This window comes from Dermochelys coriacea, chromosome 1, assembly GCF_009764565.3.
Source record: "Dermochelys coriacea isolate rDerCor1 chromosome 1, rDerCor1.pri.v4, whole genome shotgun sequence".
Classification (NCBI taxonomy): Eukaryota; Metazoa; Chordata; order Testudines; family Dermochelyidae; genus Dermochelys; species Dermochelys coriacea.
The window spans coordinates 32,559,195-32,631,283 of NC_050068.2; the positions used below are offsets into that span (position 1 = coordinate 32,559,195).

Consider the following 72,089-nt stretch of genomic DNA (forward strand, 5'->3'; position numbering starts at 1 on the left):
GGAGCTTACCCAGCCAAGAGCTCAGGCAGGATGGAAAGGACGGTCCCGCAGTCCACACAGTTTGCCCACCCCTTTAAGAACCGGTTCTAAACCGGCTTCAAAATTTAACAACCGGTTCACAGGAACCAGTGTGAACTGGCTCCAGCTCACCACTGGACTATGAATCTTTAGCGCATCTGGCACATAAATATCTTGCGATGCTGGCTAGACAGTGCCATGAGACCGCCTGTTCTCACTTTCAAGTGACATTGTAAACAAGAAGTGGGCAGCATTGTCTGCATTACCAGTCAGCTTAACTTCTGTAGCTGGAAAGATAATGAAGCAAATAATTAAGCAATCAATTTGCAAACACCTAGAAGAAATAAGATGATGAATAACAATTTCAGAGGCATAGCCGTGTTAGTCTGTTTCAGCAAAAACAACAAGGAATCTTGTGGCACCTTAAAGACTAACATATTTATTAGAGCATAAGCTTTCGTGGGCTAAAACCCACTTCTTCAGATGTGTGGAGTGAAAATTACAAAGGGCAGGCATAAATATGGAACTGGCCTCGTTAGCACTACAAAAAGTAATTTTTACTCTGTTGACAGTCACACCTTCTTGTCAACTGTTGGGAATGGCACCCATCCACCCTGATTGAACCATTGACCCCCTCACCCCCCACTTGGTAAGGCAACTCCCAGCTTTACTTGTCCTGTTCTGGGACATTGACAACAGTGTAGGAAAAATATAATAAAATTGTAGATTGTGGGGGGAAATGTTGGGGCTTGATCAGGGACTGCTGAAGCCAATCAGTGTTTTGCCCTTGATTTTAATAGGCGCAGGAGTGGGCTCTTATTGTCAGTCTCGACACATGGTGTTACTACATATGGTAAATTAATACTCAGACCGCATCTGCTTCGTTCTTGTTTCCGGATGAGACAGGCACACAGTATGTTGGCACACAGTCATCAGAGACAGAGGAAGAGAGGCTAGTTCTGCAATTGTGGCATGTATACAAAGGGCTGCTTTGCCAAGGGAATGATTTTAGAAATCAGTTCTTAATGACAAATTGCCTCCTTGGAAACCTCCGCAACTGTTCTGATTATATCATCTCATCACAGCACAAGGATGGTGTTGAGTTTATATTGTTGTTCAGGTGATGTGATTAGGGGGTTATAACTCAATGTACTGAGAGATGTGAAAGAATAAGCAGGCATACTGAGCTGGACAATCTCCATTTAAAATAAAAAATTCTCCGAGACTAGCCTGATTGCTATTTTCTTTGTAAAAGGTGCAGTGTCATCCCCTTCTTTTGCAAAAGAACTCATGCACCAAGTCAGTGCTGACATCAAGTTTTGGGACTATTTTGTTGTATTACCCAATATGACATGAATTATAGAGAGCCCAGGGCACTTAAACATCTAGTTAGTCACTCCTCCTGCCTTTCATACCCCCCTCCTTCCTCCTCTCCCTCTTCCACCCTACCTTTCACCCCTCATACTTTTCCCTCTAAGGTCCCTCTCCCTTCCTTTGTCTTTCTGTCAATCTAATCAACTCCCAACAAAACCGGACCCAAACATTTTTTTGAATAATCATAACATGACCATGACATTTGCAGGCCATCATTATTCACTCTGTATGTGTGTTATATATCATTCCCCAGTCCTGGGTCTGTCATATCTACTTAGGCTGTAAACTCTTCAGAACAGCTCTAATGCTCTGTTTGTACAATGGGGGTGTTACCTAGTATCTTTGTGTTCTTGGGGAACCAGGGCGCAGTACTCAGCCTGTCTGACTCACAGAAAAGGAGGCATCTCCATTAGCATACACAATGAAGAACAGAGATTCCAAGGCAAGAACTGCTAGGAACTCTGGTACCAGAAAAGCAGGGAAGCACTGCATGTAAGGGATCTCTGCTCCAGATGTTAATGAACCCACGCCTGCACACACCCAGCTCAGTAGTTATCAGATCAATTCTAGTAATAAATCCTTTATTGGTATCCAAAATAGTGAAGCTCCCTAATTGCATTGTGAGCTCCCTCTAAGGAACACTGTATGAGAACACAAGTGACACAAGCAGTACATTGGTAGAAGTACAGAACCCCCCCCCCCCCCCGCACCAGAAGAATAACCCTAATAAATGAAAAAAAAAAGGTGGTTCCTTTCCCTCCCCCCCGCTGCTGGTGATGGCTCATCTTAAGTGATCACTCTCCTTACAGTGTGTATGATAAAACCCATTGTTTCATGTTCTCTGTGTGTGTGTATAAATCTCCCCACTGTATTTTCCACCAAATGCATCCGATGAAGTGAGCTGTAGCTCACGAAAGCTTATGCTCTAATAAATTTGTTAGTCTCTAAGGTGCCACAAGTACTCCTATTCTTTTTGCGAATACAGACTAACACGGCTGCTACTCTGAAACCTAATAAATGAGCATATCCCAAAGTTACGGGCAAAGCTGGTAACCATGCCCCAATCTTGGTTAGTCCTAGACACTACCATAATGAACTAAGTAAATACATTATAATGTCAGTCTCTATGAACAAGAAAAAAACCCATGGCTGGCCCAGGTCAGATGGCTGCAGGTCTATAAATCACTGTGTAGACATTTGGGCTCAGGTTGGAGCCCGAGCTCCGGGATTCTCCACCCTCATATGGTCCCAGAGCTCGGGCTCCAGCCTGAGCGCAAACATCTACATAATTTTTCAGCCCTGGAACTGAGCCCCAAGATCTTGAGTCATCTGACTGGGCCCACCATAGGATTTTTATCCCTCTGTAGCCATTGTCTAAGGCCTCCTCTCCTTCCTGCCCCTATTAAGCCTTCCTCATCTCATCCTCTATACTGAGTTGAGGGAGGGGGTGACATGAAACCAACCCTGTCTACACAGCGATTTGTAGCCCAAGCCCCACAAGCCTGAGCCATCTGATCTGGGCCAGCCCTGGGTCTTCTAGCCCTGTGTAGATGAACCCTTAGGGGTCAGAGAACATTCAAATATAAAGGGTTGAAATGCATTCCATGTTCATTGTAGGAACCAGACCTTGTTTATACTATCACAGATACAGTCTACAATAACTGACAGGGGCTGATCTTTAACTACTGAAGTCAGTGAGTACCGGCCCTATCGGTGTGACAGGAATATTGTGACTTTAGGGGCTGCTTTTCTTGTGAGACCTGGCAAAAACTCAGAATTTCCTCTGCTCAGGAAATTTTGACAATTTGAAATTTCCCAGGAATAGGAAATTTTAAAAAAAATCCATTTCGGAATCACTGACATACAGTGCTTCCAAAATGAATTATGTTCCTCAGGACACCAGCAGCTGCTGCCTGAAATGGACATGATTCTTTTTAGTTTCACTATTGTCAACCAGTCTGCAGGAGCCAGAGAGCCCAAGGATCCCCCCAGACAGCTAGGGCTGCCCCGAGTCACATACTCTAGAAGACATGAAGTCCCTGGCCCGAGACCAGAACCTAGCCTGTGAGTCAATTAATGTTCATCAAACCCAACATGTTTCTGGGAAATATTTCAGGATTGATGAATTAGCATTTTCCCAAAAAACAGGGAAAACTCATGAGCAGCTCCAGTTCTGGTGTACTGGTGATGCTGGACCAGTGAAGCCAATGGGGGTTTTGCCATTCATTTTTAACTGGCTCAGGAGAAGGCCCTTACTAGCAGTCTCAACAGAAGGTATTACTAAATATGATAAATTAATTCTCACACCACAGATGCTGTGTGCTTATATCCTGATTAGACATATATACAGTTTGTTCACACATAGTCATCAGAGACAGAGGAAGTTAGGTTAGTTCTGTGGTTACGGTATACATAAGAGGGGATGTTTTCCCAAGGGTACTGATCTAGCAAATGATCTCAGAAACCAGTTCTTAAAAACAAATTACCTTGCTTGGAAACATCAAAAGCTGCTCTGATTCTATCATCTCAGAGTTCAAACATTATGTTGAATTTACATAGAGCGGTGCCAATTTTAAAACTGTTGTTAAGGTTACATAAAACCATGGATCTGGACTGAAGTTTGGTGCATCATGGCCTAATCCGGGAGGTGACGCATGGTTTAATCTCTCATTGAAACGGAGGGTGCTCAGTTCTTCATAGAATCCAGGCCCAGCTCCTCAAAGGTATTGAGTCCCCTAACTTCCATTGAAAACAATGGTAGTTAGGAGTCTAAATACCTTTGTGGTTTTGGCTTCTGGTCCTTAGCTTCCATAGGTAGAGTATATTTTTTTCAAAAATCGGTTTGACACTTTTCACCGATGGAGTTTTGCTTCTGTAAGGGTACAAGTGTTCTACCATCTGAGAAGCCCAGCACTGGCAAAGCTTGCTAATGAACATAGCACCCCCATTTCCCCTGAGGCCCCGCCTTATTCCTGTGCTGCACCCCAAAACCTGCCATCTAAATACCCTCTAAATTTGCACCCCAACATCAACTGGAGCTTATTTCCAAAGGGCTCCACTGCTTGCCATGTGTCCTTTCAGACAGGATTTTCTTTTTTTCCTCTTCCTTGTCATGGGAGCATAATATCAAAATCTGGTTTCACGGAAGCTTAGTAAGTTTGAGCTATCCTCCCTGTGTGTCTGTCTGTCTGTCCAGGAAGTTCTGCCATTTCCTGTATAAAGACCAGGGATTGTCATCCCACAGGACCTCTCCTGTGTTCTTCTGATCAAACTATTGGGTCATAAGCTTCTCACCCCAGCTGCATTGTCCAGTCTCATTAGGTGTTGTCATTCTGACTCTTGGCCATTTTGGGCATTCTCCTTTTAGGGTCCTGTTTCTGAATCATAGAATCATAGAATATCAGGGTTGGAAGGGACCTCAGGAGGTCATCTAGTCCAACCCTCAAAGCAGGACTAAATCCAGCTAAATCATCCCAGCCAGGGCTTTGTCAAGCCTGACCCAGAAAACGTCTTAGGAAGGAGATTCCACCACCTCCCTAGGTAATGCATTCCAGTGTTTCACCACTCTCCTACTGAAAAAGTTTTTCCTAATATCCAACCTAAACCTCCCCCACTGCAACTTGAGACCATTACTCCTTGTTCTGTCATCTGCTACCACTGAGAATAGTCAAGATCCATCCTCTTTGGAACCCCCTTTCAGGTAGTTGAAAGCAGCTATCAAATCCCCCCTCGTTCTTCTCTTCCGCAGACTAAACAATCCCAGTTCCCTCAGCCTCTCCTCATAAGTCATATGTTCCAGTCCCCAATCATTTTTGTTGCCCTCCGCTGGACTCTTTCCAATTTTTCCACATCCTTCTTGTAGTGTGGGGCACAAAACTTGAACACAGTACTCCAGATGAGGCCTCACCAATTTTGAATAGAGGGGAACGATCACGTCCCTTGATCTGCTGGCCTTCTTGGCAACAACGACACACTGTAGATTCATATGCAGCTTCTCATCCACTGAAACCCCTAGGTCCTATTCAGTAAAACTGCTGTCTAGCCATTCAGTCCCTAGTCTGTAGCGGTCCATGGGATTCTTCCATCCTAAGTGCAGGACTCTGCACTTGTCCTTGTTGAACCTCATCAGATTTTTTTTTGGCCCAATCCTCTAATTTCTCTAGGGCCCTCTGTATCCTATCCCTACCCTCTAGCATATCTACCTCTCCTCCCACTTTAGTGTCATCTGCAAACTTGCTGAGGGTGCAATGCACACCATCCTCCAGATCATTTATGAAGATCTTGAACAAAATCGGCCCCAGGACCGACCCTTGGGACACTCCACTTGATACCAGCTGCCAACTAGACATGGAGCCATTGATCACTACCCGTTGAGCCTGACAACCTATCCAACTTTCTAGCCACCTTATAGTCCATTCATCCAGCCCATACTTCAACTTGCTGGCAAGAATACTGGAAGAGACCATGTCAAAAGCTTTGCTGAAGTCAAGGAACAACACGTCCACTGCTTTCCCCTCATCCAAAGAGCCAGTTATCTCTTCATAAAAGGCAATTAGATTAGTCAGACATGATTTTCCCTTGGTGAATCCATGCTGACTGTTCCTGATCAATTTCCTCTCCTCTAAGTGCTTCAGAATTGATTCCTTGAGGACCTGCTCCATGATTTTTCTAGGAACTGAGGTGAGGCTGACCGGCCTGTAGTTCCCAGGATCCTTCTTCTTCCCTTTTTTAAAAATGGGCACTACATTAGCCTTTTTCCAGTCATCCGGGACTTCCCCCGATCGCCCTGACTTTTCAAAGATAATGGCCAATGGCTCTGCAACCACATCCGCCAACTCTTTAGCACTCTCGGATGCAGCACATCCGGCCCCATGGACTTGTGCACGTCCAGCTTTTCTAAATAGTCCCTAACCACCTCTATCTCTACAGAGGGCTGGCCATCTCTTCCCCATTTTGTGTTGCCCAGCACAGCAGTCTGGGAGCTGACCTTGTTCGTGAAGACAGAGGCAAAAAAAGCATTGAGTATATTAGCTTTTTCCACATCCTCTGTCACTAGGATGCCTCCCTCATTCAGTAAGGGGCCCACACTTTCCTTGACTTTCCTCTTGTTGCTAACATACCTGAAGAAACCCTTCTAGTTACTCTTAACATCTCTTGCTAGCTGCAACTCCAGGTGTGATTTGGCCTTCCTGATTTCACTCCTGCATCCCCGAGCAATATTTTTATACTCTTCCCTGGTCATTTGTCCAATCTTCCACTTCTTGTAAGCTTCTTTTTTGTGTTTAAGATCAGCAAGGATTTCACTGTTAAGCCAAGCTGGTCGCCTACCATATTTACTATTCTTTCTACACATCAGGATGGTTTGTCCCTGTAACCTCAATAAGGATTCTTTAAAATACAGCCAGCTCTCCTGGACTCCTTTCCCCCTCATGTTATTCTCCCAGGGGATCCTGCCCATCAGTTCCCTGAGGGAGTCAAAGTCTTTCTGAAGTCCAGGGTCTGTATTCTGCTGCTCTCCTTTCTTCCCTGTGTCACGATCCTGAACTTGACCATCTCATGGTCACTGCCTCCCAGGTTCCCATCCGCTTTTGCTTCCCCTACTAATTCTTCCCAGTTTGTGAGCAGCAGGTCAAGAAGAGCTCTGCCCCTAGTTCGTTCCTCCAGCACTTGAACCAGGAAATTGTCCCCTACACTTTCCAAAAACTTCCTGGATTGTCTGTGCATTGCTGTATTGCTCTTGCAGCAGATATCAGGGTGATTGAAGTCTCCCATGAGAACCAGGGCCTGAGATCTAGTAACTTCCGTGAGTTGCCTGAAGAAAGCCTCATCCACCTCATCCCCCTAGTCCGGTGGTCTATAGCAGACTCCCACCACAACATCACCCTTGTTGCTCACACTTCTAAACTTAATCCAGAGAATCTCAGGTTTTTCCTACAGTTTCATACTTGAGCTCTGAGCAATCATACTGCTCCCTTACATACAATGCAACTCCCCCACCTTTTCTGCCCTGCCTGTCCTTCCTGAACAGTTTATATCCATCCATGACAGTACTCCAGTCATGTGAGTTATCCCACCAAGTCTCTGTTATTCCAATCACATCATAATTCCTTGACTCTGCCAGGACTTCCGGTTCTCCCTGCTTGTTTCCCAGGCTTCTTGCATTTGTGCATAGGCACTTGAGATAAGTCGCTGATGGTCCCTCTTTCTCAGTATGAGGCAGGAGCCCTCCCCTCTTGTGCGCTTCTGCTCGTGCTTCCTCCCGGTATCCCACTTTCCCACTGACCTCAGGGCTTTGGTCTCCTTCCCCCGGTGAACCTAGTTTAAAGCCCTCCTCACTAGATTAGCCAGCCTCCTTGCGAAGATGCTCTTCCCTCTCTTCGTTAGGTGGAGCCTGTCTCTGCCTAGCACTCCTCCTTCTTGGAACACCATCCGATGTCCACCAGTTAATGTTTTTCCCAAATAAGGAACATTGAGGGACTAATAGGAGGTGATGACTCCAGCAAGATGATCTCAACCCTTTGTGTTTAGGTGAAGAGCTGAGACTTTTCAGTGGCATCTCGACTTGCAAGGCCTGCCATCTTCCTGGTCACAATTTATGTTCCTTTGTCCTTTGATTTACAAATGTACAAAGTACTTCCTCACCTACTCACACATCTCCTTCTTACACTTTCTCAAGATGGACAAGGCCTCTTAAATATTGTAAGAATTTGCAGAACTATCACCACATCTGGGATGCTGGGTGAAAGGTTGCTTCAATCTATCAAGGCTCAAAGTCAAGCTGCATCAAAGCTACTTATTAATGCCATTAATATAAAGCTCAGTGTCTCCATGACTATATGCCTATATGTCCTGCACAGGTCTTCTATGTGGCAGTAAAGAGCATGCTGCTAGGTCACTAGGCCTGGGCAGTCTTTCGTCTCATCATCCTAACAACTCTATGGTTGCTGTTGACATGGGGCTATGGTTGTCTCTGATCCTCTCAAGTCATGAACGCCCATTTGTGATTTTTATGGACCTTGGGAAGGGGATAGAGTTGTCCTTAATTGTTTGCTCTTTAGTGTGAGCATTTAATTAGATATCCTTTTTCTAAGTGGGTTTACTAATATTTCAGCTTTATGTAGGGGGAACTGATTTTTTTAAGTGAGTTTTTTGTTTGTTTTTGGCATCTATCATGCTTCAATCAGATCTTTTCTTGTGCTTTCTTTAAGCATTTGACTTTGTCCTTTTCCCAAGCATTGCTTTTCATATTTAATTCTGGTAAGATTGGGCCCAGTGTGTGGAAAAAGGGCCTGCTCATAGATTTTAAAGCTAGATGATTGCATCATCTAATGTGACTTCCTGTACAACACAGGTTATAGAATTTCACCCAGTTACCTCGAAATTGAGCTCAATACCTTGTGTCTGACTAAACTGTGTCTTCCAGAAAGACATTCAGTCTTGAGATGAAGACTCTCCCACTTCTGTAATGCCCCACCTGTTCTGGAGGCTGTTGGATCTGGAGAGTAAAGGAAAGAAGCAGCATAATTTGGCTACTCAGTAGCCTTATGGTGTTTAGAATGTGTATGCGTGTGGGGGGAGCGGTGTTTAAAAAAAATTAGAGAGCCTGAAAATCTTCTCTGGGAGCAAGGGGTCTGGAGCTTGAGATGGTTTTGGGGGGAAAGAGGAAAAGAAAAAGAAATCATCAGCAGCTTCTCCTCTTCCCCCAAAGTGCTGCTGTGAGCAAGCCAGAAGCCAGTGGTGGAAATGGCTGGTGGAGTCTGGAGAGAAGCTGCATGATGCTGGGAGAGAAAGAGGCCAGAAGCAAGCGAGGCTGCAACTGGCATCAGAAAAGAAGGGACACAGAAAGAGGCCAGTGGATAGGTACCCCGGCGGCTGAGTTGTGGCTTTGGAGAGGCTGAAAGGGAGAAAGTCCAGGTCAGGAGGGTCAGGAAAAAGAGAAATAGTAGGAACAGTAGGGATAGTAACAAAAAGGGACTGTAGCTAGAAAGAGGAAAGGCAGGTGGTATAAGGGGAAAAGGGATAAGTTAAAGGAAGAACAGTACAGTTAAATAAGAGGCAAAATTACGAGAGTTTTAAATTATATGCAGTGTTGTTGTAGCTGGGTTGGTCCCAGGTTATTAGAGAGACAATGTGGGTGAGGTAATATCTTCTATTGGACCAACTTCTACTGGTGAGAGAGACAAGCTTTCAAGCATACTGAGAGCTCTTATTCAGATCTGGGAAAGGTAACCAGAGTGTCACAGCTAAATACAAGGTGGAACATATTGTTTAGCATAAGTAGTTAACACATATTTCAAGGGACCATTCAAGGTAAAGTGTTAGTATCAGTTATTTGTTCTTTATTCATCATTCAAACTAGAAGGAAATTATATTCACTTTAGGTAATTTACTAGTAATTGTCATTTCTTATATTCTGTGCAGTCATGTAATTTATACTTGGTTCTTGTTCTACTTATTTTGGGGCCAACACAAAATATTTTTTTGCAGAATAAAGCAAACTATTTTAATAAATTTTGAAGGGAAAACAGAATTCTCCTGAAAAATCAAATTATGGGTAAAAAAAGTAATTACTATAAACCCCAAGTTCTGTTACCGGATTTCTATTGTAAATACCCTGTATAATAGAACCTCAGAGTTACAAACACCTCAGGAATGGAAGTTGTTTGTAACTCTGAAATATTCATAACTCCGAACAAAACGTTCTGGTTGTTCTGTCAAAAGTTTACAACTTAATACAGATTTAAAACTTTTTTATGAAGAATGCTGCTTTCCCTTGAATTTTTAGTAGTTTACGTTTAACAGAATATTGTATTGTATTTGCCTTTTTTTTCTTCTTTTTTTTTCTTTTCTGCTGCCTGATTGTGTACTTCCAATTCCAAATGAAGTGTGTGTTTGACTGGTCAGTTCATAACAGGTGTTCGTAACGCCGAGGTTCTACTGTAGTTCTCTTTTGCCTTTTTGGCATGCACTAGTCCATATTAATGAATAAAACTCAAAATTTACTTTAATTCATTCAATTTATTTAATATCTTTTAAAGTTGAAAAGTAATCATAGTCATACATTGTTTGAGTTGACTGAAAAAACGGTGGACTCATGAGGCACTGGAACAACTGAAATAAATATCAAATGGGTGACAAATTTTGACTTAAAACACCAAACGGCATAATTTTAACATTATTTTTAAATGGATTGACAGATTCTAACTGTTGTAAGCCAGCATAACTCCAATGAACATCAATGGAGCTGCATCAGTTTACAGCAAGGGTGGATCAGGCCTGGAGTGCTCTCAATTGATCTATATTAGTGCTAGATTGCAGCCTCCTTCCCTGAGTATCTCATAACCCTTGGTGTTTGCCATCTCTTCCTGGTTTATACAGTGTATTCAGGCTAACGGTTTTCTCTGAGCTTGGTTTAGGCACATTGCTGTTTCACCATCCTCACTCTGGCTTCTTGTAAAGATGCCATGATCAGTGGTTTCCATGGGGACATGCCAGTATGAAAACATTTCCACATTCTATAACTCCAATATCTTAAGCTGGTGTCTCCACACTCCTGGTGTCAATCCTGCTGTCCTGACCCATTCTTTACATGCATGAAATCCCCAAATGATCTAATGGATTTTTTACTAAGGTAAAGACTGCAGGATTAGCCCTAATTACTTAAATAGCAGTCACCATTGGTCTGTTCCTAAGAGGTGCCAAGAACCTCTTGCAAGATGCTCAGCACCCTCAAATTATTGGAGTTGTTTGTACTTGCAATCTCACAGGATGCATTCAGCATCTTGCAGGGGGATTTGGGTTAGTTCTGCATTGATTTTAAATGGTCTAATGTCCCTTGAAATGCTAATCATTTTCCTCTCTCCGCCTATTAAATTAATTCAGTTCCAGACTGACATAAGCTATATAGTTCCCATATATACAGTATAGCTTTGGTGGTAAATAAACAGAGTTTGTTCACAGAATCATTCTCTATAAATCCCTATTCCCACAATAATATTTCCATTTGCTATAGGCTGCTCTACAGCCTGCAGCATGGTACCCAAGTAGAAAGCGATTAGCACCAGAACATGGAGTTAGTTTTCAAGACACGAACAATTCTTTTACTCCAGATGCCATATTGAAACTGCAGTGGTCCGTTGAAAAAGTAGATGTAACCTATGGGGGAAAAGACTTGTTAAAAGGAATTGCAATCAGAAATTAATACCATTTGTTAAAAGAATTACTTAAATAAAAATAAATCCTGGGTTTTCAGACTAAGTCTATTCAGCAAAATAATTTGCTATTTGAAACTCTGAGCTAAATTTTCAAATTAGCCTCATTCTGGCTCTTAAATTAGTGCCAACGGTCAATATTTTGGATGCTCAGAAACTCGGTTCTTCTCTTGTACATAGCACATGCCTGTGAAAATCATGTGGTTACTCATTTCTTTAATTCTCTGATTTGCAAATGCTATTTAAAGATGATATAGTCTGGTCTCAGAGACATGGACACACCATGTAGAGTTCTGATGCTGAGTTCTGACCCAGGTTTTACCAGAGACCTGTTGGGTGGTCCTGGAAAAGATACTTCACCTTCCTTTCTGAGTTTCCCTCTTACAAAATCCTAAAACCTGCCCACCAAACTCACTCTTTTGAATATATATAAAGCACTGTACAAAGACAAGTGTTCTTATCAAAAGGGAAGGAAACAATTTAAAATATCAGGAAATCATACATGGTGATTAGAGCTGGCTGAAACTTTTCAAATGGAACACTTTTCCATCAGAAAATGTTGAATGAATGTCACGAGAACATTGATTGCACTGAAAATTTTGATAAAATCATTTAAACATTTCCTTTCTATAAGATCAATATTCTTTGTTTCAACTTTATTGCTTTGATTTTTATAGATTATGTTACTTGAAATTTAACATTTCTATAAGATCAAAATGAAATATTTTTAAACAGAATGGGATAAGGTTGTTTCAAAATTTCTAAAATGAATTTTTTTCAGAAATTTCATTTCACAGGAAAATTTCAACTTTTTGTTTTGCTTTGGGATGGAAGGAAATATGTAAATGTTGGGAATTCTGAATTTGGACCACTTTAATGATAAAAATGAAAGGGAAGAAATACCATTTTTTTGGTAGACTGCATCCACTCTATTGCCAATTCCTGGGAATTCTTCCTCTATCAGTTTGGGGTAGCCTTTTTCCATAACTTGGTTTTCTTCATCATAGCTATGTTAAACATGAAAAAATACAAATTCAGTGAACCTGCATGACTTGCAATCTGACAAAAGTCCTATCACCTTTAGGTACCTTGTTCAAAGATACCCAAGTTGTAAGTGGCTGGAAGTCACTAGATTGTCTACGCCAAATGAAATGGTAAGTATAAATTCAATTCTCCAGGCCTCCTTATACCAGAAACACAACTTCAGCTGGTACAAGAACAATAAAGGTAAATTTTTAAAGGTTGGGTAATAAACTACAGAATTGAAAGGCTAGATTCTACATGGGTTATACGTAGGTATATAAGGGTGATGGTGCTGCATGTCTGTCACTGGAGCAGGTAGGCAGAAATTGTCAGGGGATGGATGGAACATTGGCTCTAAACCCAACTCATTGGCCAGCACAAGAAAACTAGAACAAAGTGGGTCAAATTTGCTGCCTGTTTAGGGCAGTAGTAACTTACAACCCTGTGCCACACATATCCAGGAAGAGGGAAGCAGGGAAGGAATTGTGTCTAAGAGGTATATCTGAGTTATAGTTTCTCCTGGGGATAAATTCTTATGACCCTCTTCTCAAGGTTGTGCTGAATGTCATAATTTAATCTTAATCTTGTTTATATAATTTTGCTACTTAAATCTTTATGGTACATTCTAAAGAGCTGCTATCCCTATAAAACTTTGAAACGAAAAAAAAAACATATGATCCATGAGGCCATAAGTGTCTACCCTGAAACAAATAAACAAAAAATTGGCCCTTTGCACACAATTAAGCTTGGCAGAATTGAAAATAAGAACTCATAAATCTCTAACATACCTCCAGTACTTGTCTCCAGTAAAAAAGAGAGTCTTGCCAGTGTCTTTAATGTGGACAGCCCCATCTATTGTTTTCATCTCTCTGGGGAATCCCAATTCATATATTTTTTTAGGGTAACCTTCAACTATGTCATAGCCATTCAGAGCCCAGAATTTCCTGCCTGTAAATAATGATGACAAAATGTTAATCTTTCATGAGCATCAATGGAAAGGTATTAGAAGAGTAAAACCCAGCAATAATTATTACATTGTTATTATTTGACATTATTAGTTTTATGTGACTTAGATTATATGGGGGCCAGATCCTCACCTGGTGTAAAATGAAGCTATTACACCAGATGAGGACCTAACCTTCTAGTCTAAATTCTGTACTCTCTAGTCCATTGAAGATCTTGTAGTGTTGCCTGGGGTGAAACCAATGGAAGTTTTGTCTGAGTGAGGACTGTAGGATTTAACCCTAAGTAGCTTTATTCGATGAGACTGATTAAGATACTTCCATTTTTCTGCCATTTGCAAAAGGCTTACCCCTAAATATGAACACATGATCTTTCATGGGGTTTTCATAGGCAGCATCAATCTTGTTTGGAAGTTCTGGCCAAAATGACTTAATTAACATCAGTTCTGCATCCACCATCTGAGGATGTAGGCGCCAGAAGAACCTAATTCAGAAAGAGAAAATGGGCTTTTTATCATCTTCTTCATGGTATCGTTTTCACAGTGTTTCACAAATATTAACTAATTTGGGGTTCTCAGTCTTTTCTATAATGTGGAACACATTTTAATTCAAGAAGAATCTTATAGACCTCCACCTCCTCTCTTAGCCATGATGGTTCAGACTGCCTAGCTCATTCATAACATGAACACTTTCACAGAAGAGAACAAACTGATGTCTTGATTTCATTTTGTCCAACCTTTTTCCTTAAGAAGAGAAACTACAGATAAACATGGCAGTGCACCATGTAAGATTGCTGTGTGCAGTGCAATTTTGCACAGAAAAATAAATAATTTCTGAATTTTAGAGAAAAATCCAGTTCAATCCCATGAACCAGTAAGTATGTCTGCTTGATCATGTGGAGACTGAGCCCAAGTCACACCAGTTTCACATCAATCTAACTGCATTGACTTCCAGGAATTCTTGATCGTCACCAGTGTGACAGGGAGTCAAGCCCATATTTATGTTATAAAGGCTGCTTAAATGTGAAATGCTGTATAGCCCTTACAGTTGATTTCACAACCTATTTTAGTTATGCTTAGAAAAAGAGATTAATCACTAGGGAAGAAAGATAGCAGATTTTTTGGAAGACAGAAAAAGATCTAATCAATTATATTTTCAGAAACAAATGATAAAGTAATGGAAATTAAAAAGGTTTTTGGGCCAGTTTCTTTTCTCAGTTGTACCAAGTGTAGTTCTAGTAGTGAGTTGGCTGAGCCCTATACAGCAAAAAAAGCATATAGGTAAACCACACATTGCAACCTGTCCTTGAAGATCATCATTTCTCCTCGAAGTTCTGTTATTGCATCAAGTGACAAATTTTCATCACATTTCTCTGGAGTTTTGGGGTGTTCGGGGTTGGGATCTCTGTCTCCTGCACCTGTAACCATAAATTATAACTTAGCTTTGACTGCTTTTGTTCTTCTTCCATGCAAGATAACTAAGTACTAAATGGGACACTGAAGAGTCCACCAGTGCCGGAATGAATACAACCATCAAGGACAAACTATCTAGACTAATGATATTCACTTTCCCTTCTTATTCTTCCTCTGGCAAATCATGTCCCTACATTCTGGGGTTTAGTTACATTGCAAAGATATTTGTGGCTAAAACTAAATGGGTGCCATTGACACCATGTCTTTAGGGCCTCTGAGAAGACTGCTTCCTTCCAAGGTCTCCCCTATGGGCATTTCTGTTTTTCCTACTTCATAGTCTTTGATCATCCTCCCATGGGAGACAGCTCAGGGACCTTAAGTCCTCTATAGCAGGTAACCAGCTAGCAGCAATTACCTGTGCACTTGACACTGCTTGCTGCAGTTTCTACCTGAGTGTTAAATGTGGATATCTTCTGACCCTGAGGCCTGGTTCCCAGGATCCAGGGTTTCTATCTTAATTTACCATGGTAGTGACCATTGAGCAATAGGAACACCAACAGCAGATTGCTCGCCCTAAGGTAAATTGCAGTGCAACATGTACATTCCAAGATACATGGATAAAATGGCAAAAAGAAGACAAACCATAGAGAGTTTGGATCCCTTGCACATCATCGTCAGGAAGCAAGAATCCAGTGTTGCCAGTGTAGGTGTAAATAGGGAACATCAGAGCTCCCGGGTCTCTGGAGTGCTCAAGTCCCAAAGAGTGACCAAACTCATGGGCAGCCACAAGAAACAAGTTGTATCCTATAAGAAAGCAAAGCAAACACAAAAATACTTGTTAAAACAATATACACATGTATCTGAATGCAGTTTATTGCCTAATCCTCTTTCACAATGTCTTTTTTTGCACTGATGATACAAAACAATTATATAGATCTCTGCATCATCTAAGAAGTGAACATACATGAAATAATTAACCCTAAATATTATTAACTCCATTTTACAGATGGGGATGCTCAGATACACAGTCCAATCCTGCTGTCTTCATTCAAGACAATGGGTATTTTGTTTGAGTAAGGGCCTAATAGCCGAGCCCCTTAAGTTTTTTCTTACACTAAATTGTATTTGAAAAATTTCCCACTGTCACCACCCCAGTTCAACTCAATCATCATAGCAATGTTGGAAATTGTAAGGTGAAATCCTGGTCCAATGAAGTTAATGGAAGTTTTGCCAGGATTCTATCCCTAGTGTAGGTAGTCCATTGACCATCAATGCTATTTCCAGCATTTGATCAATTAAATCTATTCCCAGCAAAGCTAGATGACACAGTGCTGAAAAACACTGCAGTTGAAAAAATGTCTGCAGTTGAAAAAATCTTAGTGACAATTGGATCCATTTTTCAAAAATGGCTCCTTTTGCAGACAAGGGCAAATATTTTCAAACTTCATAAAAGTGGCCTGATTTTCAGATATGGTAAGTATCTACAACTCCCACTGGCTCTACTGCGGGGTAACACCATCTGTCTGAGATCCAAGCTGGACACCCTCAAATTGCAAGTGAAACAATGAGATATTTGAATAGTAAAAAACCCAAACTGCCTTGTTTCTCTGGGTTCATGGGTCATGTGATTCATTATTCTGGTGTATTCAGACAACTGACAGGTATACTAGAAGAGAGTTGCAAATTCCAAATTTTAACACAAATAATTGTTTTGTCCATAATTCATGCAAGACATGTACCATGCTCCTATCTACAATCTGGGATTAAAAACAGCTCCCTGTGACTTCAGTAACCAATCACATAACATGAATAAGAAAAAAACAACTACGGAACAGTCAAAGCAAACTGTTTACAAACAACATATAGGGTGAAAATTATCCATCCAAAGTATCTGGCATATATTCTGAATAGCAAATACATTTTATGAAATCAGGATGAGATTGTGAATGATTTGCTATCCAAAAAGGACAAAATTCATAGCCAATATTATTTGAAACAAATAGTGCACCCAGCTCTAGTTAAAATGATCTTTTGAACAGGTTACCTCTGGAATCAGCTGACCAGGTTTCATCATCGTCAAAATGGGCATCTCCTCCATAATTTGGTCCAGGAGGAAAAGCATGAGCCAGTAATCCGGAAGGTCCATCAAAGGGATAAAAGTCACCATGTTCTACAAAGGAATATTTAAATACCGACAGCATTTACATCTCATTTTTAAACAGGTGAAAATATAATTAAACTGCCAAAAAGTAAACTATCTCTGTTACCTTTAGTTCCAAAGGAAATCATGATATCAGCAGTACCACTACGAATTCTAGTAAAGTTCAGTGGTGTCACTTCAGACCAAACCTTGAATGCTTTTTTGAATGCTCTGTCCACTTCAGCACGTGTCAGATCTCGAGTGTAATTCACAATTCTATCAATCAGATAAAATATCTTCAATTAACCTTTCTGCAGGGCCAAAGAACTTTGCAATGTACCTCCATGAAAACGTACTTTTGACTGGAAGACAGCCATTTCTCAAAAGCTATCCCTAAAGTGCACTTACCTCAGAACAAGGAATTGGATTATTAATGTACAGTACTCCAAAAATAAAATGTACATTTCCATCTATCAGTATCATTCAGAAAGATAATGACCTAACAGTTTGGGATTTGGAGTGTGTTTTTTGTTTTTCTGGATTTTTTTGCCATTATTATATGCACTAGAAAAACCCCAGGAAACTAAAAGTTTGTTCTTTATTAAGATATTTTGTATAGATAATATGGGACTTTATTCAGTATATTTTACTAAAAATATTTTGAAGAGATATGAAATATCTCATGCACCTGACCATTCTGGAGAGACAATACATGATCAAGGAGATATTAAAGAGATACAACGGTCATCATTACAAAACAATGTTTGTTAACAGTTTACTACATAGCATTATCAGAGATACCACTTATTTCCATATTCAATACATAGGGAAAATAGTCCTCTCTCTTTCTTATCACTCTTTGGTTTCCTGCAAATAGTGACTTTTTAATGGCACCATTGTATCATATTGTGATCATAGAATATCAGGATTGGAAGGGACGTCGGGAGGCCATCTAGGTCAATCCCCTGCTCAAAGCATGACCAATCCCCCATTTTTACCCCAGATCCTTAAAACAGCCCCCTCAAGAACTGAGCTCACAACCCTTGGTTTAGCAGGCCAATGCTCAAACCACTGAGCTATCCCTCTCCCAGCACAATCAAATGCCCAACATGGTGCTTGAACCCACAACAATGAGATTAAGAGTCTCATATTCTACCAACTGAGCTAGCCAGGCTGTCTGATAGCTGAGTTTATTCAAGAAATTTAGATAGGGCCTGATCCAAAGCCCACTAAAGTTAATGGTAAGACTCACATTGACTTCCATGAGCTTTGGATCAGGGCAATATAGATTTTAAAACTGCAACATGAGATTTTTACAAAGTCTGAACTACCCTTTCTTCTTGCTGAGCTTATCAACCTAATATACAACATCATGGCTGTTGAACAACTATATAGCAGGATAACTTGAAAATAAGAAACTAACACTAAATGTTATAATTTTACCTGTATGTTAAATTATTTTTTGACCATTTTAGTTTTCTAGGGAAAAAGTTGTATTCCCCCACATCGGGGACACCACATCTTGGCTGTTGCATCAGCTCATATGTTTCTTCATCTAATAGGCCAGTCACCTCCAGCCCAAAAAAAGACTGCATTTCTCGAAGTTTGGCTGCCACTGAGTTGGCATTCTTCTTTCTTATGCCAGCAGGACTGGAACGTAGGTTGTAATGTGTCTTTAGATAGCGCTAGGGGAAAAAAAAATATTATTTCCAGTTTCCAAAGAACAAAGGCAATCAAACAGCTGACCTTAATATGTGAAGATTGATTTATACTGTACCTCTGCAAACTGGAGGTCTTCCGTTGTGAATTCATCGCTGTCTTCATGGGGAATAGGCAGTGTCAAACAGTATGACAAGCCCAGCAAGAAAAGGAAGGCAGCTGCAAGGCTTGGATGCATCATGCTGAATTCTTGGGTTCTGAAACTCTGATTTTTTAAGAGTGTAAATACTTTTACTTTTATAGACCTAAACTGGTGAGTCATTTCTTGTGGACAAATTAGAACATCCTTGTCATTGCAAAGTAAACATGCTTACACAGCTGGTTTATTTATTCATTCCAAGAAATCCTGGTTTGGGCATCTGTGGTCCCACTATGGGCTTAGAAACTATATCTTTATATAAACATACTCTCAGCATATTTACAGATGCTGGGGGAATTTTTGTGTAGAAGCAACTCAGCATTATTTCATTACTTTGCAACAACTTACACTGATCTACTTTTTTCGCCTTTGATAGGATAATTACTTTCCTTTTATTTTGTCAGACAAAGCGACACTATATGACAAGCTCTGTGAACAGATGAATTGTCTTAAAGTAAAATAATTGCATAATTTTAATGTCTATACTATTCATTAGCACATCAATTGTTTTGCAAACTTACCATCTTGATTCATAAGACAACAACAATGTGGAGTATATTATATTACTAACATGTTCTGTTTTGGGGTTTGTTTGTTTGTTTTCATTTTTAGTCTAAAACTCTCACAACAATTTTGCTGCTGGAATCATGATAGTAGTGGGTCTCAGTACACATCAGAATCATTTACAGACACATTTTCAGAAATGACAGGTTTCAGAGTAGCAGCCGTGTTAGTCTGTATTCGCAAAAAGAAAAAGAGTACTTGTGGCACCTTAGAGACTAACAAATTTATTTGAGCATAAGCTTTCGTGAGCTACTGCATCCGACGAAGTGAGTACATTTGTACATGACAAATGTAATGTAAATCCCTAAGTTAATTGTATCCAGTTTGCAAATTAATTCCAATTCAGCAGTCTCTCGTTGGAGTATGTTTTTGAAGCTTTTTTGTTGAAGTATAGCCACTCTTAGGTCTGTGATCGAGTGACCAGAGAGATTGAAGTGTTATTTGCAAACTGGATACAATTAACTTAGGCTTGAATAGAGACTGGGAATGGATGAGTCATTACACAAAGTAAAACTATTTCCCCATGGTATTTCTCCCCCCCACCCCACCCCCCACTGTTCCTCTGATATTCTTGTTAACTGCTGGAATTAGCCTACCTGCTTGTCACCATGGAAGATTTTCCTCCTTTCCCCCCCCCTGCTGTGGGTGATGGCTTATCTTAAGTGATCACTCTCCTTACAGTGTGTATGATAAACCCATTGTTTCATGTTCTCTGTGTGTGTGTATATAAATCTCTCCTCTGTTTTTTCCACCAAATGCATCCGATGAAGTGAGCTGTAGCTCACGAAAGCTTATGCTCTAATAAATTTGTTAGTCTCTAAGGTGCCACAAGTACTCCTTTTCTATATACCAGAGTATGGTTTAATATGGAGGCCTCTGTTTTTCTAAACTATTAGCCAATGAGAAACGCCTTCCTGGACTACCCAGCAGGGCTGTTCTAATGTGGAATTTAGCTTGGCCCTGGGTTCTGCAAACCTTAGGAGGGTCTGAGTGCAATTCCCCTTCTACATGCCCAGGCCTGCCCTGACAGGCAATCAGAGTCCCAACCTATTCCCCTCCTCCATGCTGGAGCTAGGAGAGGTGAGCCATGAAGGTTTACCCTCTTATCATGCAGTGTTGTGCTCTGAGCCCACTGGGTTACAGAGACCTCATTTCTTAACGCACCAACTGCACTGGAGTTTGCCAACATTATGACAAATGTATTGTAAATCCCTAAACCAGACGTCCAAGATGCCAGATAGAAGGTGAAAAAATCCCACAGTCATTTCTCAATTTTCCCATATGGGAAAAAAAATCCCTTTCAGACCCTCCATAAAATCTCGTGATCAGTATAGTCCCCAGCAGCCCAAGAACTCCAGAAATAAGGGCGTGAAAGGCTGATGCTGGAACAAAGCTAAAATGGCTACAAGCCAGCAGTGGGCAGAAACAACCACTGCTTCCTCTCCCTGCCTCTGGAAGTGGGAGCCAGTGGGTCAGTCTGTCCTGACCCCAGTCATCCAGTTGCAGTGGGAACAGGTAGGACAGGCTCAGAGCTCAGACCCAGTTAAAGCCAAACCCGTCCCAGGGAGGGAGGAGGAAGGGAAATCAAGAGAAGCCAAATTCCTCTCCCTTTCCCCGCCCCCCATAACCCACAGGGGAGGGGAAGGTGAGGGATACCGGCATCCTCACCACTCCATGGCTCTCTAGTTACATGTCCCAGTTAGCAGGTGAGTGTTATCCAGTCCACCTTTAGATCCTTCCACATGCACTCAGATACTGTGGTGGTAGGACAGTAAATTCTTATCTCTTCTTAAAATACAGTTCTACTCTAAGAAGGAACTCTGACATGATAGGATTGTGGGGTTTCACATTCTTATGTTTCATTCATTCCTTGTCAAACTCATTCAGTTTGCTACTAAAAAGATAATTTTTCTAACTGCAGCATCTGCAAACTCCCTCTGGGTTGTGACAGTTACACTAGTTTCTTTTCCTCTCATGCATCAACATCAGCAATAAGTAGCTAAGTTCTTTTGCTTTGCCCATCCCCTCTCTTCTGCCCTTCTCACCTGGCTGTGACTGGCAGCTCAGTTCTGGTGCTCTGCCCAGCCCCTACTCCTCACTCTACAGTGATGCATCTCAGGTCATTGCTGCATTCACATTCAGGCCACATATCGTATAGCTGGCAACTCAATGAATAGGCAAATCACAGGTAATAACGTTGTAAATTCTGGCATACAATCTTTCTAATAATGGATGCAATAATGATTTAAACATCTCCTACTTTCTTCTCTCTAAAAAAAACCCATCCTGGATCAGTCAATTCTCAATATTGCATTACTGACATATGTGGTATTGCTTTTAACTGGATTAAGTGGTAGTGGCAGATACTCAGTTAGTATTATCTGCATAACTCCATTGACATCAGAAGAGAACTGACAATTAACCGCACCTGAGTATCTGCCTTGTAGTGTTTAAAATAACCTTCCAAAGTAACCTTTTACTAAATTCAATCCCAACTGTTGTTGTGAAGTTCTGAGCATCATTCCTGTGTGAAACAGCAGCAAATCTGAGTAGTCTCAAAGATATGTGTTAGTATCCAGAAATAATTTAAACTTCTGTGAATTCCAGATACTCTGAAATTAGCTTCCTCTAACTAAGGGAGTATGTAATAGAACAGCTGGAGTGTTTGTGCACCACTGCCCACTACAGGCTGGAATTAGAAGTGGCCCACTGTGTGTCTTAGGCTCTATGCTGCTAATATCAACTTTTTTCTTGCTCAGGTGGTAGGAGCAGTGCTTAATTTGTAATGAAAGAGTTGCTGGGGCTCAAGCAATTTTTTTACTTTCTTAACTGACATGGCAAGCCTAGAGGTGCTTGGACTATGAACTGCCAAACCTAGAGGTGCCAGGGCTCAGCTCACGCAAGCCCTGGCACAATTCAAGCACTGGGTAGAAACCTGTGCTTTTGGCATAGGACGCTACAATTTCTATGCTCATTGTCATAGTGAAGTTCTGAGTGGCCATGGTGTGCAACATAGTGACACCAGCAAATTCCTAGGTGGTCATAGAGAAGGGTGACAAGATAGCAAATGTAAAAAATCAGGACAGGAGGTGAGGGGTAATAGGCACCTGCATAAGACAAAGCCCCAAATATTGGGACTGTCCCTATAAAATCAGGACATCTGGTCACCCTATCATAGAGTTATTACAATAAGTAAAGATTGGCTAAGTGATGCTTAAAGGTGAGGATGGATAACCACATACAAACATTTGAAGGTTATAAACATAGGAGGGAGAGTAATTATTTAGGGACAAATGGACAAAATTAAGAAAAGAGAACAGTGTTAGACTGTAGTATCATTCCCCCAAGGAAATGGTTTAAAGCCCTGAACTTCGGATATTTAAGGTGAGACTAGTCAAATCACTAGTAACTATATTGTCAAGGACTGCCCCGCACTAGCAGGAGGATGGACTAGATAGCCAAAAAGTCCTCTTCCATCTCTAATTTCTATGAGTTAATGAGTGTTTTAAAGTTACAGTACTCAGGCTCCTGGGTACCTTGAAGTCCATAATGAAAAAACTCTTCTAAAGACTCTGTTTTGGGGGCCTTTTCAATAATTGCCCTGAGGCCTCATGGCCCAAAGGCGCAGACATTTTATTTGTAGAAAAAAATTACAGTGGGAATGATTTTTTTTCTAGGCAAACATGTTACCTTATTCAGATATGTATTAAAAGGTATAAAGTTAAATATCGAAGGAAAGGGGGTATCTTTTTGAACTTTAAATATTAAAAGAAATAAGAAAAACAATCCATCCAACAGAAGATTCTGCATAATAAATGTTGGTCCTTTTCTATTTAAAGGCAACTTCCACAAATGAAGAGAAACTTTGCTTGTGGATAGAAAGATATACACCAAAGAAAAGGGATAGGCTGAAAGGTTGTCTGAGTATGTAATTATTTTATCACAAACACTAAACAAAAATTTCTCAGAACATTAAAATAGAAGTTGATTCATGAAAGAACATTTATAACAGCCACCTTACGTGCAGGCGATGGGCTGAATCCTGCATTCTGCACACACCCAGTTGTTTTCATTAGGGAATTTTGGACATACAAGGAATGCAGGCACGGATTGTATTACTATCATTATTTCTATTACCCTCATGGCTCAAGGCCCCAACAGAGGTGCAGGCCTCTTTTGCTAGACACTAATGGGAAAATACTATCTAAATAGAAAAGGCAGACAAGGGATGGGAGGAACTGGAAGTGAGTCATAGAGAGATCATGTGACTTAAGATGAGCGAGAAATTCCAAGACAGAGCTGGGAATTGAACCCAGCTCTCCTAAGTCCCAGTCCAATTCTTTAACCTGAAACAGCAGTAAAGCATGCTGTTAGGCGCTGGTGTTTCCAACTGGCAATTATTTTCAGTGATACCAAAGCGGCCTGACAATGTGAAGTATAAAATGCTATCCACACAGGTTCAGCTGATCACAGATGACACCACTATTAATGTTAAAAACATGTGTAGAGGGCTGTGAAATAAAGCTTAAGGTGGGTATTGAGTGGGCCATAGGCCTTGTGCTGGTCCTTTGCACACAGGTAAATTTCACCCAGTACAAAACACGCCAGCACAGACTGTTACCTAGACAAACACCTGTCAGGAATGGTCTAGTTTTACTTGAGTGCAGGGGACTGGACGAGGCGACCTATTGAGGTTCTTCCAGTCCTACACTTCTGTGATTTTATGATTTTGCAAGTGTGCGAGTCTGCCAAATTGCTGAACAATGTGCTAACAACCAATATGCTAACAACAATTTCTGAAATTCTCGTATTTTGGGGTCATGTGTAAGGTAAGTGGAATTGATGGTCATTTTCCAGGGAGCTGAGAGGTAGGAGTTTTCACTAAGAATCTTTTTTCCCCCAGAAAGACATAGACAGAGAAGAGAGATGGTGGGATTGATTAACCCCAAACAAGCACTGAAGTACTAATCATTCAAAAGCAAAGACAGTGCCAAGAAAACGCTTTCAAAACAAGTTAAACAAATGAAAATAATTGAAGCTGTGTCATTTTGATTTATTACAAACCTTCAGTGCCCAAAATAGCATTATAAGGCATATTTTTTCTTCATTTTTTTTATGTGACCCTAAGCTGGCAAACAGTGAACTTTAGAAAAACAAATAGAAGTGAATAGGCCACTTTGTCAACCTCTGCTATAGCAAGTTAACTTTAAAATAGAAACATCTCTAATACTTAGAGCTAGCTCACCACATTCATTAACACTTTTCTTCCTAACATCCCTATAAGATAGGAAAGTAGTAAAAGGCCTATTTTGCAGCTGAGTAAAAGTAAGTATGGAGCAGTTAAGTAGCCTGCCAAAGGTCAGACATTAGGGCCGTGTTCCTGCAACTGAAATTATACAGGCAAACAGCTGCATCTGTGTCATTTCAATGGGGCTCCACCCACTTATGGGAATCCAGTTGCAGCACCGGAGCCAAGAAAAATTGGGAACTTGGGTTCTAGTGTCCTGGTCTAGCCACTGCATCCTCATTTCACTTGCAGACAGTTGTCAGTGGTATCTAATAGAGCTGGTTAGGAAATGGTTTCCCTGTCCCTGGAAAACATTTGAGATTTCGAAAAATGTTCCCATCACGAATCAGGAGAAAAATTCAATCTCCAAAATTTTTGCACATTGACAAACCATCAACATTTCAGTTTGGATCAATCAAAATGTTTTGTTTCGATCATTTCAAAATGTTTCATTTTTATTTTGGCCATTTTTTGTTTTTGTACAAGTTATTTTTTTTTTACTATGATTAATTCACAGTTCAACACAAGAAGTTGTTTTGAGCTGGGACACCAGAATTTTTCATTCTGAAAATGTCAAAATAGGCTGATTCAACAATTTTGAAACTTTTTTAAAATCAAATATGAGTTGAGAAATTCATCAAAACTGACTTTTTTCCATAAACAGTTTTGGTTTTGGACAGTTTGACTTTTTTCCTTAAACAGGAAAACAGTTCATCAAAAAATTCCTGTCCTATTCTAGATTCTGAGCTACTATAGTTTTTATTTTGCTTCAGCAGTGAATGTATTGGGCTAACTATGTGGTATCTCTTGGCAATTGTTGACTTTTTCATGGCAATCACAGTACATACATGTAGACTTTGTCATTAAGAACTAGAACCCATAGGACTAGTAGTTTGACATGTTCGACTGACTCACTTGTCGTGCCTACTGACTGAGATGTGGATTAACAGCACAAGATGCAGTTTACACTCAAAGTACGAAGAACACGCTTATAGCAGATGCTGTGTTCAGATTGCTTTGATCCATGGAAGAAATAGATGGAACCTACAAGAAAAGAAAATCAGTTTAAGAATCATCACAGCCATTATGTTACTTATTCTTTAAGAAGGTAGAAATATTGGGTTTTTTTTCATTTCAGTACGTTTATCACTTTGCTACTTTGAACAATGTACCTACAAAATATCCAATGATCTCTCTGGCTATCACAATATTGGAAAACAACCACTTTGTAGTCCAGCCAACCTCAGATCACCCTTCTTCGAAATGGGAAGGAATTGGTTTGGCTTATAGTATTTTAAAAAAAAAAAAGGACAAAGAAAAGCCAGAGGTTGCAGTAATAGTACACAACTTAATTTTCCACGTTGGTTTTGAGCTTTCTAACATATTACATTTCTATTTTAAAGACTTTTAAAATTTACATTATACAAAAATCTATTTCAACACTATGTTGGTAGCACCATGCCTCTTTTACATAATTAGATCTTGTTATATTTTAATGCACTAATTTCTGTATGTCAATCGATGGGCACATCCAACCATTATGGCAAAGCATTTTTACTAGCATGAAAATTTATCATTTTCTTGGTATGCTGCATCAATTTTATTTTCAATTCCTGGGAAATCTTTCTCTATTAGTTTTGAATAACCATTTTCCATAGAATGACATTGTTCAACATAGCTGTAATAAAAATGAACAGGAAAAAACAAATTGAAACAGATTACCCAATTTATGGTGATTCCATAGTTATTTTAAGCTGAGACAGCTCAGAGTGGAGACATATTCGTGGGAAGGAAGGAAAAAGCTTGCACATCTAATGCCTGTGCTGTATCTGTTCTGTGGATAAATTAAGGGCTTTGATCTCCAAGTTTCTGGATTCTATACCTCCCAAACTCTAAAATAGAGATATTAAATATAGAACCAGCACTAACTTTGGTGAACCCAAATATTTGGATTGAATTGACAACACAAGCAGGTTACCCAACTTCTTTATCTCCCACCAATATTATACCTCCAGTACTTGTCTCCTGCAAAAAAATTGGTCTTTCCAGTCTTTGTATCATGAAATGCAGCATCTACCTTCTGGAGAGTTCTTGGAAATCCAGATTCATAAAGTTTCTTAGGGTAGCCCTAAAATATGACATGTCTTTTCAAGCCCAAAATTTCTTTCCTGCATGAAGTATTTATGGAAGGAAAAACGCTATACATTTAGTGATACCAAATCAATAGGGGAATTTTCAAAAAAGCAGAGGTGAGCAGCAAGAGCAATCCCTACACTTTTCTATCCAATCTAAGTTTTTATATCACACACTATTGCAGAATCTGAGGAACTGAGAGAAGCCTGCCAGGGTGGCACATGATTCTGTCCTTTCTCAAACCAACCTCAGGCACTATGACCATGAACTCCTCTTGATGGGATGCATTCAGATGGTACCAAGGATTCAAGTGGTCTTTGTAAAAATATAAACTGACCTATTTTAATATGAAGAAATATGAATATGTGGGATCTTGTCCTTAGTCTACTTTTGGCAACTTCTTTGTATTAAAAGAGGTGAGTTTGCACTTGTCTCAATTTAAGCCAGTGAGTAGTGCCACTGGCACTACATACATGCATGAGTGTTTGCAGGATTGTGATCTTAATTAGGACAGCAGTTTATTCAAGGTAATAGAATTCCTCTGCTCCTGTAGACTCAGAGAAGGCTTTGTCCGGACCAGCAGGAGAAAGAAAACCCTTGGCCCTTTTAGGATTGCACCCTCCTTTTTTCCTCCTCTCTTTGTGGGCACTCAGCACTACTTGTGGGTTTGAGGGGTGGAGTAAGGAGGCTCTGTGTGTGATTGGTTGGACAGAAGGGTGCATAGAAATCCCATTGGCTCCCGCACACACAAGAGGAGAGTTTGTAAGCCCTTCCCACTGCCTCAGGGTGCCATTCTGTGTTGGGAAGAAATATTCCTGTCCCACTCACATCACTTAGGACTGGTGCTTTGGGCTTTGCTATGGGTATTCTGCTAGTCACCTTTTCAGGGCCGGGAAGGAATTTTTCCAACACTTTCAGACTGGCCTAGACAATGTGGGTTTTCTCACCTTCTTATCAGCAGCACAGGAACAGACATGATGGGTAGGGTAAGGTTGTAAAATTCATTTGTTGCAACTTAGCAGGTTCCCAGTGTAGGTGCTTGTTCAGTAATAAGCCTGATTCCCTGATAAACCAGAATTGGAAGTGGATTGGGAAAAGGCATCTCCTAAAGAAGGTGGGGGATGGTGTTGGGCCTCATAATGTCAGGTACAGCAAGGAGACAAACCTCTTCCCTCCCCACTCCCCTTGTATGACACAGCGGTGTTGTGGGACCAGATTAACTATGTGGAGGGGGAGGAGGCTGATGACAGCTCTCCCCCAGGTGGTACAGATGACAGAAGGAAGGATAACCTGCACTGGATGAGTTATTGCTGGGTAGTTCCCAGGTGTGTAACTTAATAAAGTTGTGGCCTAATTAAACCACGTTCCTGGTGTCTTGCCCTTCATTCCTTGCAGAGCCAAAACCTGCCATTGACTTCAGTGGAAGCTGTGACGTGCACAAGTAATTCAGGATAATGTCAAAAGATTCTTCTGAATCACACTAACATTGAAAATTAAGGCTATCATCAGTGCAGACTGAAGACAACAGGCTGTCATTCAAAAGAAAAAAAAGCTGGAAAAAAGTAGCGGTTGAGATGAGGGTGACTGTAAATGTTTGTTTTTAGGAATTTTGAGAAACATGAACAATATTTTGTTAAAGCATTTACGTAAAGGAAATAGAATGGTTCAAGCCCTGGTTTTTGTTTGCAACCACAGTTATTTTGTATGTTCAGCTGCTATTTTTAAAAGAAAACTTTCAACTCCATTGTAAAATCTCTTCACACAAACATTTTAGGAAGAAAGAAATAGAAATTCTCACAGAATATCGATGCATTAAGTTTTCAATGAAAACTTGCTACAAGCAAGTAATAAACTCACCATTTAGGATTTTAATTACTGGTAAATTATTGCCCAAATGAGGACTTAAGAAAACTCCTAATGCTGCCTGTAGAGTGAATGTTTTCAGCCTGCAGAGATGATCTTTATCACAGGTGGCATACAAATAAGTATTTGATATTTTTCTATCACAGTGAGGAATTATGTTGAATCTTTATTTACTTTTTCAAAAGCTCGATCCTTCACATCTTGAAGATCAGTTATTGATCATTTGTATACAAATGACATAGCTAATTTTCCAAGTCAAGAAGGACTATACACATCCAAGGAGAGACCCAAGCACTGGACAAATCATAGAATCATAGAATCATAGAATATCAGGGTTGGAAGGGACCCCAGAAGGTCATCTAGTCCAACCCCCTGCTCAAAGCAGGACCAAGTCCCAGTTAAATCATCCCAGCTAGGGCTTTGTCAAGCCTGACCTTAAAAACCTCTAAGGAAGGAGATTCTACCACCTCCCTAGGTAACGCATTCCAGTGTTTCACCACTCTCTTAGTGAAAAAGTTTTTCCTAATATCCAATCTAAACCTCCCCCATTGCAACTTGAGACCATTACTCCTCGTTCTGTCATCTGCTACCATTGAGAACAGTCTAGAGCCATCCTCTTTGAAACCCCCTTTCAGGTAGTTGAAAGCAGCTATCAAATCCCCCCTCATTCTTCTCTTCTGCAGACTAAACAATCCCAGCTCCCTCAGCCTCTCCTCATAAGTCATGTGCTCTAGACCCCTAATCATTTTCGTTGCCCTTCGTTGTACTCTTTCCAATTTATCCACATCCTTCCTGTAGTGTGGGGCCCAAAACTGGACACAGTACTCCAGATGAGGCCTCACCAGTGTCGAATAGAGGGGAACGATCACAGTCCCTCGATCTGCTCGCTATGCCCCTACTTATACAACCCAAAATGCCATTGGCCTTCTTGGCAACAAGGGCACACTGCTGACTCATATCCAGCTTCTCGTCCACTGTCACCCCTAGGTCCTTTTCCGCAGAACTGCTGCCGAGCCATTCGGTCCCTAGTCTGTAGCGGTGCATTGGATTCTTCCATCCTAAGTGCAGGACCCTGCATTTATCCTTATTGAACCTCATTGGATTTCTTTTGGCCCAATCCTCCAATTTGTCTAGGTCCTTCTGTATCCTATCCCTCCCCTCCAGCGTATCTACCACTCCTCCCAGTTTAGTATCATCCGCAAATTTGCTGAGAGTGCAATCCACACCATCCTCCAGATCATTTATGAAGATATTGAACAAAACGGGCCCCAGGACCGACCCCTGGGGCACTCCACTTGACACCGGCTGCCAACTAGACATGGAGCCATTGATCACTACCCGTTGAGCCCGACAATCTAGCCAGCTTTCTACCCACCTTATAGTGCATTCATCCAGCCCATACTTCCTTAACTTGCTGACAAGAATGCTGTGGGAGACCGTGTCAAAAGCTTTGCTAAAGTCAAGAAACAATACATCCACTGCTTTCCCTTCATCCACAGAACCAGTAATCTCATCATAAAAGGCGATTAGATTAGTCAGGCATGACCTTCCCTTGGTGAATCCATGCTGACTGTTCCTGATCACTTTCCTCTCCTCTAAGTGCTTCAGGATTGATTCTTTGAGGACCTGCTCCATGATTTTTCCAGGGACTGAGGTGAGGCTGACCGGCCTGTAGTTCCCAGGATCCTCCTTCTTCCCTTTTTTAAAGATGGGCACTACATTAGCCTTTTTCCAGTCATCCGGGACTTCCCCCGTTCGCCACGAGTTTTCAAAGATAATGGCCAAGGGCTCTGCAATCACAGCCGCCAATTCCTTCAGCACTCTCGGATGCAATTCGTCCGGCCCCATGGACTTGTGCACGTCCAGCTTTTCTAAATAGTCCCTAACCACCTCTATCTCTACAGAGGGCTGGCCATCTCTTCCCCATTTTGTGTTGCCCAGCACAGCAGTCTGGGAGCTGACCTTGTTAGTGAAAACAGAGGCAAAAAAAGCATTGAGTACATTAGCTTTTTCCACATCCTCTGTCACTAGCTTGCCTCCCTCATTCAGTAAGGGGCCCACACTTTCCTTGGCTTTCTTCTTGTTGCCAACATACCTGAAGAAACCCTTCTTGTTACTCTTGACATCTCTTGCTAGCTGCAGCTCCAGGTGCGATTTGGCCCTCCTGATATCTTTCCTACATGCCCGAGCAATATTTTTATACTCTTCCCTGGTCATATGTCCAAGCTTCCACTTCTTGTAAGCTTCTTTTTTATGTTTAAGATCCGCTAGGATTTCACCATTAAGCCAAGCTGGTCGCCTGCCATATTTACTATTCTTTCGACTCATCGGGATGGTTTGTCCCTGTAACCTCAACAGGGATTCCTTGAAATACAGCCAGCTCTCCTGGACTCCCTTCCCTTTCATGTTAGTCCCCCAGGGGATCCTGGCCATCTGTTCCCTGAGGGAGTCAAAGTCTGCTTTCCTGAAGTCCAGGGTCCGTATCCTGCTGCTTACCTTTCTTCAAATCAATATCATTCAAATCATTCATATGGTTATTATTTATTGTTTTTTATGTAGCACCTAACATTCAGTCATGGACCACTCTGCTAGGAACTGTACAAATATTTAACAAAGAGATAGTCCCTGCTCTGAATGGCCACATTTATACTTTGGATGGTTACATGAATGCAATATAAGAATAACTCTAAAATAAAATAGAGTTCTAGTCTGAAGGCAATGGAAAAGTTACTTACCTCTAAACATCAACACAAGATCCTTGCTTGGGTGTTCATAAACTGCATCAATCTGGTTTGGAAGATCTGGCCAAACTGAATTAATAACCGTTGCATTTTCTCCTGTCATCTGAGAGGTTTGATGCCAGACAAATCTAACTTAAAAAGCAAAAATATAGACTTATACTTATATTCATTTATTTATGTAAATGATCTTCAGATTAAAGAGGGAAAAGATAATAGAAGACATATGCAGAGAACCCACAAAGGAGCTTGATACTAGGAATTACTAAAATGATGCCAGGGATAGGTTAAGAATAAGGAATGTCCTGTGGAATGACAATAACTAGCACTGTGAGAACATTTCCAAGTTCTCTTCATGAGAGCTTTGTGACTATTTTGTGACCATTCATGCACTTGTCTGAATGGGTTTGTTGGCTCTGAAGCTTATAAAGTTTGGGTATGAACAAACCTAGTTTTCCCAGGCTTGAATGTCATTGCAAGCCAAGGTTCAAGGAGTTCTTGCATGTTCACACTGGATTTGCTGGTTCATCGTGAACCAGAAGCAGGAATGGTGGCCACACTGAGAGAATGTCATGTGACCTTCCTCATGTGACTTCTAGTAAATAAAGTTCAAACTCAGAATACCTTGATGAACAACAGCCTTAGTGTATCAGTAGCTCTCCAGTTGGGGCCAAATTTGGCACCTAGTTTTTGGTGAACAATTCATGAAAAGTAAAAGGTTCTGATTTACAAATGCATGTCAAATTTCAACTAATGCTGATTCTGAATAGGTCAGTCTGATTAAGGCCTCTAGGTGCTACCATTATACAAATAAATAAATAGATAATGATTCAAGCATTTTGCACAGGGCCACCTTAATCTAATGCTATAAAGCACCATGCACACCGACTCGATAGTGTTAATGCAGTTAATGGATTCTGCTATATGTAAATAACATTATCAATAAAAATTTACTTTTCCTTCATTCTTCCTTCCCCCTCTTCTTTTACACTCAACACAAAAAAAGCCCATAGGTACATAGATGCAATAATAAATAGCAGTACTCTGGGGATAAAGTTTGGAAGGCTTTGTTCCCCACATGGTTCCTCAGTAGGATGTGCTCACCATCTCCTGTTTTGTGGCCTTAAAAATAACTAAGCGGATAGCTGTGAAATGAAATGCAAATGGTAGGGATGAATTTTGTCACATTACTTACGTGTCCTTAAAGATTACTTTCTCCCCATGTATCTCTGTAATGGCATCTGCTGAGAAGTTTGGGTCACATCTCTCTGGGGCTTTGGCATTCACAGTTCTTTCTTCTGGACCTGCAAACATTGTTCACTTAGTCATTACCTCTTGCCCAGCAGGCACAGTTGCTTCTGTTCCACTTCTGTGATAAAGACCATCTGCTCGTAAGCAGGATTAGTTGGGAAGGTTAAAGTGCCAAAGAGAAATAGTTTGAAATAATGTTGTTAGGCAGACATGACAGAAACTGCAAAAATGACATGAGCTTCCTCAGAAATGCTAGTTAACTTTCGCACAATGCCATAAAGAGCTTGGATGCCTTCCACATCATCTTCAGGAAGAACAAAGTCCCTAGTTCCCATGTAGGTATAAAGAGAGTACATTAGAGCTTCGGGATTGCTGGAATGGTCTCATCCCAAAGCATGGCCAATCTCATGGGCAGCAACTGTAAACAGGTTAATGGCTGCAAGACAGCAAAGCCAAATCAGAATTAGCCAAAGCAATTCAGTTTACAGTCTATACTACAAAAGTGGCTGGGAGGGTCACTGGCTTTCACTGAATTAGATGTGTGTCCCAGACCCTCCCATCAAAGCACACATATACCCTTTTTCCCAATGGACCCATGAACAAAAACTCTCCCTTTAATTGGCACATAAATGACCACCACACTCCTCTGTGCTCCTAGATGGGCTCTCTCCAAGATTCCCTGAAAGGGGGTCCTGGCAGCTTCCTCACTTTCTCTTTATTGGGATATTTATGCTGCTCTTTCTTTCTTTCTTTCTTTCTTACGCCATTTCTCCAGGAGACCAGGCAGCATCAGTGCAGTTCACATCAGAACACTGAATTAACAGACCCAACAGAACATAAGAACATAAGAATGGCCATACTGGGTCAAATCAAAGTTTCATCTAGCCGAGTATCCAGTCTTCCAACAGTGACTAATGCCAGGTGCCCCAGAGGGAATGAACAGTACAGGTAATCAAGTGATCCATCCCTTGTTGCTCATTCCCAGCATTTGGAAAACAGAGGCTATGGAGACCATTTCTGCCCATCCTGGATAATTGTCATTGATGGACCTATCCTCCATGAATTTATCTAGTTCTTTTTTGGACCCTGTTATAGTCTTGGTCTTCACAACATCCTCTGGCAAAGAGTTCCACAGGTTAAATGTGCATTGTGTGAAGAAAGACTTCCTTTTGTTTGTTTTAAACCTGCTGCCTATTAACTTCATTTGGTGAGCCCTAGTTCTTGTGTTTTGAGGAGTAAATAACACTTCCTTATTTACTTTCTCTTCACCAGTCATGGTTTCATAGACCTCTATCATATCCCCCCTTAGTCATCTCTTTTCCAAGCTGAAAAGTCCCAGTCTTATTAATCTCTCCTCATATGGAAACCATTCCATACCTCTAATAATTTTTCTTGCCTTTTCTGAACTTTTTTCAGTTACAATACATCCACACAGACAGCTGCAGCGGCACAGGAGCTAGCAAAAAGAGCTCTAAACAGGGGAGTTTGAGTGGGAGTTCTGTTGGAGGAAAAGGTAGTTGTACTTGGTTTTGTATTTTTAGTATTTGTGTGTGTGTAGGGGCTTTGTGCTGGGAGAGCAGCTGAGCCCTGATTAGGGGGTGGTCCTTCTGACTAGGGGTCCTATAAAGGTAGCCAGCCAGTCAGGCAGTGGCACAGGAGCTAGCAAACAGAGCTCTAAACAGGGGAGTTTGAGTGGGAGTTTGCAAGGGGAGTTTGGATTGTGGTGCTTGTTTGGGGTTTGCTTTTGCTGGGGGGGGTGGTCTTTTTGGTGTGGCTTGTGTTTCCCAGATTAACAGGATTTAGGTGGGAAGGCGATGACAGATACAGAGGCAGCTGTGGGAGTGACTCCTGTAGTGGAAGACACATTGAGGATGACTGGATGTGGAAGCTGTGGTATGTACATGATCCTGGAGGGGGGAACTGGTAAGAGTTTTTTCTGCATAAAATGCCGCCTGATAGAGCTGATGGAGGAAAAGATCTGAGGTTTGGAGATGCAGGTGGAAAGTCTCATTGAGTTTAGGAAGGGGTTTGAGCAGATGATGGAGCAAAGATATGAGGTATCTGAAGGGAAAAGCTCAGACTCACGGATGGAAGTAGGGCTGGGGAATTTTGAGGGGAGACTGGGTGAGGAAAGTGGTCAGTGGAAACATGTGACTAAAAGAACCAGGCAGAGGAAAAGATGGGCTAGTGAAGGAGAAATAGAGCTTAGGAATAGGTTTGCAGAGTTGGAAAATGAAGAAGGGGCTCAGCAGGTACTTGTTGAAGGTGGAAGGGTAAGGAAGAAGAGAAGAGAGGCTAGTCCTATAGGAAAAGCAGAAGAATCAAGGGAGACTACACCAAATATGAGCCCCAAGAGAAAACAGGATGGGTTGAAGAAGATTATAAGAGAAAATAGGAATGGAAAGAACTTGCAGCCAGAGGGAACAGGGGAGAGACTGGAGAATAGCACCATCACCAGGAAAAGGCAGGTCTATGTGATCGGGGACTCTTTATTGAGAAGAATAGACAGGCCTGTAATAGAGCTGATCCAGAGAATAGAAGGGTGTGCTGTCTTCCGGGTGCTAAGATACGGGATGTAGACCTGAGGTTGACAAGGATCCTAAAGGGAGCGGGAAAGAATCCCCTAATTATCCTTCATGTGGGAACAAATGATACGGCTAGATTCTCGCTGGAAAGTATTAAGGGAGACTATGCTAGGCTGGGGAAGACGCTTAAGGAAATTGAGGCTCAGGTGATCTTTAGCGGGATCCTTCCTGTTCCTAGAGAAGGGCAACAAAGGTGTGACAAGATTATGACTGTCAACAGATGGCTTGGGCAGTGGTGCTATAAGGAAGGCTTTGGGATGTATGGCCACTGGGAGGCATTCACGGACAGAGGACAGTTCTCTCGGGATGGACTTCATCTGAGTAGGGAAGGAAATAGACTTCTAGGATTGAGGCTAGCACAACTGATAAAGAGAGCTTTAAACTAGGAATTAGGGGGAGATGGATGGGAGATGTCCAGGAAATCTCCACGCCAGATTTTAGCATTGAGAGGGAAGAAGACGAAGTAAGAAAGGATACAGCCGTGGTTAGGAGAATGTATATAAGGAGCGAGGGCAGTGTGGATACTAGTCTAATAGGTTATACTGGCTGTAGAATGACTGTGCCTAATACGGTACAAAATGTGAGCGAGGCCAAACAGCAAAAATTAAGATGTTTATACACCAATGCGAGGAGCCTAGGTAACAAAATGGAGGAACTAGAGCTACTGGTGCAGAAAGTGAAACCAGATATTCTAGGGATAACAGAAACATGGTGGAATAGTAGTCATGACTGGACTACAGGTATTGAAGGGTATGTGCTCTTTAGGAAAGACAGAAACAAAGGTAAAGGTGGTGGAGTAGCATTGTATATCAATGATGAAGTAGAATGTAAAGAAATAAGAAGCGATGCAATGGATAAGACAGAGTCTGTCTGGGCAAAAATTACATTGGGGAAGAAAACTAGTGAAGCCTCTCCTACGATAGTGCTTGGGGTGTGCTATAGACCTCCGGGATCTAATTTGGATATGGATAGAGCCCTTTTTAATGTCTTTAATCAAGTAAATACTAATGGAAACTGCGTGATCATGGGAGACTTTAACTTCCCAGATATAGACTGGAGGACCAGTGCTAGTAATAACAATAGGGCTCAGATTTTCCTAGATGCGATAGCTGATGGATTCCTTCATCAAGTAGTTGCTGAACCAACTAGAGGGGATGTCATTTTAGATTTAATTTTGGTGAGTAGTGAGGACCTCATAGAAGAAATGGTTGTAGGGGACAATCTTGGCTCAAGTGATCATGAGCTAATTCCGTTCAAACTAAATGGAAGGATTAACAAAAATAAATCTGCAACTAGGGTTTTTGATTTCAAAAGGGCTGAATTTCAAAAATTAAGAAAATTAGTTAGGGAAGTGGATTGGACTGAAGAACTTATGGATCTAAAGGTAGAGGAGGCCTGGGATTACTCTAAATCAAAGCTGCAGAAGCTATCGGAAGCCTGTATCCCAAGAAAGGGGAAAAAAGTCATAGGAAGGAGTTGTAGACCAAGCTGGATGAGCAAGCATCTTAGGGAGGTGATTAAGAAGAAGCAAAAAGCATACAGGGAGTGGAAGATGGGAGGGATCAGCAAGGAAAGCTACCTAATTGAGGTCAGAATATGTAGGGATAAAGTGAGACAGGCTAAAAGTCGAGTAGAGTTGGACCTTGCAAAGGAAATTAAAACCAATAGTAAAAGGTTCTATAGAAAGAAGAAGTGGGGCCGCTAAACACTGAGGATGGAGTGGAGGTTGAAGATAATCTAGGCATGGCCCAATATCTAAACAAATACTTTGCCTCAGTCTTTAATAAGGCTAAAGAGGATCTTAGGGAAAATGGTAGCATGACAAATGGGAATGAGGATATAGAGGTAGATATTACCATATCTGAGGTAGAAGCAAAACTCAAACAGCTTAATGGGACTAAATCGGGGGGCCCAGATAATCTTCATCCAAGAATATTAAAGGAATTGGCACCTGAAATTGTAAGCCCATTAGCAAGAATTTTTAATGAATCTGTAAACTCAGGAGTAGAACCGAATGATTGGAGAATTGCTAATGTAGTTCCTATTTTTAAGAAAGGAAAAAAAAAACTGATCCGGGTAACTACAGGCCAGTTAGTTTGACATCTGTAGTATGCAAGGTCCTGGAAAAAATTTTGAAGGAGAAATTAGTTAAGGACATTGAAGTCAATGGTAAATGGGACAAAATACAACATGGTTTTACAAAAGGTAGATTGTGCCAAACCAACCTAATCTCCTTTTTTGAAAAGGTAACAGATTTTTTAGATAAAGGAAATGCAGTAGATCTAATTTACCTAGATTTCAGTAAGGCATTTGATACTGTGCCACATGGGGAATTATTAGTTAAATTGGAGAAGATGGGGATCAATATGAACATCAAAAGGTGGATAAGGAATTGGTTAAAGGGGAGACTGCAACGGGTCCTACTGAAAGGCGAACTGTCAGGTTGGAGGGAGGTTACCAGTGGAGTTCCTCAGGGATCGGTTTTGGGACCAATCTTATTTAATCTTTTTATTACTGACCTTGGCACAAAAAGTGGGAGTGTGCTAATAAAGTTTGCAGATGATACAAAGCTGGGAGGTATTGCCAATTCGGAGAAGGATCGGGATATTATACAGGAGGATCTGGATGACCTTGTAAACTGGAGTAATAGTAATAGGATGAAATTTAATAGTGAGAAGTGTAAGGTTATGCATTTAGGGATTAATAACAAGAATTTTAGTTATAAGTTGGGGACGCATCAATTAGAAGTAACGGAAGAGGAGAAGGACCTTGGAGTATTGGTTGATCATAGGATGACTATGAGCTGCCAATGTGATATGGCTGTGAAAAAAGCTAATGCAGTTTTGGAATGCATCAGGAGAGGCATTTCCAGTAGGGATAAGGAGGTTTTAGTACCATTATACAAGGCACTGGTGAGACCTCACCTAGAATACTGTGTGCAATTCTGGTCTCCCATGTTTAAAAAGGATGAATTCAAACTGGAGCAGGTACAGAGAAGGGCTACTAGGATGATCCGAGGAATGGAAAACTTGTCTTATGAAAGGAGACTCAAGGAGCTTGGCTTGTTTAGCCTAACTAAAAGAAGGTTGAGGGGAGATATGATTGCTCTCTATAAATATATCAGAGGGATAAATACAGGAGAGGGAGAGGAATTATTTCAGCTCAGCACCAATGTGGACACAAGAATAAATGGGTATAAACTGGCCACCAGGAAGCTTAGACTTGAAATCAGACGAAGGTTTTTAACCATCAGAGGAGTGAAGTTTTGGAATAGCCTTCCAAGGGAAGCAGTGGGGGCAAAAGATCTATCTGGTTTTAAGATTCTACTTGATAAGTTTATGGAGGAGATGGTATGATGGGATAATGGGATTTTGGTAAGTAATTGATCTTTAAATATTCAGGGTAAATAGGCCAAATCCCCTGAGATGGGATATTAGATGGATGGGATCTGAGTTACCCAGGAAAGAATTTTCTGTAGTATCTGGCTGGTGAATCTTGCCCATATGCTCAGGGTTTAGCTGATTGCCATATTTGGGGTCGGGAAGGAATTTTCCTCCAGGGCAGATTGGAGAGGCCCTGGAGGTTTTTCGCCTTCCTCTGTAGCATGGGGCATGGTTGACTTGAGGGAGGCTTCTCTGCTCCTTGAAGTCTTTAAACCATGATTGAAGGACTTCAATAACTCAGACATGGGTGAGGTTTTTCATAGGAGTGGGTGGATGAGATTCTGTGGCCGGCGCTGTGCAGGAGGTCGGACTAGATGATCAGAATGGTCCCTTCTGACCTTAGTATCTATGAATCTTTTTTGAGATGGAGTGACCAGATTGTTGCTCAGTATGTCAACACCCACGCACCCGATACTTCCATTAAAGGGCCCAGACTCACAAAATGTTAATCAACCTCTATCCACACTGACTCCTTGAGGGCACACGATACATTAAAGGCAGCCATTAGCACATCACAACACAGGGCCCAAGTCACTGAAAGTTGCAAGATTTGGCCCACACAGTTTGTAAAGTGCTTTAAAACAGAAAATGCTATAAAATGTAAGATGTTATTACTAGATCACAAGCTCTTGAGACAAGGACTGTATTTACAAAGCATATAGCACAATGGGGTCCCAGTTCTGACTGGAGCCTCTGGTTGTTATTGTATTATAAATAATAATATTGAATAATTATTAACATTCTGGTATCATTAGTCCTGGTTTCATCTTAATCAAAGTGGATATCTCCTCCAATGTTTTCTCAGGGTGGGAAAGCATGAGCCAGTTGACTGCAAAGTCCATCAAAAGGGGAAACGTCACCATGCTCTGTAAAGCAAACAGAATGTCAAATGCCCCATAAAACAGCTGATGAGATTAAGGCAAGAGGCCAAGTTCTAACCTGGCATGTAACCAGGTCAAACCACTCTGGAGTGGTGCCGGGTGTAAATCAAAGCAGAATGGAGCCCATAGAATTTTAAAACACTAATAGCTACTTCCCGCAGTCACCTTTTGTTCCAAAAGAGATCATGATGTCAGTAGTGCCGAAGGAGAGTCTGAAGAAGTTAAGAGGAGTCGCATCAGTCCAGACTCTGAATGCTTCCTGGATTGCTTGATCCACCTCTTCCTGGGTCAGATCAGGAGTGTAATTCACAATTCTGTTCATTAGCACAATGTGGTTAGAAAACCTTTCTGTCTCCTCATGGCAGACTATTTGAAATGAGTGAGATGCACAGCCTCGCAGTTTTTCTGATGCTTGTCCTAAAGTGTAAAATGCAAGGTCCTGAATTAAGGTCACACTGCAAGGAATGTTTACAAGTACAATAAAACCTTTGCTAAAGTTTAACCTTTATTAAACGTGTTCAAGGCTGATGAAGAAAGTACTGACTAATTAAAACTAGCTGTGATATAGTTTAACAAGACTATTAAAATTTCAGACATAGATAAATGTTAGAAATAGAGATTTTTGTAGAAAAAACATTGAGGGAGTAGGGAGAGGGAAGATTTGCAAAAAATAAACAGCACCAGAATGATGAAAACTAAAACCTTTTAGTTTTGTTAACAACCTCCCCTCCCCCCCAAAAAAATTAAGGAAAATAGAGTTTCTGTGAAAATTTTGTTGCTGCAAAATAGCTATTAATAAAAAATGTCTGAATGAAAAGTGTTGAACAGTTCCAGTTAGACACAGATATATACATCTATTTCCCTCTCCTCCTGTCTGGAGGAAAAAGTGTCGTGTCTATGCAATAAATTAGTCCACACTGCTTTCCCGTAACAGAAGGCCCAATTCTGCTATCCTTGCTCAAAGTAAGTAGAACCTTACTCTGTGAGCAGGCCAAATAACTTGCAATCACATGCAATTCTTTGACAATCTTAATGGGGTGGTCTTTCAGCTCCCCCGACCTTTTTAAAATTAAAGTCAGTTCTACTCAGTAAATACAATACCTATGTATCAAAGACAATGTTAGCAATCCAAATGCTACAAAGTCAACTTTGACATTTTCAACTCAAAGAAGCCCAAACTGAATTAATCTGGCAATATTTACCATCTAAAAATGATTCCCCCATCTCTAAAGTTAGCCCAACTTCATCACCTTAACCAAAACCTATTACATGTTTTTGTGCTTGGACTCTGTCAATAGTAACAGTACTGTATTTTAATATATGTATGTACAGCACCTAGCACAATGGGGCCCTGAACTCACTTGGCACCTTTTGGAGCTACCATAATACAATACTAATACATAATGTAAACTGAGACCAATGGGCTTCAAAGGGACTCTTGCATGTAGTGAACAAACAGGAGTGAATTTCCATTACAGATAAGTAAAAAACATTTTGAACTTGATTTTGCAGCATTAGACACTCTAACCTGGTCAGATAGCGAGCACAGCATTAGAGCAAATCTAATGAAAATACTCAAAAAGAAAAGGAGTACTTGTGGCACCTTAGAGACTAACAAATTTATTAGAGCATAAGCTTTCGTGAGCTACAGCTCACTTCATGAAAATACTGTTTCTTTCCCTGTCCACCTCTCCCTGCAACCTCTAATGAGAACTATTCTATTGACAACTTGTTTTTTAAAATGAGGTAACCAACAAAGGTATGAAGTTATATATATATATATCTGTTGTAAGGCCCTGTAACCTGTGTAAAGGCATATGGAGATGTAGTTACTATGGAGTTTGTGGTAACTGACATAGTCCTTTGTGAAAGAGACTTGACAAAGCACACATATGTTGGTTCTGAGGGTTCGTGTGATTCAGTAGGCTCCCGCTTTGATTTTTTGCCATAAGATTTTTGAGGCACGTAATCAGGACCATATTTTTCACACTCCTCTTCTTTTTCTCTTGCCTTCTCAGCCATCTTTGCCTCCCACAGAGCCAGACTGTGTTTTGGCTCATTCATACTCTTATGTTGATAGAAGACAAGTGATATCCTGGTGGGATGGTTCCTGTTGGGATTTTTCAAGGGGGTCGTTGCATGGAGCTCACATTTTTTTGCACATTCAATGAGAATTGACCCATGAGATGGGGCAACTGCCACTCCTCCAATATCTGCATCCAGAAAACTGTGCACAGGGGGAGGGATAGCTCAGTGGTTTGAGCATTGGCTTGATAAACCCAAGGTTGTGAGTTCAATCCTTGAGGGGGCCATTTAGGGATCGGGGGCAAGGGAGTTGGACCAGATGACCTCCTGAGGTCCCTTCCAACCCTGATATTCTATGATTCTATTCTATGACACTCTGAATGACTATGAAGACAGAGAGAAGAAAGATCTAGGCACAAGAAAAGGATAACCTGAGAGATTTAAGCACATATGTACATAGATGTCATGATCTGAAATGCCAGAAAGGACCACTGGATCTAGTTTTGAATTTATTGAACTTCAATTTCCACCCACTTATGCGTTGTTCTGTAAGGCTGAAAAGCCTCCCACCTTCAGATATCTTTCCATGTGTTATGTACCTATACACAGTGATTAAGTCATTTCTCAGACTTCTCTTCAATAAGCTGGATAGATTGAGCTCCTTAAGCCTCACATTTTATGGCTTGTTTTCCAGTCCCCGGATCACTTCTGTGGCCCTGCTTTGAACTCTCTCCAATATTTCCACATCTCTCTTGAAGTGTGGAGAACTGGATATAGTATTCTAATGGTGGTCTTACCAATGTAGTATACAGAGGCAAGATCACTTCCCTACTTCTATTTGATATTCCTTTTTTATATATCCCAGGATGAGATTAGTCCTTTTTGCCACAACATTGCACTGAAACCTCATGCTGAGGTGATTATCCACAAAGACCTTTAAATATTTCTGGATTATTATAGATATATAGTAAATATATGCACACAAATTATATAGCATTGATTTTTAGCAATACCAGCAGCAGCAGGGGAGCAAGAGACCCTTTTTTTCTTGAAGTTCTATAGAAATCAGTGGAAAGTATTGCCCAACAAAAACAGAGAACTAAAAGGGGGGGAATACAGAATATAGCAGACTCCTTTTACCTGTATGTCAAGTTATAAGTTGGCCATTTGACTTTCCTGGGGAAAAAGTTGTATTCTGCCACATCAGGGACATCACATCTTGGTTGTTTCATGAGATCTAAAGTTTCTGAATCCAGCCAGCCATTAATCTCCTGGCCAAAAAGTGACGGCATATGCTGGAGTCGACATGCCAAGGAGTCCAAGCTTCTTGTTTGCACAACGTCTGGATTAAAGGGACCTTTGTGGGTTAGATGATCTAGATACCTCTGCAAAGTCTAGGTCACTATCAGTGATGGCATCAGTTTCTAATGTTGACATTCTAGGAACTGGCAATGGCAAACAATGTGCCAGGCAACAGAATAGGAGGGCAATGGAAACAGACATCTTCATCTTTATCATGTCTGATTACCAAATAGTGTTGAGCATCTTTTTATCATGAAATAGTCTTTTATAATGAAAAATATTGAGCGTTTGACTCATCTCCTATCCACGTGATACTGGTACTTCCTCCCTCTAATTCAAGGACACAAATGGTCTGTATCACATTCTTTTACAAAAAGTCAAAGCCTGTGGTTTAAAAGTTAAAAATAGTGTAATCTCTCTTTTTCCTTCAGGGCTCTGTCTCAAGGAAGGTAGCTTATTTCCTACAAAAGTGGGGTAACACAAGCAGTGAGTGACAATAGTAAGCACACACAGAGTACCTCATTCTAAACCGGAGAGACCACCTCTATGGTAAAAAGACATCAAAGTCCCAGTTCACAGATCTTCTTTGAGACAAACACCTACAAGATCTCTATCATGCATTCCTACAACTACAATACCCACCTGCTGAAGTGAAGAAACAGATTGACAGAGCCAGAAGAGTACCCAGAAGTCACCTACTACAGGACAGGCCCAACAAAGAAAACAACAGAATGCCACTAGCCATCACCTTCAGCCCCCAACTAAAACCTCTCCAACGCATCATCAAGGATCTACAACCTATCCTGAAGGACGACCCATCACTCTCACAGATCTTGGGAGACAGACCAGTCCTTGCTTACAGACAGCCCCCCAATCTGAAGCAAATACTCACCAGCAACCACACACCACACAACAGAACCACTAACCCAGGAACCTATCCTTGCAACAAAGCCCGTTGCCAACTCTGTCCACATATCTATTCAGGGGATACCATCGTAGGGCCTAATCACATCAGCCACACTATCAGAGGCTCGTTCACCTGCGCATCTACCAATGTGATATATGCCATCATGTGCCAGCAATGCCCCTCTGCCATGTACATTGGCCAAACTGGACAGTCTCTACGTAAAAGAATGAATGGACACAAATCAGACGTCAAGAATTATAACATTCAAAAACCAGTTGGAGAACACTTCAATCTCTCTGATCACTCGATTACAGACCTAAGAGTGGCTATACTTCAACGAAAAAGCTTCAAAAACAGACTCCAACGAGAGACTGCTGAATTGGAATTAATTTGCAAACTGGATACAATTAACTTAGGCTTGAATAGAGACTGGGAATGGATGAGTCATTACACAAAGTAAAACTATTTCCCCATGGTATTTCTCCCTCCCACCCCCCACTGTTCCTCTGATATTCTTGTTAACTGCAGGAATTAGCCTACCTTGCTTGTCACCATGAAAGGTTTTCCTCCTTTCCCCCCCCTGCTGCTGGTGATGGCTTATCTTAAGTGATCACTCTCCTTACAGTGTGTATGATAAACCCATTGTTTCATGTTCTCTGTGTGTGTGTATATAAATCTCTCCTCTGTTTTTTTCCACCAAATGCATCCGATGAAGTGAGCTGTAGCTCACGAAAGCTTATGCTCTAATAAATTTGTTAGTCTCTAAGGTGCCACAAGTACTCCTTTTCTTTTTAGATCTTCTTTGGTCTCTCTGCTAACTGACCCAGGAAACCATTTAGAGTTACATTGTGGTGTGTATTTAGATGAGGACTGACACCAACCACTAATTTCACACAGAACCACTGAACACCTCTGACACTGATAGTTAATTTTAATGACACACCCTGCCCAGATCACACAAAGGATTTATTGTGGGTGCAGGGATCTGTACAGGAGAAAAGGCAGACAGTGCAGATTAAATAATTAAAGCTTTAAAAAGCTGGACTTGGTCATTCTTTTGTGAATAAAAGTATCTACTTCAGTTTGCTATCATTAATTGGAATCAGGTTATTTGTTACTTCCCAGGATCCACCAAAATGCTCATGAACTCCAAGAGTTCCATGACTTCCAGCACAAATGATTATCCATAATGGAAGTGCATTATTTGTCAGCCATTATTCACTACTCTTTATTTCCCCATTTATAATATGCCAGTCATCCAATCAGGGATGAGAAACAAAACCATATGACTGAAGTGACCAGACCTGTGCCGCAAACAGTAAAACTCTGCAATAAATAGCTTCTGAAAGACACATAGGCGTCAGTACAGGAAAGACTTACGCATGTGCTTCAACATATGCAAAATGAGTAGTTCTATTGGCAACAGTGGATCTTAGCTTGAAATTATTCATTTGAACTATTTTGTGACACACAAACATTTTTAAGAATATCTAGCATGGTTTGCAAATGATTCACCTTGATCGCCTTGATGCATCCGTCCTTCAGCCCTCATATAGATTCCGTCAATTACAACGTCTTCCATTCTTCTCTTATCCTGCCCTTCCTTCTCTGTGTGTGGCCATGCCTTTTTATGATAAAATCTTCACATCTCTTTGGAGATCAGCTGAGTCGTCATTTCAGTTCCCGTGAGTACCATTCGGGAACAGTTGCACTCCATCAATTCTCAGTGTGCCTAGCTATATGCCCGGTCCATTGCATTTTATTGTATCTGGTTTCAACAAGAACATCCTGTACTCCACTCTGTAGTCTGATCACTTCTTTGGGGACTCGGTCGTGGATTTAAATCCCCAGAATTCTTCTTTCCATCACACTCTCTGTGACAGACAGTTGTTGCTCCTCTATCTTCGGCAGTGCCCAGGTTTCGCTGCCATACAACATTGCCGGCAGTACAGTTGAGTTGAAGAGGTTGGCACGTGTTGCCTTGTTGATTTTTCATTGGAGGACATCCTTGACAGAACTGAATGCGCACGAACCTGCTTTCTTTCTTTGCAAGAATTCACCTTCCAGATCGTGGTACATGTTAATTTCTTGGCCCAAATAGGCGTATTGCTCAACTTCTTCTATTTGTTCTCCCTTTACTATTATTTGGGCTTTTGGCAAGGTTTCAGACCACATACATTTCGTTTTGGAGCAGTTAAGTTTCAGTCCAACTTGACTGCTTTTTGGGTCGAGCTCTCGCAGCATTTTCTGTAGTTTGGTAGTGTTTTTGGCAATCAGCACAATATTGTGCACGAATCTGAGGTGGTTTAACTGCTCTCTGTTGATGCTGATTCCACCCTTCCAGTTCATCTGCCTCATTACCATTTTGAGGCAGACTGTGAAGAGTTTCCGTGAAACCGTGTGTCTCACACCTTTTTTGACTGGGATGCTAAGGGGAATGTCGAACAGAGTTAAAGATGCAGTGCAGTCAGAGTTTGCTTCCTTTAGTAGTTTGATGTAGTTCAGGGGAAGGCAACCTATGGCATGCGTGCCAAAGGCAGCACACAAGCTGATATTCAGTGGCACTCACACTGCCCAGATCCTGGCCACCGGTCCGGAGGGCTCTGCATTTTAATTTAATTTTAAATGAAGCTTCTTAAACATTCTAAAAGCCTTATTTACTTTATATACAACAATAGTTTAGTTATATACTATACACATAGAAAGATTTCAGAGTAGCAGCCGTGTTAGTCTGTATTCGCAAAAAGAAAAGGAGTACTTGTGGTACCTTAGAGACTAACAAATTTATTTGAGCATAAGCTTTCGTGAGCTACAGCTCACTTCATCGGATGCATCAAATAAATTTATTAGTCTCTAAGATGCCACAAGTACTCCTTTCCTTTTTACACATAGAAAGAGACCTTCTAAAAATGTTAACATGTATTACTGGCACGCAAAACCTTAAATTAGAGTGAATAAATGAAGACTCGGCACACCACTTCTGAAAGGTTGCTGACCCCTGATGTAGTTTGTAGCATCACTCTCCAAAAAAAGGGTTAAATTTGTAAACAATGGTATTTGTAATAAATAGTTTGACGAGATCTAGTGTATGTAATAGAGATGAAACCAAACTGCAACATTTAGATCTGGATCCTAGTTTCAAATCTCTGGAGTTTCTGGGGATCTGCAATTAAGATCATTATAGAAATAGAGGTCAGCCATGAAATTAGGATCTAGATGTAAATTCAGATGCTATTCCCCCCCCCCCGCAATATTTGAAGGTGTTTAAGGTCGCGGGGGGGGGGGGGGGGGAAGGAGGTTGGTGTGGGCCAGCCGCTTGTCCAAATGGTTGCAAATTCATAATTTTAGGGATAAAGATTTCAAAAGCATTTAAGTCACATTTTCAAAAGTGACTTAGGTATTTAGGAACCAAAGTCTCATTGACTTTCAATGACACTTAGGTGCCTAAGTGCTTAGGGGGCAGATTTTCAAATGTGTTTAGGTGCCTACAGATCCAGACTGGCACCCAGCAGGATTTACAAAAGCACCTGAGCAGGTTAGGTGCCTAACTCACATTGAAATCTATGTGAGTTAGTCACATAACTTGCTCTGATGCTTTTGTAAATACCACCAGGAGCCTATTTGCATCTTTAGGCACTGTAAATACCTTTAAAACTCTGGCCCTACGTCGCTTTTCAAAATGGGACTTATGTTCCCATGTCATTTAGAAACACTTGAAAATGTTGCCTTAGAAGACTAGATGTCTAACAGAGGGAGCACTACTTTAAAAAAAACACAACAGATTTCTATTCAAATTGTAATGTATACAATACAATAATAACCTGAGCAGGAAAGGAAGAACAGAACACCAAGAATGCAGCTTTCTCCATGCAATTTCCAAACACAAGGATTGTTTTACCTTGTTGGGCAATTCTAAGTACAGTGTGTCATCATTATCTCTGGCAGGAAAAGAATAAATAACAGGAAGAAATGATAAATTTCATGCTCAAAGCTGAGACTCCAAAAACACCATATGTGACAAAGTAAACTGTCAATGACTCAATTTATAGGAGATATGGTTCAGTGGCCACCCAGTAAGCAACATGCAAATGTTTGTTTCTTTCTTAGAAATGTTGTTAGTAATAAAACAGTGGGAAAAATGCTAGTACTTAGCACTTATAGAGGGTCTTACAGCTTCAAAGGGCTTTACAAGCATTAAGTAATCTTCAGACAGCCCAGTCAGCTAATTAAGTGATGATTATTATAATAGAGAAAAATGTAAAATTTGGAAACCTGAGGTAGTGAGATTAAGGCCCAAAATTTCAAAAGTTGCCTTTATTTTGGGTGCATTAATTTAGGGCTGTCCAGCGTTACACATGTAGGGTCTGATTCTCAGACAAGCTAACACCCCCAACTCCATTTGAAATCATTGAGTAGTTTAGGTTCTGATGCTTTTGTAAATACCATTAGGAGCCTATTTGCATCTTTAGGCACCATAAATACCTTTAAAACTCTGGCCTGAAATCAGGCCCCAAAGCTGAGCCACCCAAAATTACAGAGCACTTTTGAAAATGTGAGCCTAAATGACTTGATCAAGGCCTCAGAGAAAGTTAGCTGAAAGCTCAGTGACAAGAACTGGCTCAGTGAATATGATGGCAAACTTGCAATCCCAAACAGCTGGCAATTATATTCCCTGTTTATAACTAGAGTTGGCAGAATTTGTATTGTTTTATAATTGTGATGGACAATATCAATATTAACTTTTAACCTTTTTTAATTTTTTGTTGATTTAAATGTTTACAATTGTGGAAAATTATGCGGGGGCAGACAATTATTTAATGACAGTAGATGTTCAGATTCAGTAAGTTAAAGCTTTATAACCATTAAAACACAAACTGTCAACATCACAGGTCAAAATATACAAGGTAGATATCCTTAAATAAAACTCTAAGAAGTTCTCAAGGAGCATTTTTTCTTACTTTGTGTATTTGTAAATTTCAGTTATTATCAATTGAAATATTTTTTCATCTGTGTGTGTGTGTGTGTGTGGTGAAATTGATGTTTATTGACCTTTACTAATAAAAATCTAATCCTTCCAAGCCTATTTATAACATTTCTAAAACAAATTAGGGCAAAATGTTCTTTGCAGTCCAATCCTCCAGCCAATAAGTCTAACGAAGTAATGTCTACTAGCACTGGTCTTCCACATCAAATCACTATCTGAGCTCTCCTTGCCACCTGCCTAGTTCCAACCAGATGTCCCCATGATGGCGACTCAATACAGAAAAGAAAAAACAAGTAGGTTCCTTCCACTTGAACCACATGCAATGCACAGTAGTGATCAATATGCTTAGAAGCAGGATTATGGAAAGGGAGAAAAGTTCCAGGTGATGAAATGACTATTTGATGCTATGTTCAAAATGCTACTTGTAAGAAGCTGAACATTTGGTAGTAACTTGGATCTAGTATTTAAGTTGGGCCCGTCTCTAATTCTTTCATTAGGGGATTCAGAACTACAAGTCAGTACCAAGTCAATAAAAGTAACAAACTGCCTGTGAGACCCAAAACAAGCATGTTGCATGCAGCTTATGTGCACAGTTGTACAGGATCAATTAATTTTATGCTTTCTATGATTGAAGTGAACTAAATCTAATCTCTTATGAACTGATAAAATTCAGTACAAGGCCCTGTGAGTCGCATGAATACTCTGAGTCAAGCTCTGGTCTCAATCTTAGACAATACTTGTGGTTTATTAAAGAATGGGAAGACAAATAATGTGGGGAACTTCCTTGTCCTGTTCTCTGGAAAAAGAGAGAGGAAGGTGTTGCATACCTTTCACAAACATTTCAAAGCTGATATTTTTTTAGTGAATCACCATTTCTCCAGCAATAAATATAGCCCAAAAGCACAAAAACAAACTGTTGACGTGCAAAATGGTTTCATGTTAAACAAGGGTCAAACTTCATTGCAGAAAGTGAAGAAAGCAACTAGGGGGACAACCATTTTAAACCCGATTCTTGATTCTACATTTTAAAACACCTATGTATATTTGCCAATATATGGGCAAACACTGCTAGGAAAAATATAGAGGGCATTTCCTCATCTCCCAGTCTTCAGGCACATGGTCTATTTTACTGTATGTTATGCTGCTATGAACTTTTGTGCTGCAGCTCTCCTTTACCAATCACTAATTGCACTGGCCACCTCTTCCAACAACAGAAGCTGGTTCTTTGTAGAGTTAACCACTTCTATTTGAAACATTCTAGTTAATATATTTGACTTGCTTACATCAATATTTCCACATATCCTATAATGTTTCAAGTTTCCGAATACTGGGTACATATAGTAAAGTGCAACCAGAGTCTTCTATCCATTAATCTGAATTGTTGTATACTGCTGGGAGCTGGGATAGGTAGAGAGGTAGTTAAATTCTAATGTAGTGATGACCATCTTGACCACTACCAGGAACTGCTGGGACTTCCAGAACTAGAATCATGGGCTGTGACAGCTTGAGCTACATGTCTAATTCCCATAGCTGATATTTGTAACAATCCATATATTCTTTGGAACGGACACTGGGGAGGATGCGTAACACACAGTGAAGTAGGTTACTCCTACATGGCCTGAGTTCATCACAAATATCTGGGTTTTGGAGTAGCTTGCCAGAAGCAGTTAAGATTTCTTCCTAATGAAAAATGACTAACAATGGACCCACATGAAGGAAAATGAAATTAATTTGCATTAAAGCTTAATGTGTCATTTGGATTCCAGTTACAAAATAAAATGTTTGTTAGAGAAACCTGTTTTCACTTTGAAGTCTGTATGTTATTTTGTGAAAATCCTTATGATTGGTACTGGTGAAAAAGCTGCTGAACCTGATTCTTGTCTCACTTACACCCCATTGAAGTCAAAGGAGCTACACTGAATTTACACAGGGATAAATTGATTAAACTCTGGCCCAGTATTGTCTTAGCATCTTGGAAACAGCAATGTTGTTATGCACCTGAATTATACAACAAATTAAAAGAAATGTAGTGGTTTTAAACATCTATAGCTAGATTCTTTATACAATGCATTCCTGTTCTCCTTTGTCATATATGTTCCTTCCACACACAGAATCTGATTCTTGCCTTGGAGACAATGCACTTCTCAGGGATGAGCATGTGTGTCTGGGAAATTCTCTCTCCTTGTGGGAACACTGTCAAACTTTCTTAATTCCTGAGATTTACCCTCTTCCAGACATGCCCGATTAATGAAGGATTGTTCCCCACAATTTGATTTCAAGTACTTTTCCCTGGCAAATATTATACCTCTCAATCAGTGGGGTTTCTGACATTTTCCAGGATGGGCAGGGATGGTGTCCCTAGCCTCTGTTTGCCAGAAGCTGGGAATGGGCAACACGGGATGGATCGCTTGATGATTACCTGTTCTGTTCATTCCCTCCGGGGCACCTCGCCTTGGCCCCTGTCATAAGACAGGATACTGGGCTAGATGGACCTTTGATCTGACCCATTATGGCTGCTCTTATATTCTCATGCTGGAGCCCAAGCTCTGAGACCCTTCCCTTTGCAAGGCTTCAGAGCTTGGGCTCCAGCCCAAGTCTAAATGTCTATACAGCCATTTTTAGCCCAGTGAGCCATACTCAGCTGAGGTTGGCCAGCCACTCTATGACACAGGACTTTTATTGCAGCGTAGACATACCCTGAGAGTCTGACTACTAGTTGCAAGGGCACTGTCCGCTCTGAAAGGGGTGGTGGATTCTCAGCAAATCACAAGATCAGGCTCCTATTGAAAAGACAAATATTAACAAATTTGAAAAATTGTAGAACTGACAACATGGGTGCTTAACTTTTCCGTTTCTTCACCTAGCCCTTACTCACCCATCCCCTCTTTAGTTTGTAATGTGTCCATTCCGATTCTTCAGGGCAGGGACCTGGTCTCACAGATGTCCATAAGGCACCTGGCATGCTATGGGGGCTCTGAAAATAAAATAAATAACAGAACAGTTACCAGTCCTTCCAATCTAATCTAATAGTTACCTAATTTCCAATCACGGCCGAAGCACTGACCAGCTATGCAAGTTGAACAGTAACCACAATGGATAGTTTCATAGTTTTCCTCGTCCTTTTATGAAGGATTAATGTGTTCTTCCACATCTCCTCATCACGTTAAGGAAAGGACTGACATTCCTCCTAATGCCCTCCGTGCATCCCCTTACACCTCTATGCATCTCACACCTGTGCAATGGTAGTCCTGTTCCAACCAGTGTTGCCAACTCTCGTGATTTTCTAGCAAGTCTTGTGATGTTCAGTGTTTTTCTTAAAGCTTCAGCTTTTGGAGTCACATGGCTACTCGCATTAGTTAAATTTCTCAGGTGTATAAATCTTTGCAGCATCAAGCCCTTACATGGGAAGTTCTGATGAGACTACTTTTATGGGGGCGGGGGTCACAAGAAACTTTTCTTATATATGCATCATTACTTAATACAATGTTTATGAACAATATTCTCTAAAGCAGAGCAAAAGTGGGGAAGAGCCATTTTTTACATGAGAAAAGTACTAAATAGGGCAATATTTTGAAAAATGTACAAATATGCAAATTTGTGTTTTCCCCTCATACTGGAAGGAGTTTGTTCTCAGGGGCAGAGTAAGGCAGTATCCTTTGATCTGGGCACCATGAGCAAGTTGGTCCCAGATGAAGCAGCGAATCAGAGGTAGAACAATGGAGAAGCACATGCACCATGGGCTTGAGAGGATGATAGAGTGCTCAGGAATGGGTGAGAAAGACAATAGTACTGTTGGAAAAGTCTGAGAAAGAGTCCATCTGTAGTAAAAGGATCTGAAGCCTATGGAGTTAGGCTAGATTTACACTAATATAACAAAAAGAAAAGGAGTACTTGTGGCACCTTAGAGACTAACAAATTTATTAGAGCATAAGCTTTCGTGAGCTACAGCTCACTTCATCGGATGCATTTGGTGGAAAAAACAGAGGGGAGATTTATATACACACACAGACAACATGAAACAATGGGTTTATCATACACACTGTAAGGAGAGTGATCACTTAAGATAAGTCATCACCAGCAGCAGGGGGGGGAAAGGAGGAAAACCTTTCATGGTGACAAGCAAGGTAGGCTATTTCCAGCAGTTAACAAGAATATCTGAGGAACAGTGGGGGGTGGGGTGGGAGGGAGAAATACCATGGGGAAATAGTTTTACTTTGTGTAATGACTCATCCATTCCCAGTCTCTATTCAAGCCTAAGTTAATTGTATCCAGTTTGCAAATTAATTCCAATTCAGCAGTCTCTCGTTGGAGTCTGTTTTTGAAGCTTTTTCGTTGAAGAATAGCCACTCTTAGGTCTGTAATCGAGTGACCAGAGAGATTGAAGTGTTCTCCAACTGGTTTTTGAATGTTATAATTCTTGACGTCTGATTTGTGTCCATTCATTCTTTTACGTAGAGACTGTCCAGTTTGGCCAATGTACATGGCAGAGGGGCATTGCTGGCACATGATGGCATATATCACATTGGTAGATGCGCAGGTGAACGAGCCTCTGATAGTGTGGCTGATGTGATTAGGCCCTACGATGATATCCCCTGAATAGATATGTGGACAGAGTTGGCAACGGGCTTTGTTGCAAGGATAGGTTCCTGGGTTAGTGGTTCTGTTGTGTGGTGTGTGGTTGCTGGTGAGTATTTGCTTCAGATTGGGGGGCTGTCTGTAAGCAAGGATTGGCCTGTCTCCCAAGATCTGTGAGAGTGATGGGTCGTCCTTCAGGATAGGTTGTAGATCCTTGATGATGCGTTGGAGAGGTTTTAGTTAGGGGCTGAAGGTGATGGCTAGTGGCGTTCTGTTGTTTTCTTTGTTGGGCCTGTCCTGTAGTAGGTGACTTCTGGGTACTCTTCTGGCTCTGTCAATCTGTTTCTTCACTTCAGCAGGTGGATATTGTAGTTGTAGGAATGCATGATAGAGATCTTGTAGGTGTTTGTCTCTGTCTGAGGGGTTGGAGCAAATGCGGTTATATCGTAGAGCTTGGCTTTAGACAATGGATCGTGTGGTATGATCTGGATGAAAGCTAGAGGCATGTAGGTAGGAACAGCGGTCAATAGGTTTCCGATATAGGGTGGTGTTTATGTGACCATCGCTTATTAGCACCGTAGTGTCCAGGAAGTGGATCTCTTGTGTGGACTGGTCCAGGCTGAGGTTGATGGTGGGATGGAAATTGTTGAAATCATGGTGGAATTCCTCAAGGGCTTCTTTTCCATGGGTCCAGATGATGAAGATGTCATCAATGTAGCGCAAGTAGAGTAGGGGCATTAGGGGATGAGAGCTGAGGAACCGTTGTTCTAAGTCAGCCATAAAAATGTTGGAATACTGTGGGGCCATGCCGGTACCCATCACAGTGCCGCTGATTTGAAGGTATACATTGTCCCCAAATGTGAAATAGTTATGGGTGAGGACAAAGTCACAAAGTTCAGCCACCAGGTTAGCCGTGACATTATCGGGGATACTGTTCCTGTCGGCTTGTAGTCCATCTTTGTGTGGAATGTTGGGGTAGAGGGCTTCTACATCCATAGTGGCTAGGATAGTGTTTTTAGGAAGATCACCAATGGACTGAAGTTTCCTCAGGAAGTCAGTGGTGTCTTGAAGATAGCTGGGAGTGCTGGTAACGTAGGGCCTGAGGAGGGAGTCTACATAGCTAGACAATCCTGCTGTCAGGGTGCCAATGCCTGAGATGATGGGGCGTCCAGGATTTCCAGGTTTATGGATCTTGGGTAGCAGATAGAATACCCCAGGTTGGGGTTCTAGGGGTGTGTCTGTGCGGATTTGTTCTTGTGCTTTTTCAGGGAGTTTCTTGAGCAAATGCTGTAGTTTCTTTTGGTAACTCTCAGTGGGATCAGAGGGTAATGGCTTGTAGAAAGTAGTGTTGGAGAGCTGCCTAGTAGCCTCTTGTTCATACTCCGACCTATTCATGATGATGACAGCACCTCCTTTGTCAGCCTTTTTGATTATGATGTCAGAGTTGTTTCTGAGGCTTTGGATGGCACTGTGTTCTGCATGGCTGAGGTTATGGGGCAAGCGATGCTGCTTTTCCACAATTTCAGCTCGTGCACGTCGGCGGAAGCACTCTATGTAGAAGTCCAGGCTGCTGTTTCGACCTTCAGGAGGAGTCCACCCAGAATCCTTCTTTTTGTAGTGTTGGTAGGAAGGTCTCTGTGGGTTAATATGTTGGTCAGAGGTGTGTTGGAAATATTCCTTGAGTCGGAGACGTCGAAAATAGGATTCTAGGTCACCACAGAAAGAGTACCCAGAAGTCACCTACTACAGGACAGGCCCAACAAAGAAAATAACAGAACGCCACTAGCCATCACCTTCAGCCCCCAACTAAAACCTCTCCAACGCATCATTAAGGATCTACAACCTATCCTGAAGGACGACCCATCACTCTCACAGATCTTGGGAGACAGGCCAGTCCTTGCTTACAGACAGCCCCCCAATCTGAAGCAAATACTCACCAGCAACCACACACCACACAACAGAACCACTAACCCAGGAACCTATCCTTGCAACAAAGCCCGTTGCCAACTCTGTCCACATATCTATTCAGGGGATACCATCGTAGGGCCTAATCACATCAGCCACACAATCAGAGGCTCGTTCACCTGCGCATCTACCAATGTGATATATGCCATCATGTGCCAGCAATACCCCTCTGCCATGTACATTGGCCAAACTGGACAGTCTCTACGTAAAAGAATGAATGGACACAAATCAGACGTCAAGAATTATAACTTTCAAAAACCAGTTGGAGAACACTTCAATCTCTCTGGTCACTCGATTACAGACCTAAGAGTGGCTATTCTTCAATGAAAAAGCTTCAAAAACAGACTCCAACGAGAGACTGCTGAATTGGAATTAATTTGCAAACTGGATACAATTAACTTAGGCTTGAATAGAGACTGGGAATGGATGAGTCATTACACAAAGTAAAACTATTTCCCCATGTTATTTCTCCGCCCACCCCACCCCACCCCACCCCCCACTGTTCCAGCAGTTAACAAGAATATCTGAGGAAATAGCCTACCTTGCTTGTCACCGTGAAAGGTTTTCCTCCTTTCCCCCCCCCTGCTGCTGGTGATGGCTTATTTTAAGTGATCACTCTCCTTACAGTGTGTATGATAAACCCATTGTTTCATGTTCTCTGTGTGTGTATATAAATCTCCCCTCTGTTTTTTCCACCAAATGCATCCGATGAAGTGAGCTGTAGCTCACGAAAGCTTATGCTCTAATAAATTTGTTAATCTCTAAGGTGCCACAAGTACTCCTTTTCTTTTTGCGAATACAGACTAACACGGCTGCTACTCTGAAACTAATATAACAGAGAGCAGAAATGGGCCCTCCTCCATTTGTTTTCATAGAGTAGTTGAAGATTGGATCTCAGTCTCAAATGGTGAATGTGTCATTTACACGGTACTGGTTTGATTTGATCAGTCTGTTGCCTTTTCTCAGATTGGTCAGTTGCATCAATTTGGCATTCAGTATGCGTGTAATATGTGGGTGAATTTAGTGGATGCACATGTCAAAGGAAAAGAGCATATTCTTATCTTGTTTTGCTGTATGTTATGCTACTTTGCCACTTTACATCCATTTTCTGGTCAATTTACATGCAATTTACAGTGACATTTATGTCACTGCTGCATTTGGCCCATAGACTTCCATGGGAGTTGCCTCCTCTCATTCTAGGCTGTCTCCAAAATGAATGTGAATGGAGAGCAGAGAGGCCTTTCCTGCTGTTAGGTTTCTGTCAGGAGCCAAGGTTTGGCCGTAAATCCTCTTCTGTACAGTGTGTGGTAAAGTAAAAGAAGTAAGTTTGTGTTGGAACCTTATTAAGGATATGACTGGCCTTAACCAAAGGTAGGCAAGCAGCTGTATTTTTTTTCCAGCAGTGTAACTAGATGGAGAAGCAATCCATGACTTGATAGTTTGTTCCTGAAATTTCACTTCTTCCTTTGCCCCAACTCCAATTGCTAAAGGTACCATAAATTATAAGGCTGGCCAGAGTAAAGCAAATTATTTATGCTGCAACGGGGATTCCTGTTGGAGGAGTGCATTAAAACTAAAAAGGGAGTTTCCCTTAGAAAAAAGTATGGGCCTTCCTGAGGCCTAATTTTCCTTAGTTACATACATTGTGCCTGGTTTGTAATTAATGTGAATGGGAAAAGAAGGAAGTTAAATGCTTATCCAAGCAACTCCAAAACTTTTCCATGCTGGTGAGAACTGTAATAGTGTAAAGTTTTACTGTGTTGTACAACTAAAGCCTGAGTAAAGAAGGACTAGTAGCGAGTAGGCGGCAGGTTAGAAATATGAAGCAGTTAAACTCAGTGAGGAGGTAAAATGAGTGGGTGAAGGAGACTGTGGCTCATAGCGGGTATGGAAAGGTAAATGCATTTGTAATCTTAGCTGTTTAAGGACTCACCCTCTTGTATTGTAATGTCACAAAAATGATGGATGAAGCCTAATGAACAAAACATGAGTCATATTCTGGCATCAAACTCGGACAGCACCTAATAATTAGGCCAATAAAAGTGTGCAGGGGAATACCTGGTGCTTATCTTGAAAAATCTTAATTTTTGCACCTGAGAGGGAGAATTTGTACTTCATTGAGGAAATATTTGCTGCCTATTAGCAAACAAGTTAATATGAAATGCTAGATGTGAAATAATAAAAATATCTCACATACAACATAATTCATTCCAAAAGATCCCAAAAGAACTTCAGAGATTATAAACAACAAAAGAATCATTTCCTTCATCAATGCAAAAGGGCCAGCTTTGAGATGGCACAGCAGCTGTTTATCACTACATATCAACCCACACTACGCATGAACATATTTAAAACTTAAGATCTATTTACTTCAACTTCTGCGTTGAATAGCTGTAAACATGATAGATCCTAAAGGTATAAACGACACCCACTTAGTGTGGCACTCTGTCTACCTCGAGCTCTAGCTGAGATATACAGGGTTGATGAATGTGTTTCCTATAGGTAACAGGTGGAAGTCTTTTAGCTCATTCAATAGCAGCTCATGCCTCAAGATCCAGAGCTACCAGGTTCACTCCCCACGGCCAATGACCCACAGTTCTGTTACAAAGACAATAAATAACATATTCTAGAAATGATAAACACTGAAATCCAATACAATAAGACATTCATTCCAATGCACTTCAGTTAGTTTTATATGCACAGTACTTAACACTAGCCGAAATAAAAATTTAAAAAAAAAATCATTTTCTATTTGATTACCAGATGATAAGCTGCAATGTTTATTTTTAAAATACTTACTAGTCGCATATTTTTCATGCCTCCAGGGCAAAAGTTAATACCGACAACAAAACAGAATGAACATTTGCACAAGTCTGAGATCTGTTTTTTCATACCATTGCACAATACCTCATCCTACTATGTATGTTGTTTCTGTTATTTTAAGTTAGTCATGGATGGAAAATGCCAACTTGCAATTAAAACACTTAGTTTCCAATCCTGTTGTTTTTGTACAAGCAAAATTTAGGGCAAGATCCAAAACATAGGATCAGTTCACTACTTATTACACAGATACCTATTGTGTACATTACCGAACTTTAAGAAAAATAAGTTTTATATTTAAACACCACCTTATGCACAGCATAGGCCATAATGTGGTACTAGGAGGAATTCACTCATAATTCATAGATACTAAGGTCAGAAGGGACCATTCTGATCATCTAGTCTGACCTCCTGCACAATGCAGGCCACAGAATCTCACCCACCCACTCCTATGAAAAACCTCACCTATGTCTGAGCTATTGAAGTCCTCAAATTGTGGTTTAAAGACTTCAAGGAGCAGAGAATCCTCCCTCAAGTGACCTGTGCCCCATGCTACAGAGGAAGGCGAAAAACCTCCAGGGCCTCTTCCAATCTGCCCTGGAGGAAAATTCCTTCCCAACCGCAAATATGGCGATCAGCTAAACCCTGAGCATATGGGCAAGATTCACCAGCCAGATACTACAGAAAATTCTTTCCTGGGTAACTCGGATCCCACCCATCTAATATCCCATCTCAGGGGATTAGGCCTATTTACCATGAATCTTTAAAGATCAATTAATTACCAAAATCACATTATCCCATCATACCATCTCCTCCATAAACTTATCGAGTTTAATCTTAAAGCCAGAAATGTAGTCTTCCCTTTTAGATATAGGTGACAGATTTTTAAGCTCTCCTTTACTTTGTTAACAAAAGTAAACAAATATGGAAAGTTATAGTCGCTGTTTGAATTTCTGATATTTGGGACTGAGGACTTCATATTGGAGTCTGTCTGTATCTGTAACATCTGATAAATGATTGGAGATTTTATAAGAATGCTATATAGCTGTCTGTTGTCATATTTGTAAGCCAATACAGATTGATTTTTTGGAATACTTCAGTAAGTCTGGCACTTATTTGTAAAGGAGACATTGAACAAGTTCAGAGAACTACATCAGAACCAGTTCAGGACCATATCATCCGCTTCGAATAGAAGAGTTATTTTCCCCAGAACAGATGAAAAGCTGTGATCATAAGGACTGGGCAAAAGACACCATAAGATTTTAGGTCAAATTAATTGCTAGTGTAATTCCATTGGTTGCTATAGAGTTACACAAGGGATGAATTTGGTCCTGTGTTTTGGACTTATCATATAATTATAGAGGCAAAATGACCATGAGAAGTGGTTTTCTGGCTTTCCCATCAGTGTAGTGAGTGATCAGTTTGGGAACTAAGACAAAAGCAGGCTACATTTATATTGTTGTTTAGTATTTTCTTTTTCATTAAATGCTTAGGCAAATTTTCCCTTTCCTCTGACTCTTTCTTGGCCTGAAGAGCTATGACTGATTTTTGGAAATTATATCCTGAATCAATTGAAATGATTAAGAAAGTCCTGTTCATTGAACCATACTGACAGAACTTTTCCCCACATTCTCCTTGGCTTTTAGAAGCCGTTGAACTTTTACTGTATCCTTTACAGATCTCAAGTGAAACTAAATAAAAAGTACTTCTTTTGGGACAGCACAGCCACATACATAAGAACGGCCATGTTAGATCATATTAATGGTCCATTTGCTCAGTATCTTGTCCCTGACAGTGGCAGTGCCAGATGCTTCTGGCAGTTGGAGATTTAGGGACACCTGGAGCCTGGGGTTGCATCCCTGACCATGTTGGCTAATAGTCATTGATGGATCTATCCTCCATGAATTTACCTATTCTTTTCTGAATGCATTATACTTTAAGTCACTTCCTTGCAATGAGTTCCCCAGATTGATTGTGTGTTGTGTGGAGAAGCACTTCCTTTCGTTTGTTTTAAACCTGCTGCCTTTTAATTTCATCGGCGACCGCCAGTTCTTGTGTTATGTGAGGGGATAAATAACACTTCCCTATTCACTTTCTCCACACCAATCATGACTGTATAGGCCTCTATCTTAAGCCCCCTTCATCATCTCTTTTCTAAGCTGAACAGTCCCATCTTTTTAATTTCTCCTCAGATAGCCCCAATCACTTTTGTTGCCCTTCTCTGTACCTTTTCCAATTCTAATATATCGTTTTTTGAGACGAGGTGACCAGAACTGCATGCAGTTGTATATAAGTTCTGGGACTACCATGTATTTATATAGTGGCATTATGATATATTTTGTTTTATTATCTGTTCCTCTCCTAATGGTTCCTAACATTCTCCTAGCTTTTTGACTGCTGCCACACATTGAGCAGATGTTGTCAGAGAACTTCAGTAGCTATATTAGAATCTGGATAATTTGCACTTGCTACAGATGATGGGAAGTTACAAATCACTGGGGCTAGATCTTCACTGCCCATAGGCACTTGTTCAAGGAAATGAGCGGGTGTACATCACCACCAGTTGTACTTTATCGATTGAGCTACCTGTACTGTGGGTTGCAGCATGGGAGGGAACACAGGCTCTTCTTCACTTCCACTTCCCTCCAACAGAAGAGGTGGGAGGGTATGGCAAGGATGGGGTCAAGACTTCGCTTCAACGCCTCTGACGGTGTAGCTATGAAGTTGTGACGGATGATGTACACTTGGTATAGGAGCAATGCAGTTTACTTCCTCCCCAGAGTGCAGGGGAGGAGAAGACAGAGAGTTAGATAGTGATTCTCAAATCACAACTTGCATCTTACACTGCTCCTGGGGAAGTTCCGTGATCCTCTTCCTCTGGGCATTTTACAAAGTGACCATCTATCCCTGAGTAAGCAAAAGAACAAAAAAACAGGCGATGCTGCATCACAAAATCTTAATCATCTATTTGATGAGTGTAACTTATGCATGATTATTTATGACCCTTCATAGTATCCTACTAAATACACTGAGGTAGATTGTGTAGAAGTAACAAAGTCTTAGCAATATGAAACATCGCCAGCGCACTCAGCTAGTAAATCTTGGCTGAGATGTGATGAGCAGCTGCTGACGGCAGCATGTGAATTATAGGGTATGTGGATTGGTGAAGTCCCACTGCAGTATGCGGACATCTCAAATTATGGAGAATGAACAAACACTTGTGTTGCCTCAGAGGCTGACCACCAAAGCTAATCAAATAGATGATTTCCCTGGTCATTTTCCCAAGAGAATCATGAAATTGATTATCTTGCAGCATAATCTAACCTTTATTGCCTGTTTATAGTAGGATAATATAGTTTTTAGGGCCAGATCTTGCTTGCATTGAAATTGTTTGGGGTTTTACTATTGACTCCCATGACAGTAGCATAGGTCTCCTGGGCCCCGATCCAGCAAAGCACTGAAACGTTCTTAACTTCAAGCATTAGTCTCATTGCCATGATTTCAGTGGACTTTGTGGGATTTCCCACTCCCTCCCCATTAGAGAGGTTCATTTTTGCCTCTGTCACAATAACAGAAGCAAGATATTGCAAAAGTTGTTTCTTCTGGAGGACCTTACTACAATATTCCATTTTGCCATTTACTCTCCCAGCTTTTTAACAATGAAACGCTAATGAGCTCTTATTGCATTACTTTTCACAGCTAGCTGTGTGCAACAGTATTTATTGTGGACTACAAACAGATGGTTATATTTCAAGTGACATGGAGTATGATTCTGGTCTCAAATATAAGCCTATGCACCTGACATCTGAATTGACTGAATAATTTCGGGACACTCGTAGCAGAGACTGGTCTATTCAGTCAAACCAAATATGTTGTAAGGGGACTGTTGCCCCCTTACTAACATTCAGTGCGGGTGTTTTGGTTGGCTAGCTCCCAGTACTAAAAAGGGGGGAGGGTCGATGGGGAATCAGGACCCTGAGACTGACAGCTCCCAGGAACAATGGGGAGAGGCCAATGCTCCAGGTCAGCCTGAATGACAGGGTGGGCAGGCTAATCAGGGAGTCAGGAGGCCAGGGAGCTCCTGTCCTCTGTGTGAGCTGGACTTGCCTGGGTCAGACAGAGTGGCGCTGAGCTAAGGAGAAAGCAGGGGCCCATTCTGAGCTGGGGAGCAGAGCTGTGCCAGATCCAGAGGGACCAGCAAAGCAGCCCAGAGAGAGCAGACCCTGTCCTGGGAGCAGAGTTGCAGCCCCAAAGCCAGAGGCGCAGCCCAGAGAGAGCAAACCTGTCCTGGGAGCAAAGCTGCAGCAACCAGAGCCAGAGAAAAACAGCCCAGAAAGCAGGTCAGGACTGGGAGCAGAGTCACAGAAGCAGCCTGCAGAGCAGACCTGTCCTGGGAACAGAGCTGCAGCAACCAGAGGCAGAGGGGCCAAAGAAGTAGCCCAGGGAGCTGGAGGCAGAGCAGCAGCAGCAGTGCAGAGACAGAGTGGTGGAGCTGGGGCTGGAGCAGTCCGGAGCTGGGTGCAGTGAGCAGCTGGGGAGACTGAGGGGGACCCTGGGCAGCAGGCCCAGCACAGGGAGACACCTCAGCCAGAGGCTCTGCAGGCCAGGCTTGGATCGTAACCCCAACAGGGTGGGGGCAACACTGGGAAGAAGGATCCTACCACTTAGAGTCTGGCCACCACCAGAGCGAGTGTCCAATCCACAGCGTCCCTGCAGCACAGCCAGGGCCTGAGAAGAAGGCCTGGGACTGACAAGGAGCAGACTGTGAACTGCCTGGACATTCCGGAGACACTGTTGTGATGTTCCCTGCCACAAAGCGGGGTGATGTGTTTCCTTTAACCTTTCCCATTTTTCCTTATTCTTTTTAAAATTAATTGTTGATTAAATAACTTGCATTTGCTTTAACTTGTATGTAATGGTCAGTGGGTCAGAGAAGTGCCCAGTGCAGAGAGGGTACCCCGGAGTAATCCTGGGCCCAGCCTTGTTGGGGTTACGAGGACTCTGCAGACAGGAGAGTGGAAGGGGAGCCCTCAAGGGCAGGGAGGCCACTTGGTAAAGCAAATGGGAGAGAGGACTCAGATCCTTTCGCTAGCCCACTTTACCGGGGTAGTGTAGAAGCCAGGAGAGTTCCCCACAAGAGCGGGACTATTCCCCCACTTACATATATGATAGTATTAGGCAAGGTACATACAGCAAATCTTAGAATGAAGATAACACTTGATAAAGCTGGATGAACCTGCCTCTTCCAGAATGATATTGTAGGTGTCAAAAATTGTTGGTTATTGAAAATTTCAATCAAATTTTAAAATAGAGCAATTAAATTTCAGTTTTGGTAGGAAAATGGGGAAGATGGGTAGTTATAATAATAACATATAGCACTTATATGGGATTTTTTGTCAGTAGCTCAAAATTTCTTTATCTCACTCCCATTTTATAAATGGGGAAACTGAGGCACAAAGGGGATGGGATTTGCCCAAGGTCACTCAGCAGACCAGTGGCAGAGCCAAGATTAGAACCTAGCTCTTTTGAAGCCCAGCCTAGGGTGTACGCTATCAAAGATGTTATACTAATGTAAAGCTAGTGTAACAATGGAAGAACAGTTAAGCCCAAAGAACATAAGGATGTCACCTGGGCTTCACTCCCTTTCCTTATTGTTACACCACATGTTTTAAAAACTAAAAGTGGGGAAAGGGGACAGCCAAGGTTCAAGGAGGAATTTTCAATATGAGGAGAAGTTACAGGAACTAGCACATACTGTACACTGGACAACATCTGTTAGTCAAGGAGGCAAGCAAAGCAGGGCCTCAGCAATTTTGTGAGAAGCCTGGACCTCAAGCTGCTCAGGCTAGTAAAAAGTCAGACAAAGCCACTCACCACAAACAGCTGGGAATTGAGAGGGGGGCCCTAACCAAGAGTACTGATATTCCCAATGGACACATCAAGCTCTGAGATCTAATTATGTCCTGTGGACAGGGCCAAGCAAAGACAAACTGGAGATTGACCTCTGCCTAAAAAAGAACAAACAAGTATTTAATATGATCCAAAGTCTGTGGTTAGCGTGGCTGGAAGACTTACTGCTTCCCAGTAGAGGTGGGTTGTACAGGTTTTACAACACAGGCTATGCCAAGGGCAGGGAGAGCATCCTCCACAGAGGCCTCCGGAAGGACAACAGCTGTGCAGACTAGAAGGGGAGAGTAGAAGGGTCACTGCAAGGGCTGAGCATAATTGCATCACGCCTCAACTATTTGCTTCCATAAGTGCTTGTATGTATAAGACAGTGACTTTTTTTTTTTAAACTACACCACAACTCATAAATATACCATCTACCTGGCTTTCGAGACTCAATCATGAGGAGCATTTCTCGTCACTTTTGTCATCCAGCACCAGCAACTCTTGAATTATCCATAGTCACCCGCTGCTCTCCCCCATTTCTGACTGGCTGTTTATGAACACTCCAGCATGCCCAATCCACTACTAGCCAGCAATTACTGTATCTCAAGCACAACGTAAGTCAAATTCAGCTCTCTCAGGGTTACCAGCGTAACGAATATACCTCATCCAATTGCCATCAGACACATGCCATTTAGTATTTATATTCATAAACATCCCTAGGCTGCACTCTCTCCAAAGCAGTAGTAGCCTTCGAAATAACACAGCTCTCTCCAGAAGGTCTAGGTGGCATTTCTTTACTTTTTAGCTGTTGCTTTACTGTTTGTAGCTGGAAATGGGATATAAATCAGCATAGCCACTCTGCTAATCAAATGTTAGTTATTCTGGCTGGAAGTAATTAGTGCCATCTGACATAACTAATGCAGAATACTTAAAACTACTATTAATAAACATTATTGCTCCACCTAGAAGCCTCAAGGTTCTATGTACATACATTGTCCTGAAAAAGCTTACAGTAAAAGTACACAAAAGGTGGAAGGGAAATGACTGGTATAAGGTCACAGAGTAGGTCAGTAGCAGAGGCAGGATTAGCACCCAGCTATCCTGAGTCCCAACTTAGTTCTCTCTCATTCTGAACCATGGTGCTTCTGAACATGCACATGATGACTATCTTTGATTTTTACATTAGTTTAGTTGGCATAGAAGAAGCTTACCAAAGACGAAAAATCCAGAGTTAAACATAAATGTCTGCCAGATTGAAATAGCCTGGTTATAGGAACAGTATGTTAAGGAAGGTGTAGTAAAGAGGTAATCTAGTCTACCCAGAGTACTAGGGCAGGTTGGCAGGCTCCACCCCTTCCTACTTCCTGTTTGTCCATAGGAGTCTCCCTTCTCACCAGCTCAGGTTGTGGTGCAGTTGAATAAAGCAGCATTTCTGCAGTCTGGTAAGTATGGTGTTATTTTTGTTGCATTGAGTCTCTTCACAAGGAGAGAAGCAAAACATAAAGAGCTGTTTCCTCTGAACAGTGTAATTAATGCTGAATGTCATTTGCTCCAGTTCTAGCTAACCCTTTAACTGAAATGTAACCCACAGCTAGGGTGACCAGATAGCAAGTGTAAAAAATTGGGTTGGGGGAGAAATAGGTTGCCCATGTAAGACAAAGCCCCTAATATTGGAACAGCTGGTCACTCTACCCAGCTCAGTGTGTGTGTCATGTCCCCACTCCGGCTAATCCATACAGTGGTAGCCACTGCTACTGCTCCCTGTTAATGGATACAGTCCTTTAGCTCAGACAGATAGACAGACCTCCGCTGCTTGTGTTGCAATGCTGAAGGTCCCCAGTTCAAAAATCCCTGGTGGTCTATGGGGGCGGGTTACTACGTGAACATACAACGTAACAAAAGTGAACCCTCATTCTTTAACGTAGTCATACACAATAAACTGAGGTTCATGCTATAAGTGTCCATCTTTCAGATAAGACATAAAACTGAGGTCCTGACTTCTAAAGAGTAACAGATGAGGTACTAACCCTCCATGATCTGGCATAAATTCCACCTGAAGTTGTCTTTGTATGTTCTTCTTTACTTCCCCTCTAAAAGTGGTACATAACAAAGCCATGCACTGTTCAGCAACTTGCCACAATCTCGTCTTAGGGCAGTGTAGCTCTGCCCTCCATCTTGGTTACGAGCCACAATTTACTCTTCTGTGTAAGTAAAAGCAATGACATAATTTTGAAGTTCAGCTGGAACCAGGCAGATGGAGTCTGATCAGCTGTGACCTATTCACTGGCAGCATTCTGCCTGAGTTTAGATAGAGTGTGGAAACTCAGCTGAACCTGGAATTCCCAACAGGAGATATTTTCTGACTATGCATTTTACCAGACATTTGAATTAATAATACTATTTGTCAAAATTGCCTTAGAAGGTTCATTCTCCTTCCTGGCTCCTCCCCTTTCCAAAATCACAGTTACTACTACTCAAGTTCGGGGTCAGTACTAGAACACAAAATGCATTGGTGGGGCCTGATCCTGCAAAGAACAGGCTTCCTCCAAAGAGGGGCTGAGCACCATCACTTGGCACTGAAGTTATTAAGGGAAGGAGGAACACTCTCAGTGCCTCTTAAGATCAGGCTCTTTCATTTAACCATGTCTACACAAGAAAGATAACCGTGGAATCGCACTTCACATTCTCTTTCCTATCTCAATTCTAACACTTTTATAGTCATTGGTCCAAATTCTGCTGTCAATTACATTAATGATATCAGAAGATTTACTCCAGATTTGTACTAAGAACATTGACCCATTATTTTTAAAACCGCTTTTCCCCTAAAAAAGCAGTTTCAGGACTCCTTTAAGTAGCATCTGCTTGCAACAGCTGCCTAAGAGCTGTTACACTGGCTAGGGATTTCCAGAGTGCAGGATGTTTCATATGGGGGGAGTCCCTAACCACTCCATTAGGGCAGCTTTTCATTTCCTTTGCATTGTTGACAAGGCAGAAATGGGCTGGGATGGAGGCCAAGATCAGGCCCTCTAACTCTTTATTTCCTGTTTTATCATTCTAGAAAATTGTACAACTAATCAGGTTCAGTAGGGTTTTTTTTTTTAAATGACAGCACTTGGTTCTTACTAATTTCAGCTCCATACAGCACCAATGCTGTAAAATAAACTAATCTGGGGTTGGCCCTGACAGCTCATTCCCAAAAGCACTGATTTTTGCCAGGAATGGTAACCACAAAAATTGCCATTTAGATTATGAATGCTGTTGGGACAGACAAGAAGTCTCTTCCTTGTTAGAGTGTGGAAAAGAAACAGGAGGCCTAAGGCTCCGCTGGCTAAGAGGTGACATGCTCTCTGACCTAGCATAGCAGAACAACATGACAGGAAATATAACACTAACAGTGGTTTTGTTGCTGCCCGTAAGGGTTGAATAGTGCCACAGAACACAACATTTTGGAACTGCTGCTGCTTTTTGTTATTTTTTTGTTTTTTTGTTACAGGTCAAGTCTTGCCTCTAAAACACTGGTACCTGTAGTAAAACCAATTCGTATTTATGCTTCTTAGGTTACACAGCTCTAAACAACAGACTAAAATTCCAGGGAAATGGGAAAGCATGCTTCCCCTGAAAAATATTTGCAACTCTTGATCAAAATGAAGGCAATGTGTGGATATGTACAAGAAAATATTAATGATCATAACACTGAACTCTGAAATTAGAATCAAAAGGTAGGAGGCCCAGCATATTTTCCCCAAGATCTTTTAAAATCTCTTTTACCTTCCTTCCTATGTAAAACACACAGGAAGAGGATGGCTTTGTACAAATAATGTATTATCAGGAGCTCAATTCTGCAAGTTGCTTGAGTACTCTGGCCCTGATTCAGGAAGACAATCAGGAATACAAGTGGCAAATTGAAGACAATGGGATTAGGGTAAACCCATGCTCAAAAGATTGCAGGCTGGAACCCTATGTATGGAATACCTATACCACACTGCCTGAGCAACAGGTTCAAATCCTGCTAGGTCCGATTTAGCCCTTCATCTTTACAAGATGCACTAGTTGAGTTAAGAACTTGAACACTGGGATACTACCTGAATATTAAAAACTCCTATGGCAACTTTTATAAGAATAAGGATTTTCCTTAATGCCCTTGGACAAATTTTCTCCCTCTGCCCTTATTATGCAGTGTGCTCATCTCAAATTGTTCTCTTGGCTGCTGCCCTGCACTTAGAAGTGACTGTTTCACAGGTTCTCTGAGTGTATACTTTGTCCCTATAGAATTTTTAAACCACCCTTTAGAATTCTATAGCAGGAATCTAATTCTGTATTATAATCTTTTAGTTGGTTAAAGAATCCTTTAGAAAGCATTTCGTTCTCTACTACTTTGCATAGGTTTTTAGAGTAATATCTATATAAACCAAATGAATTTCTATAGAACTCTCCTGATTCCATCTCTACTTAATCCTATAAGTCTTATATAATGAATATATGTTTTCGAGATCCTTTGGGATAAAGGTAAAATACAGTGATTATTACTGTTGAGTGAAATCAGTTATAATGAGCAGTTACATCCAGTTATGAATCACTGAAAGAAAAGAGACCGTTTTAAAAATAAAATAGTAATAAAATACTTTGCATCTGAAAAAAAGCTGGACAAATTACTCAGGCATCCTATTATCAGTGTGGATCATCACCTAGCAACTGAGACACTCCATTTTGTTTTGCCACAACTTTCTGTTCTCTGACCTATATAAATGACATGTCCTGGCTGATTTGGGGGTATTACAGTGCTGTGAGCTCTAGGTCTGAGATGAAAAATGGATTAACAGTCGTGTTTCTTTTTTGATTGGTTGTCTCCCATCTTACCTCCTTATTATAACATGAAAAAATAGAAGCAATACTTTTTGTAACCTCTGTTGTTAGTGGTTCCAGTAATCTTACCTTAGGTGCTGGGGTGATAAAACTTGTACTGTGACATCCCTTTGGGTTAGAAAAATACTGCCCATGATGTTCCTCTCAGCTCATCCTTCTTTAAGAAAAATTAAAAAATTCTCCCTTTGCAAAGATGTTTTAGTTCTAAATACTGTAGGTCCCTGCTTGGGATCTCCTTTCTTCAACTGGTGACATTTTATTTGTCTTTGTCTTTTTTATTGTCTAGTCTATTTTGTTGGCACTTAACTGGATTGTCTGCTAACAGAGTTTTCAGCGGCCTGAGTGTCACTGTGACACTGAGCACTTTACACATAATAGACCCAATCCTAATTACTTCACTTAGATTCTATGAGGCAAAGCTCCCACTGAAATCAATGGCCCTGATTCTGATCTCACATCAGTTTTACAGTAGTGTAACTTGGCTGATTTTAATTGAGTGATTCCTGATTTTTCTTGGTGTGAGAGGAGAAGCAAGTCCATTGACTTGAACAGGAATTTCACCTGAGTACAAATAGAGTAAATATTAAATGTCAAGATTTGGCCTAAACTCAGTACCATCAGGAGGGCTATTGGCCAAATGGCAAGATAAACTGGGCTAGAAAGGCAGCAGGTCCAACCCCCTTGCCAATGATGAGTGGCCATTACAGACTGAAGTTTGCCCTAGAGAAAGGGAGCTAGATGACAACAGGCAGTAGCCACTGAGGCAAGGTGAGCATAGGCGGAGGGAGTTCCCTTTCGAGGGGAGACCCAGAGTGTGGGGGCATTGCTGTGGGGCAGCACCCCAAGGTAAGGGGCACTGGGGTCCAGGAGGGACACGGGTCAAAGGTGGTAGAGACGAAGAAGCAGGTACTGGTATGGAGAAACCGGACAGCAGGAGGTGCTCTGAGGCTGGAAAGAATTAATTCCCGGATGACCAGCTGGAGGTGCCATGCCGGTGAGTTAGCAGCATGCTACAGTCACTCACCAGTAAGGCCAGCCCTGCCCTCCCCAGCAATGACCACCCTCACTTCTGCACTGCTGCTGGTGGTGGTGCTGCCTTCAAAGCTTGGCTCACAGCCAGCAGCCGCCCCCTCCGGCCACCCAGCTCTGTGAAATGTGGTCTCCCCTACAATAGCAAGATTTCATGGGGGAGACTAGATTTCACAGTCCATGATGTGTTTTTCATGGCCCTGAATTTGGTAGGGCCTTATCCATTACCATTCGCCTATGTGGGAACAACTATATTTGAAAAAGTGTCTTTTAGTGAATAAACAATAATCTCAGATCCATAGTTGCTTTTTTAACATTAGAAACAATTGTATTCCATTGGGTCAGAGATAGTTGTGTATCCAAATCTCTATTCCAAGCAACTCCCAAATTATCAATCTTTGGCAGAGTTTTTTGGGCCAGAAAATTGTAAAAGGATACCAACTGGCCAATTGAATCCAGGAAGTGTTCACCAAAATAATAAAAGCTTTGAAGGTTCTGGAGTTCCCAATGCATCTGGTCCAAATACATAACTAGAGCCTAACTGCTGTCTGTGTCATGCCATTGATAATCTGTAGCACTGAACAGCTTGCACGTTGAAAGCAGACATTACGTACTCCTGGGGGAATTCAGCGCCAAAAAATTAAAAATTCTGCGCACAATGTTTTAAAATTCTGCAAAATTATGCATATTTTATTGTCAAAATAACACAATATAAACACACCAGTTTCAATTATTTTTGGTCATTTATTTCAAAATACCTGTTAGCCAGTATGTCTGTAACAATACAGACATACAAAAAGATTCAGAAATTTTTTTTTTGACAAATAGATTTCTTACTAGGCATATTAATACAGAACTCTGAGTAATAATTCATTTAAACTAAAATATAGAAACATATTTCCTGCAACCCTCAGAAGCAGTGCAAAGGCTTGGGGGAGTCATGGGTAATGGAGGAGCTGAGAAAGAGGGAAGTAAATTGCTGGGAAGGAGCCTGAGTGTGAACTTGGAGGGTTGTTGGGTATAGGTGGGAAAAGTATGGAACAGGTTTTTTTGCTGGGTGGGGAGGGATTATTAGGGAGCTTCCCGCATTCAGATCCTGGCTGACCCCTAGCCTCTCCCATTCAGTCAGGCACATTTGCCCCTGTCCACATGTGTTCCTGCACCCCCATGTGTCCTTGTGGGTGTGGTGTTCTGTCCCATCTAGTGGCACCAAGAGCACTTAGAGAGAGAGAGATTAATGAGTTTGCTCTACAGCCTTAGGTAACAGCCAATTGGCTTTTAGCACATGCGGTAGAGGTCCCAGGTTCCATCCTGCCTGCCGACAACCAGGTTCTGTCAGCATTACACTTGCACCCCCTGTCCACATATCCCTCCACCTCCACCCCCATATGTCCCTGCACCTCCCTCCCCCCTGGGGCCCTGTGCCTCCACTCCCATTCGGCCCCTGCCCTGTCTGTCCTCCCCCACTAGCCCTTATGAGCCCCTCTGCAGGCTCTCTCTCTTCCCTTGCTGGCTGGGAGCTGTTGTGTTCTATTTCCACAGCGCCCTATGGTGGGGAAAAGGCAGAACTGCAGCAACATTTCCGCAGAAATTTTTTGTGCACACAAAATTAATAATATGCACGGCTCATTAATTATGCACATGCGCAATAGTGCAGAATTCCCCCAGGGTTAATTACATATGACATATTCTTGTCAGCATGCCATAGAATTCTAGAGTCCCTTCTGGTTCTTTTGGGCCTAACTTCTTGACAACAGTAAACATGAATTCTTAGAAAGTCTAGCACAAGAGCTACATGGTCTTTGGCTTATAAGTAAGGCTCCGTCTTTGTCACAGAGGTCATGGAAGTCACGGATTCCATGACTTTCCATGACCTCCATAACTTCTGGCGGCTGGTTTGGCTGACCATGGGGCTGTCTGAGCAGCTTGGGCAGCCCCGGGCCAGGTGCACCAGCTGCTGGTGGACCCCCTGCCCTCCAGCATC

General features: G+C 41.4%; 1 protein-coding gene, 1 non-coding gene and 1 pseudogene across 2 annotated transcripts; all 3 read right to left on the bottom strand.

Annotated features, from left to right (window-relative positions):
* Positions 1-10,395: 10,395 nt before the first annotated feature.
* Positions 10,396-19,218, bottom strand: LOC119858204 (collagenase 3-like). The gene is made up of 10 exons (XM_038408240.2): positions 18,918-19,218; positions 18,584-18,825; positions 17,268-17,416; positions 17,045-17,170; positions 15,643-15,804; positions 14,888-15,005; positions 13,939-14,072; positions 13,415-13,574; positions 12,507-12,610; positions 10,396-11,547 (listed from the first exon to the last, which is right to left on the bottom strand). Exons 1-10 carry the CDS (start codon positions 19,119-19,121, stop codon positions 11,447-11,449), a joined length of 1,500 nt encoding a protein of 499 aa, XP_038264168.2. The 5' UTR covers positions 19,122-19,218; the 3' UTR covers positions 10,396-11,446.
* TRNAK-CUU lies at positions 18,242-18,314 on the bottom strand. The gene has a single exon. It is a non-coding gene; the product is annotated as a tRNA-Lys (tRNA).
* Positions 19,219-32,774: 13,556 nt separating the features above from the next.
* LOC119850416 lies at positions 32,775-46,341 on the bottom strand (annotated as a pseudogene).
* Positions 46,342-72,089: the final 25,748 nt, after the last annotated feature.

What these genes read in the sequence shown, in the direction of transcription:
- LOC119858204 (XM_038408240.2), bottom strand. Translation starts at nt 19,121, where the DNA reads ATGACTCACCAGTTTAGGTCTATAAAAGTAAAAGTATTTACACTCTTA. An exon ending in TCATGTGTTCATATTTAGGG is followed by an intron (nt 13,575 to 13,938) that starts GTAAGCCTTTTG and finishes CATTATTTACAG; the next exon opens with GCAGGAAATTCTGGGCTCTG. An exon ending in TGCAGTCTACCAAAAAAATG is followed by an intron (nt 11,548 to 12,506) that starts GTATTTCTTCCC and finishes TTTCCCCCATAG; the next exon opens with GTTACATCTACTTTTTCAAC.